Raw genomic sequence first — 52,503 nt, 5'->3', positions numbered from 1 at the left:
TCACTTAGCTTTCACTAAGAAATACTAACAGTTTTCTTATTTGCTGCTGATTACAATCTAGCAGGTGATGTGCTATGAAAGGTGGAGGCAGCAAAAAATGCCTTTATGAATAATTGATCACCACCCCTCCAGGCTGCATCCACAGATGAATGCATATGCCAGTCAGGATGATTGTGTCCCCAGTTAATGCTCTTAATTGACGAACACTTGGTCTGAATTAAAAATAGTATTTTTAAAGACGTCTTATTTATGTCAGATGGGTTTATATATTTTATAATGTTTATTTTTTGTTTATTTTTCTGATTAAATGCAGGTACCTTTTGGGTTTCTTATTGTGTGGTCATTTTAATACTTTTAAAAAACAGTGGTATAAATCTTAATCACACCAAATCAGTGGGAAACTTCCTATCCACCTTCCCACTGTACTTTTTCTTCCAGTGTGTATTCTTACCAACTAGTTCTAATTCCCCCATTTTCTTAATAGTAATTAGGAAGCAAAATAAAAGCCAACATATCAAGGCCCTGTATCTCACCCACAAAGGCAGTAAAGGACTAGAGGGCTAAACAGCAAGGGTGCTTAATTCAGTAAAGGACAGAGATTTCCCACCTTTAAGCCCGTTCTACAGATTTCTTGGACTTCCACAAAAATCACAGGAGGATAAGAAATGTTACCTGAAAACAGCTCTGACTCTTAAACATCTAAAATTTTCAGTGTGGCTGATGTTAAGCACATACTGCCTTAAACAAAAAAAAAAAAAAGCTGAAGGAGTGAAGAGAGTTGGAAAGAAAGGTAGCATTAGTGCCAAATGGTGTCACTGTATGTGAGAACTCCTCTCAGCTTGCTGCCCTCATGCCAATGTTGCTTCTTCTGAAATGCACAGGGTCTGGCTCCTAGGTGCTTTAGGCCATTCTCTTGTCTGTTTGCCTTTGTGAGCATTATTGGTTATTTGGAGGCAGCTTCCTGGATATTCTCGCCATGTCACCGTTCATGCAGTCACATCCAAACTCTGTCATGCTTAGTTTACTTGCTATGATAAACCGATTTAATATTTCCTATATAAATTGTTTAACATGACTTTGTAAGATCAAAGTTAGCATGAAATGTAAAGGGAGATAAACTCAAATCTCATGATTTACTATTTTATTTTTCAGACTTTTTCAAGACATTTTTACTTTATTTTTTAGGTGCTAATCTGGTTCAAGGTATATATAGGTGTGTCTACAGACATCATGCATACTGCACATAACCCTCTACATTACAGGAATATTAACTGGAACATAAGGTCCAAGGTGAAGCTTTTGAACATTAGAAAGTGGCAAGTTTAAGATCCTCTTATCACTCCTTTTTTATCTGTGTTCTGCACTGAACCAGACAGAGATCCCATGGAGGAACAACACGTGCAGATACTGCATAATGCACTTTGTGCAGGGAACTGAGTCAAGGTCCTATAGTCAGCTGGCATCTTCTAACTTCTGGGTAGATGACTTTGCTACCCACATAATGTTCTTCTTAAGCAGCTTCCTTGCTTGTTAAAGAAGGTACAATCACATTATGTGTGTCCTAGGCTACGGACAGTGTTTTCCACACTGCTGTTTTCCAGACCTGGAAGTGCTGCAATGAAGAGTTATCCTTCCCGCAGTTCCCAGTCACCCACTCCTTCACCAGGAAAAGCTCCTATGTCTTGGTACCCCTCAGCTGAGTCTGCCATCCACTTCTGAAGTCAGAATAATTCACTCCAGGTTAAATAGGGTGAGCAGGTGGCTTTGTTCCTGTGCACCATTTGGACTGAAATGGTTAGAGGAAAGTCACAAGTCCCACGGGAGGAGTTTGTAAGTCTCTCAACAGATCCTAAGAAGTGGTATCTAAGAACTGGTGCCTCCTGATAGAGCAGACTATGAGTGTGCATAGTTTGCCTGGAGGCATTTGCAGAGTGCTCTTCTGCCTGCATCTGAGCAGCCCAAACAAGAGAAAGACAGTGGTCATTTTGCATAGTTTTGTGCTCTGCTAAAGCTGTAATAGACGAAATACACTTCCCCTGAAAAATATCAGAAACTATATATAAACTGTGCAACATGAAAAATAAAGAGAATGATTTTTCAAGGCAAAAAGGGACAAAGATCTGAGCAACCCAGTCTGACTTCAAAGCTGACCCTTCTTTGAGCAGGAGATTGCACTAGAGACCTCCTGAGATCCTTTCCAACCTGAATTATTCTGTCATTCTATGATTTTTTTTAAAGTAAAAATTGACCAGCTACTGGCATGCTGTCACTGTTGCTACAAACTGAGTGCAAACAATTAGAGCTTTGGAGAACTCTTGGGAGGGTTCCCATTACAACAAAGACACTTGGATGCTTCCAGGAGGATGGTTTCCACTCTGCCAGTCTTTCTGCTTTGTTGTAACTACTCACATGGCCCCACAGTTGTTGCATCTACTGACCAAGCTGGCAGAAAGCTAGTTTAGTGAGCTGACCTGGCTTACCCGTGAGCCAGACAGAGGCTAGAAAATGGGAAAAGGTGGGGCCACATGGCCAGGATTAACCCTGGGAAAGCAAGGCTTTAGCTTCTTATGTCAGCAAGCTGTGAGACAGTAGTTTTATTCTTGTAAGTTAATGTACATATGCCTGGTCTCTGTCTGGGTCAGCTCTGCTACTGTCATGTTAAATTATTTAATATAGGACCTGTTCTTTCAGGACTGCAACCTCATGATGTAGACTGGTCTCTGTGACTCCATCTTGTGATGTATTTTTAGACTGTGAGAGCCAGGAATCAAATCCTGTATCTGTGAAGTACCACTTCATGTCTGCTGTTAAATAAGTGATAATCTACAAAGAGTATTTTGCTTCCAAGTAGGTTGCCTGTTTGGAGGCTTTTCTGTCTTTTGATCATGGGTCAGATTCATGTCCTTTTTGCCATCAAGAAAATTTCTTTTTTTTGAGTGATTTTCAATGCAATCTCCAGTGATGTCTTACTGCTCAGGTTGTCTATTTTTATATTGCTGACCTGTGATGTGTGCAATGAAGCCTGACTCGCTGCAGCCTAGAAAGAACAGTCCAGCTCTCTCCTTGCCTCTGGTTACAAGCTCCCACTGCTTCCAATCAAACATTTGTGGGCTGAGCTAGACTAACTCACAGATCAGAGTAGAGAAAACGAACTCTGCAGAAAACCCAGCAGAGCAGCTACTGTCAGTCTGGCAAGCTGATCCAGCTCACCATGCCCTGCTCTGTCTCTGTGGCAGCCAAGGCAGGAGGAAGTCAGGGATGGACCTCTGGGCAGAGAAGGGGAGTGCTCTCTTGGGGGATAGCCCACAATTAACTTGTATAAAGTGACTGTGAAACTACAACATCAGTCACCTTTCACTTTTGAGAAGTACTTGCATTAAATTTTTTCCTCAGGTGATTTTACATGTAAAAATTCTAGGAGAAATGCTCCATGAAGCTTCAGAATCAGTAAGACACTTTTTTTTTTTCTCCTCACACAAATGTAGGAGAAAAGAATGATTATTTAAAAATTACTTCTTCTGGCACTGAACAAGAGCAAGCTGGAGAATATTTTATACTTCATCAGTTAAATATTTACAATAGTAAAGCAAAGTGGTGGGTTTCTATTTAGCTTTTGGCAACAAATGCAAAAACATGCAATGATTAGCTTTACATGAAATGAGCGTGAAAGAACAGTATTTTTAAGAAGCTGTCAGTGTCTTATCTCACAGCTGGCACCTATTAATCCAGTGAGTAATTTCTGCAAACCCAGATAGGCTCCAAAATTACTGCTATCCATTAAGAAAGACCATGGAGTGCCTTAATTATGTCAGAACACTTTGGCTGGCAATAAACACTCTTAATGTTGTGTTCACATCCATTAACCAGAAAAACTGTAAATTTATTCATTTTTAATACATTAATCCATACATAATTTAACATCACCCAGAAAAATACCAATTTTTCTATTATTTCCACATCAGCAATTTTTGTGGGAATTAGCCAGTTTGACATCACACTTTTTCCTGTCTTAATGTGTGTTTTCACCCAGCCTCCTCAGACTGCTCAGAAGTGACACAGTTGCTTCAGACTCAGCAGTGCAGCAATAAATTACAAATTGTCCTCTAGCTTGTTTTTTGCACACCCACGGAAAACTTCTTTCCTGCAGTTTGTTCTCAAAGGCTTGAGATTCCATCTGCTTATTTTATTTTCCAGGTGGAAAAGGAAGAGGAAAAACCCAAACAAGATGAAATGAAAAGGTCTGCATCCATTTAAACCTCTTCAAAATCTAGAATGAGTGTGTGAATTTTTCAGTCACTGAACATTTACAGTGACAAACAAGAACTCAAAATCTTACTCCAATGCTGAGTTAGAAACACACGTAAACAACTTAGAAACAGGTTTAAACAAGAAAGAACTTGCACCCACTGTTTATTTCAGTGTAACAACACAATGCTGTCCTGGAATAAAGTGTGTGAATCAATTAAGGCAGTAAATTTGATCCTGTTAGCTACCAAAAGACTCAGCTGAGACACTGGAGGAATATTGAATACTAAGTTCCAGTGTTCAGCTGCTAGTTAAGCAGGGAGCCACAATGGAATAAAGGAGAATACTGCTATGATTCTGGGGATTTAAGTGTTGCAAGGGCAGCTTTGGGGAAGGGAGAGGGAGAAAAAGAAAAAGGAAAGCACAAAGCACTTAACTTAGCTCATTTGCTGAAAGCACCACGAGGCTATCGCAACTGCAAGTTATAGGACAATAGTAACTTGCAGTAAAAGCTCATAAAAGCTAGTAGCAACAGCTTTTTATAAAAACATAATTTAATCTTTTTGTGGGCACCTCAATGCAAGCATTCACAGAGTTTACTGGTATCCTGGAGTAATGTATCTAGGCTTTTCATCTGAAGAATGTGTTTGTTTTGTTTATTTATTTTTTCTTTTTTTCCCCAGATACAGCAGTGCAGTCACCCCAATATAGGCTGAAACCCATCTTGTACTGCTAGTTTCTACAAATGTTCTGACTCTTCTCATCTCCATTTCATTTCAAACACAAATAAATTGACTGTGCAGTCACATTTGCCTGTGCAAAATATTGCATGTACAGTAGAAAAAAAACCTCAAACCGCAGCTGTTACATGGCTCATTACCCTCTGTATAATTTTCAGTTGCTTTTCAAAATAAATTTGTATCTAATAAAGCAACTTAGTGTTTTCCAATAAAATAAACAACAACAACAAAAAACCCTACACTGACTTACTTTGTATATGACATTTCTTGACTTTTGGAGGGCTCCTGGTATCAGAATATGACCCCTCTTCCTTGCCAATTAAAAATGAAATAAAAGAGCAGACAGTAAAAGCAATATTTCACCCTGACCATCTTCTGGAACTGTCTGTTTCTTTTTAACTCCCTGGTTTTCCCACTCTCCAGGTACAGCTGCAGAACACTTCCATTATCTCTGATTTTCCTGCTGTTCATCTTTATAAGGGTAACATTAGCTTTATAATACTTCCAATCTTTGATAGGACTAGAAACAGATCTTTCAAGGTTGCTTCTGAACCTAGGGGTTTTGTATAGCAACACCATTCATCAGCACACCTAAGGCACTATGATTGGACTAGCCAGAAATAATTCTTCCAAGCTCTTTAACTGAGGACTTCAAACTGAAGCTGCAGCATGCTGTGAAAGATCATCCTGACTATACCTGCTGCACCAACCATTTCTACACTTTCTGAACATCAGAGAAAATTTATATATTCTGTAATACCATCACCACAGGTGATTTTGTTGTTGTTGCACTTGCAGAGCTTAAATATACTGTAAGGAACAGAGAGAACTGTTGTGTTTGTGGTATGTGTCTTAGAGAGATCTGAGTGAATGGCTCAATACTCAATTGTTTTTTCCTTTTGTACACATCAAAGGTTGAAGATTCTTTCAAATGGATTGTAGGATATATCACCTAAGATATGGATTTCATGGGATGCATTACCTATGCTTTGGAGACACCACTTCTTTTGACAGTTTAGAGAAAAAATTTTCAGTTAATTTTTAACTGAAAAAATAAACAAAAAACTCCAGTCACTTCAGAAATTTGCCATTTGCCGGTCTTTTATCCCATATCTCTGTACAATAACACAAAATCAGGACCATCCAAACTTGTCATAGAGTTCAAGCTCCTGAAACCTCGCATGTAGGCTTCAGCTGGAGGACATATATTGACACTGTTATTAGTGAATGGTATGGAAACTGCTGTAGGTGATAAACAGGTGCAGGTCTATACCTCAGTGTAATAACACTGAAGATAACAAAGCCATGCATCATCTTTCCTTACTCACTTATTTTCATGATTCAGTTTAATTGGGCAAAATCAGTTGGGGACACTGGCCTCATCTGTTAATAGCTCTCCCTGACAGCCTGCACAATTACCACCCAGTCCCCAGTGCCACTCTTGTAAAGGATCTATGTGCCTGACTGCCAGTCAATTAATGATCAGGCTTATAAGGTCCCTTTGGCTGCTGTTAGTTCCCCCAGTAAGCAGATGTAGACCTGGCCAAGTTTATGACCATATTTAGTTTGCTTTTCATTGCCATGTAGCAGCACAAAGCAACCAGTGCCTACTGATCAATTTTCCTCAAAATTCCAGACAACAGTTTCAGTTGAGCCAAGATTCTCATAGGTATCTTTAGTTTCTGGGAGATATTATGCCACTGCTCTTGTGTCTTCTTAGTGAGACTCTTCCTGGGTTTTCTTGTTAAATGTTTGTGTGTAAAAATCCTTTAAAGAAGTTCTCAGCCAAAGATCAGAGTTAAATTGGAGTTGATATTGAGAATGCATATCACTAATTTAACTGAAAATACTCCCAGATACAAACTGCATTTAATGGAGGCTACTTGCACCAAAATCTAGATCCCTTTCTCACAAATTTGGTGATATCTGCAACTAATTGAATGTCAGGTCCTGGATGGACACTACCAAAGAGAATAAAAGTAATTATGTATTCTTGCACAGACATCTGACAGCTCTTTTACTCTCATAAGCTGCTATCTCAAATGTAAGAATACTTTGAATTACAAATGGAATAATCTGTTTTATTTCTGTACTTCTTTGTCTTTTGATCTGTGGGTTACAACAGCTGGTAAGACACACAAGTCTGCTGCACAGCTGGGCACGGAGAGAAAACTCTTAGACTGTATTAGTCTTTTCACTGGAATTGAGAAAGCAGGCAGTTTGTTGTCAATTTACAAAGTATTTAGTTTACCTGCCCCTAGATTCAGACGACCAATTAGTCATCCATATCAAGGTAATCTGATGATTTAAGATTTCTGTATGTCCATCCCTTGTCCCAGTCAAGCCTACTAAAAAATCCTAGTGGTTGGTCCATTACCAGCATGACAAATTGAACTTCAAGCTATGCCATATTACTCTTTGAAGCTACATCATCCTTTGAACGCTCCAGTGTTTAAAATGAAAATTGGAAGGATGATTCTTCAGCAATTCTATAGCTTCAGAGATTACAGATTAAGTAGATTTGGACAATTAGTTTATCAATAATGCTAGCATTAATGAAAATAATATCCTCTTTCCCTAGAATGGGCTTTCTTCTGGGACTAGTTTGCTCGCCTTCTTACTCATATCTAAGAAGAACGTTTCAGACATTAAGAATTCCATATTGCACGTTCCGCTTATATATTTTCTTATCAATGCTATTTTGAATGCTTGTTTTTGAAGCATTCCACATTCTCCCTACTTTGTAAGAGTGCTAATGATGCCCTTCATTCTTTTACACCAATCCAAAGAGTTTGCTTGATATACTTGAGTGTTCTGCTTTGTCAGAATGATATCTTATCTTGGCAAATGTCCAGCTGGCATTTCATTTAAATTTAAACAATAGAAACCATTATGATTTTGAACTCCCTTCACTCAATTCTCATCACACAAACCCACATTTCTACCCCAGTGCAAATACATAACCTTCTCACAACACTGTTTTAAATTAAAGGATAATTAGCTTTTGGACATGCCATCAAATTATAAATTGTAATGTATTCTAAAGCTACAACTTGAATACAGCTCAGTGGCAGACCAGAGAGATTATGATTCATGCTTTAATTTTATCTGTCAGGTGCTATTGCAGTGCTGTTCTGGCTAGTGTCCCAAACTCCTCAGAAGACAGAACATAGCTCTTAAGAGTATGTACATTTTTTGGACTTTGAAGATCTACAGCCTCTCTTGTATTTGACCTCCTGAGGTTACCAAACGAACCCAAAGTCAATCAATCATTTCCTCCCCACTGTCTTGTTGAGGTGCTCTTTTCCTATGTCTACTCCACAGCTTGTTATCTTCTAGTTATTCAGATTCTTATCTAGAGTCAAGTGTACAGGTCAAAGAGCTTAAATAAAGGTATGATGGCTAAGCCAAGCAGAGTATCTATCTCATTTTACAACATGTTAATGAGAGATGTGGCTAAACAGTTTCTGGTACATATCTCCCTTCTTAACTGTGAAATAGCTTTTTTCCAACAAGTAAATCCAATTACTGGATTTTTTGTTCTTTCAATGAATTGAACTACAGATAGAACTACTAAATTTATTTGAAATCTTCCTACATGTGCAGCTATCAAATGTTCTGTTGCTACTATATAAGTTAATAACTTGCATTATTATCTGCTTAAGTACTTCCCCATGGATAACGGAAATGGTAAAGCCTTTATGTTATACCAGTATCATAAAAAAGACATTCAACACCTCATTCCTAGCACTATTTGTCAATGTTTATGTGAAAATGGTAGTAGTTAAATAGAGTTAGGACAAACTTGGACATTAAAGTAGTCTAGAATGCTACTGGATTTGCAATTAATTAGATAGTCTTTTCATAAATCAAATCTTCAGGAAGATGCAATTCTTCTCCAAACCATCTAATTTAATAGAGTATGTATAAAGATTTTTTTTCTCTTCTGGGAGAGGTATAGTAAGGCACTGCATATTCTTATGTAGTTTGCAAGTGGTAACTAATAAACTGAGGCAGAGATCTGTGGATATGTTTGAAAGCATAAATCAGAAGCTGTCACGCAAAGCTGACTTAAATCTTGTGCTTGCATGCCTTGATCTCAGGGTTTCTTTGAAGATTTCTTTGTAAGGCTGTAAGACAACATTCTGAGGGTTAGTCAAATGTATGTAATGGCTACAGATGATGACCATTCCAGCACTGAATTAAGTAGCAAAAATGTGTTTTTTTCCAAACTTCCTTTTGTGTAACTACATTTCTTTTTCCTTTTTAGCAGCCAGACAGCATCAGTTTAGCTTGAGAGCAGAGCTTTTGCACCAGTGGTGTGCCTTTGCAGCATGAGCCATGTGGCCACCTCAGTCATTTGCAGACTAGACAGCACTGGTCAGGCCGTATGGTGCTGCTGCTTTGTAAAGAAGTCATCTGACCTCAGTGTTCCACTTCCAGTGATGGTAACCTGTGATGATCATCCAGATAACGGCATTATTTTTTTTCCAGGGCACTTTTTTTTTAAGGTTTAAATCTCCTTAAAAATAGTGGTGCTGTGTGATTTGACTTTTGTTTGAACATATCTTCCTGAATCCTGAACAATTGGGAAAATCTTCTACTTGATCAATTACCTATCAGGAGGGATCAACACCGATCTGTGTTGACTGACAGGTTCCTCTGGGAGATTTCTGCTTCTCCCAGCCTCAGACCACCTGTCAGTGCAATGAGCTCACTACAGACAGTGCACTGAAGCTGCAGGCAAAGCCTGAGGGTATGCCCCACGTTAATTAAAGGAGTTTGTTACTCTTTCTCTATCAACTATCTTTTTGTTTGTTTGTTTTTAAATGATGAAAAAGAAGCTCACTAAAAATTTTCTACCAAATATTGAGTCTCTACACAGTCCAGACCTACACTTGTCAGCAATACAAGTCCAGCCAAAAGGATGCAGAAAGACACAAAGGGGTGTTAAGACGCAGTGCGTAGTTATTTAGGAATGCTGGCGTTGCAATAAGCTTAGCACACTGGCAAGGAAATTGTCTTCCCCGCAGGGGAGAGGCATCCTGGCCCAGCCCAGCCTTCATTCTGAACCCACACAGTGATGTGTTCTATTAGCTGAATCTGATCCCTGTATTTTTTCTGTTCCTTTTTTTTTTTTCAGGTGCTCTATTTTATATACATTTAATTAAGAGGAAAGGGGGAAAAGGGGAAAATGAAAAAGGGCTGGAGGCAGAAGGTACTAAGATGGATTATGTCATGAGGGATATTATCTTTTGCCAAACTGAGAGAACGCCAATGATTCTAAGCCAAAAAAACCCAAAACACAAACAAAACCAAAACAAAACCAAAAACCCAAACCAAACAAAAAACCCCAACCCATAGCAAACCAAAAAAGAAAGATATCTCTTATGAGCACTCCTGCATCCTGCACGTTCATTAAATCCATCTTTCTCTTCCTTCCCTAGACTAGTGGGGGAACTGGGAAAAAGGAACTTGATAGGTTTCACATGGAGATCTCTTACTTCAGACTATTTCATCATGAAAATGTAATGATGTGACATGGAATATCTTTTAAGATAAATCTGCCACTGTTCTGAGTATATATGTACCCATGTCTCTCTGTGTGTACATATATAGCTATTAGCAGTGAAAGATGCTTTTTGTTATACATAGAGAAGGCATTTTTCTTAAGGAGTTATTACCTTTATACATATTTTTTTTCCTGACAAAAGGTTGGTTTGTGCATTCACTGCTCCTATTACATTTGAAAAAAAACAGTACATTTGCAGTATCCTTTTTTCCTCCTCATACCACATTCACGTTCACTCTTTACCCTTTATTTGTCAGATATAAAGCCTGTAAGTCAAATTCTGATCTCAAATTAAATTTGGAGGAATGTATAAAAGAGATTTACAGTGAGAAAAACTGGATGGCACTCTTGATCCAAAGGTGGCTTATGGCACTTGTGAAACCAGACATTGCAGTAGGTGTTTGTGTACTGACTGACACTGGAGTACTGAAGATGGAGCTTGCTTAGGGGCTTTTGTTCCAGTATTCAATTTTTTGCTCTGACAGCTTTTAAAAAATGCTGTGTGGGACCAGGAAGCTCTATGACTTTCAGCCATATCCCCTAATCAGATTCAGAATGCTTTAAGTATTGCTGCATAGTGTGAAATTTCCTCTGGAGTGCTGTTCTTCCTTTGGCACTATTTCCACTGGAAGCCTGCCACCTGCATGACACAAAAATAGGAAACTCAACCACTGTCCACGTTTTAACATTTTAAAGCAACTCCTAAAAGAGACAGCATCACTGAAGGTGAAAAACAAGAGAAGAGTGAGGCATGACAGAAAGGGAACCTGGAGGAGAAATTGGCAGAATGAGCAACACAGAAGACCAGCTGGAAAGTTACATCTCAGATGTAAAGAAAAAGACAAAATGAAAACAGGAAGGAGAATGAAGGAACATGTAACAAAGAGAAAGGAAAGGGAAAAAACAAATCAGGAAGATGACATAGCAGAGAGGGAAAGCAGGAGCAAAGTAGGTGGGATATAAACAGAGAGCACTGAAAGTGGCTATTTTTTTTCCTCTCCTATAGCCACAAAGGAGCTTGGCTTGCTAATTAAGGTATGTATGTGTTCACCCCTATAACCAGCTTGATCTTATGCTGAAATCAGCAAGACCCGGCAGCTGAAGACAGAGATTGTTTCTGTTTAAAGGAGCCTCTGCAATGCATACCCATTCCTCCTTGGGAGGGCTCTGGCTTTGCTCAAGTAAATCCCCCTTGGCAGAGGATGTACTGGACACCACCTCAATTCACCCTGATGAGAGCAGCCAGGGAAAGATTTAGCCCTGGATTTAAATAGCTGATAATGACAGCTTTAACCCCGGATATCCAAATTCACAGAGGCTAATGAGCCTTGTCTCCCTCCTCTTCCTTTATAGATGCTTCAAAGCAAGACCCCAGCATTACCACATTGAACCATTTGCCCCAGAGAGGCCAGTATCTGACCGTTTGGAGACTTCCACTGGCTCCTCAAGTCCAGACATACATTGCATGAACATCTTTGCAGTGTCCAAAACTATCACCTGGCATACCTTCAGTCTAGCAGTCATGGGCAGTTTTTAACACACCTCTTCTGTTAGAGATATGATAGAAGAATTAATCACTGGTATTATTTATTAATGATCTTTAGTGATTTATCAAAAATGAATTCTCATCTTCAGTTTAAAAGACTGTCACATGTACCACCATGCCTGGGAATATCAGCAAAAGGACCAGAAACATTTAATGAGTGTTGAGAATGTTCTTTTGTTCCTAGCAGTGATCTTTAACACCTTGGATAACCTCCAAGAAAGGCTGACTGGGGGAAAAAAGTAGGAAAACTTCTACTGGGAGAATTTTGCCTGACAAATCAGAGATTACAAGCTTAAAAGCTTCACTACAAAATCTGCAAAGATAAAAGTTGAGCCCAAACCAGAAGAGGAGGCAGTAACTGAAATTTGATAATTACCAAGCATCTGAATTTAAGTGTTTTGATAATTTCATTCTAGCCCATTAAGGACAAATATAAAAAATTACCACTATGGTCACCTATACTGCTGCTGCACTATAACCTGCAAGTGTTCTGTGTACAACACTTTGTCTTCTGTATTTGGAGTCAAATTCTCATAAGCATATTATACAGTCTAATTATGGCCCTAGAAATACTCCTGGACTTATTCACCACTGTATAACTCCAGGTTCAAGATAGCATGTCCTTGATAAGCTGGAAAATAAGGAGGATGGGTAAGGATAGAAAATAAGGAGGTAACTGGTGACAGCCAACACGGCTTCATCAAGAGCAAATCATGCCTGAGAAATTTGGTGGCCTTCTGTGACAGCGTTACATCACCGGTGGAGAAAGAAAGAGCAACAGGCATCATCTACTTGGACTTGTGCAAAACATGCAACATTGCCCTGCACAACTTCCTTGTCTCTAAACTGGAGAGACTTGGATTTCATGGATGGACCACCTAGTGGATAGGAAAATGTCTGGATGGTTGCACTCAAAGAGTTGCAGTCAATGACTCGATGTCTGAGTAGAGACCATTGATGAGTGGTGTTCCTTTGGGGTCCATACTGGGACCAGTGCTTCTTAACGTCTTTGTCATCAACATTGACAGTGGGATCAAGCAAGCTTGCTGACAACACAAAGTTGTGTAGTGCAACTGACACTCTGGAGGGAAGGGATGCTGTTCCCTGGGACTTTGACAGGCCTGAGAGGTGGGCCCATGAGAACCATATAAGCTTCAACAAGGCCAAGTGCAAGGTCCTGCACACAGGTCAAGGTAATTCTAAACACAAACGTAGGCTAGGCGATGAAGGGATTGAGCGCAGCTCTGTGGAGAAGGCCATTGGGGTACTGGTGGATAAAAAACTGAATGTGACCCAGCAATGTGTGCTCACAGCCTAGAAGGCAAATCACATCCTGGGCTGCATCAAAAGAAGTGTGACCAGCAAGCTGAAGGACATGATTCTTCCCCTGTGCTCTGCTCTGGTGAGACCTCACCTGTAGTACTGTGTCTAGCTCCGGAATTCCCAGCATAAGAAAGTCATGGACTTGCTTGATCAAGTCCAGAGGAGGAGCATGAAGATGATCAAGTAGCTGGGGCACCTCCCCTATGAGAACAGGCTTGGAGAAGGCTCTGGGGAGACTTGGCTGCTTCTTTCCCATACTTAAAGGTGACCTATAGGAAAGATGTGGAGGGACTCTTTATCAGGGTGTGTAGTGCAAGGACAAGAGACAATGGTTTCAAACTGAAAGAAGGTAAATCAAGATTAGATATAAGGAAGGAATTCTTTACTGTGAGGGTGGTGAAGTACTGGAACATGTTGCCCAGAGAAGCTGTGGCTGCCCCCTCCCTGGTAGTGTTCAAGGCCAAGTTGGATGGGGCTTTGAGTAACCTGATCTAGTGGAAGGTGTTCCTTTCTGTTGGAACTAGATGATTTTCAAGATCCCTTCCAACCCAAACCATTCTGTGATTCTATGATCATTTTAAATGTGTGAAACCTGAATGCTATGGTGTGAACAAAGTCTCATGAATGCAGTAGCTCCCACAAAAATACTTAATGTGTTTAGGTCAGGCTTGTACACGTGAGGAATTGCAAACTACGTAAAACATATTTTAGGCTCTCTGGTGTTACAATGTGCTCTAGATGTGATCCCTCTCTGCCTCAGCCCTTTCTAAAGCATCATTTCCCTCTCCTGCCCCCACACACTAATAAGAGAGGTGTTGACTTCCAGGTGCCATTTATCCTTTTTCGATAGCTTGGGCTGACCCAAAGGCTGAGCAAACACACACTGGGTTCGCATGGAGGGACAGTCTTCACTGTCACCAATTTTACTGTCATTATTATAAGTGCCTGCAAATACCTTTCATTTTCAAAATCTCTGAAATACTTGTGTTTGTTTGCTTAGTGCAGTAGCATATAGAAGCCCAGATGGGATTCAGGCCTCATTATACCAAGCATTATAAAAAATCTTGCCAGACAAATTCCCATGAATTTATTTAATTGTGTTGATTTTATTATATCAGTGTAACCCAAACAAAAGAGAGACACTGTGCTGGAATAATGTGGCATTTGTTCCAGTGCAATTTTATCCTTCTGCAGTTCTCCTTTTTATAAATAGAGATTAAAAGATGGTTTATCTACAATATAATAATAATCGCCTTTATGGAGAGAGATTTTTTAAAACTTGAGGCAGTGACAAAGTGATTACTTAATTGCTCAAGATGCTGGTAGTGCAGTAACTGGCATAGATTTGATGCACATAGCAATGGTTCAAGTATTGACTAAATGGCAAGCTTTCATATGGATTTACACAGCACCAGCCTGTTCTTAAATAACCTCATATGTGATTTTTTTTTTTAGGAACAACTGTAATTTTTTCTGCAGCAAGAATCTTCACACAAAAAGATATTTAGGAATTGCTACCACCCCCCTTCACATCCTGTTTAAACAAGAATAAACTTTTAACTGAGAAGTCATGCATGCCAGAACATTTATACTGTAAGATATTGAAAATGTTATTACAGCTTTGACTTCCACAAAACGATCAGCGTAATATCATATTCAATATCACAATCATACCATGAACATTTCCCTAGTACGATGCAATAAAAAAGTCATTTTTAAGATGGTATGAGACTAAATGCTGCCTAGAAAGTGAATGCCTGATGTACAAAGAGACAAATGCATTGTCCATCCCTTCTGTCTTAAAGATGTGTCTACTTTAGCTCACCTGAATTAAAACAGAGTGCAAGTAACTATTCTGGAACAACAGCACTTCTAGATGAAATCAAACTTGAAACAGAATTCAAAGGGTAGGTGTCAGGAGGATGGAGCCAGACTCTTCTGAGGGGTGCCCTCAGTGACAGGACAAGGGGCAACTGACACAAACTGGAACACAGAAGGCTCGACATGAACGTAAGATAAAAATTCTTCACTTTGAGGGTGGCAGAGCACTGGAACAAGCTGCCCAAACAGGCTGTGGCATCTCTCTCTGGAGGCATTCAAAACCTGCCTGGACATGTACCTGTGATTTACTCTAGGTGATCCTACTCTAGCAGTGGAGTTTGATTAAATGACTTTCAGAGGTCACTTCCAACCCCTACAATTTTGTGATCATGTCATCTCCTTTCTTGCTCTGAAACATTTTTTAAAGACTACCAATACTGACACCATCAATTTTGACATTCAGGCTCTCCATATAATGTACTATATATTTGGCATAAGAGAGATGAGTTTTCTAGGTTTACACTTGGTATCACTGGATGACAAAATGCCTGGCTATGGAATTCTCCATTTTGTCAGTTTGTAGCAAAGTTCTCCTAAGTCTCTTGATTAAGCATTTGACTATCACACACACCTCTTCCACGTGCTTTTGCATTGCTGCTAAAAGATGCTTTCCACCACCGTTTCAGTTGCAGAGAACACATGGGATGGCTCAGTGCTTTCATTGGTGTTCTCTTGAGCTCCTACTTGAGGACATAAGGTGTGAGGGAAACAGCCTCTCATTCCTCTTTAGTGTTACTCAGGAATAAGACTCATCCTTGCACAGATCCACAGGCACCAGAGGTGGCAACATGCAGAAAGCACTACAAACCATATGTCTGCACTTTGGAATGGACCATCCAAACTGCCTTTCAGATCCCAAAATAAGGATTAGTTGGGGGGATCAGTGGGAAACAGGCCCAATGCTGCTGAGAAAACTTAGTGATCTAAAAGTGCAGTGGTTTGGGTGATGGCCATGCAGCAGAAGGTCTGGCAAGCAACAATCAGAAATGTTTCTTGGCCGTTGGGGATAACATTTGTGGCTGGCAGTTGCAATTCTCCATGCTGATTAGAAACTATTCTCCCCAAGAATGGTTCCCACAGGATTACAACATATTGTAGCATTTTGTAATCATCAGTGGAAGTTGTGTTTTCTCATAATCAGTATGGAAAAAGTAGACTGCGACAGAGGAAAGGTCAAGAAAAAGAAATTGTTTCAAAATAATTGCTTTCTGAAAGTGGAGAAATAACATGCTTATTTATACAGCAGAGAAAGTGCACTGCGGAAAAGGGCACAAGGAGACAGGTTTCTTCACTGCTTCCTGTCTAGAGATTTCTACGTAGTGTGGGGTTCAAGCACAGATGAATCATCTCATGTAATTCTGTAATTTTTAAAAGCTGGATGTTCAGTTCTGGACTACTGGTGCAAAGCTCTCTTTATAGTCAGTGGAGAGAAATGGTCCCCATAGGTGAGAAAATTGTATGCCTGTCTTAGCACCAGATCAATCACCTTCAGCAGGAGCTTTTTTCTCCCCACTGGGGGTTAGGTCTAGGCACTTAGCTCATGTAGATCTCTAAGCAAATACAGAGACGAACCCAGGCCAGCTGTCTGTGCCTGATGTGGCCTGACCTCAGCTGTGCAATCTATACATTTTATCCATAATTTACAAAAGGCTTTATGACATGCATAGGGAAGGAAATATCAATAAAGGAAAATGCAAGGCAAACTTGATAAAAAACAAAGCAAGGAAAATTACAGTACTGGAAATATGTGAATGCAGTAGGAAATTAAAATAAATGGACAACCAGAAGTAGGAAATATTATATTGTTTTCCAATTGCTGCTGTACAGGATTGCTAAAGAGACACAGAGAACTCTAAATCTTGTAAAAGTATATTTACTTAGGTGTAAATATCCTACTAACGGGTCTTTTTTTTCTTCCCTAAGATCACATCAAGCACTTAGTATTTCCCGTTTCTTTGTCATCTAGCAGTATTCGACTTTTTTTTTTTTGACAGCTTTGCCTTCGGAATCAGAGTTCCTCCACTGCTCAGTTGCTAAATTTTCAAAGATGACTACATCCTCAGTTACGCTTTTTCATACACTTCGATAAACGTCCCCTCGGGTATATTTTGGCTTTGAAATCGTCATTTCCTGACAAAACGCAGCAAACCCGTCTTTGACCACTACACGATGCTGACCAGTATCACCTCATTGTCTGCCCGTGTCTACCTGGGTCTAACTGCCGTCTTTTGTTATGTACTTAGGACATGTGCTCTTTGTTCTGTTTGCACAGCATCTCGCAAAATGGCATCCTAGCCTGTAATTTGGGCTCCTGTGCGCTAAAATAATACAGGTAATAAACACCACTGCTTCGTTTAATGTTGCTGTCTTGCCTGTGAACCTCGTTCTCCTTGTACGCTTTTAAGCGGAAAAAGCACCACACATGGGCAATAGGTAACACCACTGTTGGGTTTGTATCATTACCCATCATGTTCTCCACCCGCCTCAGGGTAACAGGCTGGTGCAGACCAACGTTTCCAAGCAGAACATTGTGATTAGCTTCTATGCCTGTTCCTTTCTTACTGTAATGCACGGCCTGGAGCAATTTATTTGGGAAGGAGAACACGGCAATCTTGACGCTATTGCAAGCAATACCCTGTGATACAAAAAAACAGTTTTCCAAGGGAAAGCCGTGCAGGCCAGTTGAATCGTCCGAACTCCCGGTCAGCCCGTTCTGCCCAGAACCACCTCACGCCACCCCACCGGAGAGGGCCCCTCCGCCGGTTCCGCAGCTCTACCATCGCCGCTCGGCGGCCCCTTCGGCCGGGCTGTGCCGGCTGAGGGCTACGCAGCGAAGCCACCAGCTCCTCGAGGCCCTCCGACGGCCGCGGCCTCCGGCACGGGCCCGAAACGTCGGAGCAGCTCCTCCCCGCCAGGCCCCCCTCACCACAACCCCGGCTCCCTCGGTCGCCCAGCCCGCACGGCCTACCCCGGCGCCGCCGCGACAAACGGAAGGCCGCCATGCCTCTGGGCAGCCCGCCCCCCGGCGGGACAATGGCCGCGGGGCGCCCGCACGCCAGTCAGTGCCAGGGACGCCCCCAGGACACCGGCCCCTGGGCCCCGCCCGTCACCACCTCAGGTCTGGGCCCGCCGCCACGCCGCGGCACCCCTTGCCCCGCCTCTCCCCTCCCCTCCCGCCGCCCCCAGCAGCCCCCGCGGCGCCCCGGCCCCGCCGCCCCGGCTCGCAGCGCCCGAGCCACCGGCGGTTGCGAACCTGCCGCCGTGCGCGGCCCGGCGGGTGCCGCGGCCTGCGGGCGGCCGCTGGTTGGCGCCGGGGGGACACGTGAGGGAGGAGGGGGCAGCGGCGGCAGGAGTTTCCCCGACAGCTGGAGGTTGCGGAGGCAGCTCCTCCTCCCCAGGTCCCCGTGAGAGCCAAGAGACCCCCTGTGCTCCTCCTTATTGACAAACACACAAAGGGCCGCGCCGGGGACGCGTCTGGAGCCGGCATGGGAGACAAGAAGAGCCCAACCAGGTAAGGGCAGCGGCGGCCTCCTGCTTTCCCCAGGCCCTCTCGGTGGCGGCCGAGTGCGCGGAGCCGGCGGCGATGGCGGCCGGCGGGGCGCCCCCGGGAGGGAGGTGGCGGCGTCGGCGGCGTCGTCGTGAGGGCGTCGCGCCCGGTGTTGCCCCTGGCGCGCGTGTGTCTCCGCAGGCCGAAGCGGCAGCCGAAACCCTCCTCGGACGAGGGCTACTGGGACTGCAGCGTCTGCACCTTCCGCAACAGCGCCGAGGCCTTCAAGTGCATGATGTGCGACGTGAGGAAGGGCACCTCCACACGGTGGGTCGCCGGCGGCGGCTGAGGGGGAAGCGGGGGTGGGGCGGGGTGGGGAGAGCTGTTAGGTGGCTGCCCGCCACCCCGGGCAGTGAGGGAGAGCGGCTGTGATAGGAATCAGGTCACGTTTACCGAGGAGCCCCAGCCCGGGGCTCCCCGGTAAACGTGACACAAGCCGGGGAGCGGTGCGCCGGCGTGTGTGAAAACAGAAATAATAAATACCAGGAAGGGCATAATTGCCTGACCAGCCTGACCCCGAGGAGGCAGTGCCTCTGGCAGGAAGAGCAGCAGTCCCCTGGGATGTTTGGGTTTAATGTTTGTATTTGGGTTTGTTGTTATTTTTTTCCTTTTAAATTCTTTTTATGAGTTTAACTTTGCTTCATAAATACTCCCCGGTTTAAAGTTATTATTGTAGTGCGCTTTTCATCACAGAGCATCACTGTGCAGGTTTCCGGGGGTGTGGGGTTGGGTAATGACCCTTCCCTGTTTAGGGAGGAATTGTTGGGTAGTTGAATTGCGCCGCGTGGAAGTGCCGCCCTGCGTCTCTGTGACTTCCCGGGAGGACCTTTTCTCAAGTGCACGCGTCGGAAAACTCGTGGTGGATTACCTGTTTCCTGCATCTGTCAGTATTTTTCACTATTGTGGCCTAAATGTGTGTGCTTGGGGAATGGAGGCTTTTAAAAACCATCAGGAGTGCTCTTGAAGCTGTTGCATGTTAACCGAAGAGAAAATTGGTTATGATTCCTTTGTTAACGTTTATCGTATCTATGGATTAATTCTGTCAGTAAGCGAAGTTTAAGTGGCAATAAAAGTTGCAATCCTATCAAAAACAGCTATTGCATTCTAGGTGTCAGTTAAGGTAGTGCTGAATATGGATTGCATTAAATGTTACATTTTGAAATTGTGAGTGCAATGTTGCATCCAATTACTTGACAGAAAAGATTAATCTTTATTTCTAGAGTTGATTTCCTGGACTTTGAAAACTGGATGAATGTTGAAAGAAATTCTCACAACTTCAGTTTTGAATATGAGTTGATTATATTGAATTTTTTTTTTGTTAAATCAAGGAAATCAGTGAGGTAAATACACTGGAAAGGAGTTGCATGTCGTGTTTAACTGTGGTTTCCAGTTATAACAATGGCATTGTGTTTCTATCACTGATAGGTGTTTACAGATTGGCAATATTCAACAAAATCATACTGTTGAAACAATTAATGCAAAAATCTTTAAAACAGCTCAAATGAAGCCTCTTAAGCCCTGAGTCAACTTGATAGGCCCAATTTTAAAGTCAGTTTAATACTATGTTTTGTTGCAGTGGAAGCTCAATTGGATAAAATCGCTAAAACATGAAAACTCCCCAACAAAACAAAAAGAATGTGGAAAAAATAGACTACTGAAAAAAACACTATTGCTTTCTTTCCCCCCCCTTGAATATTTCATAATTTTTTTTAAAATATTCTGGCAGCAAAATGTCTTTTTGTTGTTGTTGTTGTTTTGTTTCCATTTTCTCCCCCACAGTGATGTGGCATGCAGAGCTTTAGTTGATACATTGATTTTTGTTTCTCTGCTTAAACTATGAAGCAGAGCGTAGCTGAATAGGTTTATGGGTTTCGTTTTCCCATAAGGTTTAGGTGGGCTGCATTTTCACATGTTTGTGAATTCCAGGATTTACATGTGGCATGAGATAAATGCAGGTTGGGGTTTTAGGCCCCAGTTCTGAAATTAGATTTTGAGCTAGTAAGTATACCTTTGTGTCGAGGGAGAGAATCATTAGGGTGCCAAGGATACACAAAAGGCCATTTGGGTGGATTTTCTTTTTTTTTTCTTTTTTTTTTTTTTTTTTTTAAACAGAGCTCGAGTCGAAGAGGCCAAACTGGGGCCTTGTTAAAACATAGCGGCTACTGCATATACAACAAAATGTTGCTCATCAGTGTTGGTCAGAATGACAATACTTTGGTATTTGATGGTACTGAGTGCATTTTTCATTTATATTTTCAGTCTTACATTTTTGAAGCTTTATGGTAGATTAAGTTGATGTTTCAGCACAATTCATACCATGCTATGATTCTTCAAAATTTCCAATCTTCTTTACTGATGTGCATTAATTCAGAGAAATCTGTATTTTTTTGTGGTGGACAGTTTAATGTCCTGCTTCTCCATGTTACAGTTCACTAAGTGCATCCAGATTTGCAGAAGAAAAAGCAGGTAATCATAGAAAAGCTTAATGATTTTGAAGGCCACCGTAAATTAGGTGCAGTTGATTAAACCAGTTTTACTTTTTTATACTAATCGAGTACTATTAATTAATTTCACAGAAATGTTTTCAGGTGCAGGATAGGTTTTGTGTGTGTCTTCACTGTGGAATAATTTCTTCTTTCTAAAAGAATTTTCTTTCATGCCAGAGGCTAGACATGGGTTATCATCTTTAACAACTGGTGGTGGGATTTTTAAGATTACTGGAAATAATTCTTATGACTTCTTGATTATATTTTAATATATTTCTAGATTGAATTTTCAAAATTAAAGCAGATTGGACCATGAAATTAAATTAACTTTGTGCATGCAGTATCACTGTAAATGGTTACACTGGCCAGTGCTTGGATGGGAGATGTCCAAGAGAAGTCCTAGATGCTGCACAAAGTGGTATAGCTGATTCCCATTTTCTTTGTGTTAGTACTAAAGGAGTGTCCCAATGTGGTGCTGGTTAGATGTGCCAGGAGTCAGATGTAAAACTAAGAACCTATATGCCAGTTGGAAACCCGTTTACTGTAGAACACTAATTTGGTAATGTCACTGAGGATCTAAGTGCTCTCTCTACACACAGCTGTCTGTCTTACTTTCTAAACTAAATTGTTCCGTATTGTGGCTTGGGTACTGAGAAGTTACTGTGTTCCTCTTGATAGTAACTGTACTGAATCTAGTAATTTTCTATATGTGACCTTTAAAACACTCAATCTTTCTAGATGAAAGATGTTGTATAAATGTAAGGAACTTAGGGCTGTAATCATTCTTCACTTGGACAAATCCCCTGCTGAAGTTTATTAGGGACATGAGTAAAGAATGTTGAATGGAACCTGTGTGTAGAGGGAACTGGTAACAGACTCTATGTTTAGGTTGCCTAATAGTTCCCATTATAAAGAAATGGCATGATCTCTTCAAGAAGCTTTGTGAAAGCCATTGAAGTTTGGCAAGAGCAGAAGTCCTTGCAGTAAAGAAGTGGCTTGATCTCCTTGCCCTGTGAAATTGTTTAAGTTCTGTTGAGATGTAAACACTTGAAAAATCATCATTCCCCCTCTGTCAATCTTTTTATACAGAAAAGTAATTGATGGAACAGTGAAGAAGCCCGGACCAGCAATACTGTAAAAGGATCAGTGGCAATGATACTGTGCTGAAAACCCAGAAGGGAATTATTTGGCTCCTGGAGAGGTTATAGTGGGGTTGCTGAATTTGGTCTGACTCTCACAATTACTGCTTTGCCGAAAGAAAGTTGTCTCTGTGGGTACACTGCCATTTCTTCTATTTTCTTCTTTCTGCTCCTTGTGACACTATCTGAATCAAGAGTACATTGGTACTGACTGACCTTTAAGAACTGGGCTGGGACCTTGGACAGACCTTACTGCAGCAAGTAATTGCTCCCTGTTTGTCCTTCAGTAGGTGTTTGGGTTTTGTTTCTTTTGTTCTTGCCATCTAACACACTTAGTCGTTGTAATTTAGGCACGTAAAGCTGAAAATTAACAGTTCCAGTTTTCTGGGAAGAAGTACACGAGAGGACTGGCATTCTCTCCAAAGGGATGTATGTTTGCTACTCTGTCTTCTAGGAGGCTGCCTTACTGCTCCATCACCTCTCTGCACCATCTTCCTCAGATCACATTAACATTCTTGTTTTTGGTTAGTGACAGCATCCAGATTTAAAATTAGCTGTCACTTTGCCTTTTTTTTTTAATGTTTAGTCTTTATGTATGTGCATTGTGAGCTGGTCTCTAGTTGCAGGATCCCATTCTTTTTTCCATGATATGACAAACCACTTTTCCATTCGTTGTGAAGGATGAGCATCCAGGGGAGTGTGGTGGGAGCTACAGAAGGAACTGCAGATTTGGCTGCTTAAGCTTTGAAATGCTTCGCATGATAGTTAGCGGCTGTTACTGTGGCCACCACAGTAAATAAAGGAAAAAAGAGGATAGGGATATGTGATCAATTTCCCCTTTACAAAGTGGATTTTTAAATTAGGAAATAGGGTAGAATTCCAAAGGGTATTTTCACCAATAGTATTCTCTGAGCAGTTGTACAAACATGTAACTGATTTTGCTTGTTATAGTTCTATTAAATTTTATTTTTTAAGAACTACTTTTATTGCTTGCTTTGAATTCACTAAAAACTTAATCTTGCCTCTGAATTTATGAGACTGTGAACACTATTCAAACCCAAAGTATTTTTCTTTAGGCAAGAGGAAAGAAGAGGGGAGAAAAAGGAGGTAAAGCAGGTACAAGTGACTTCTGTAAAGTGGTTTGGGTTTGGTTTGGGTTTTGTTTTTGTTAAGATATTCCTCTCTGATACACATCTTGAGTGAGCTTCTGTAACCAATACCATTTACATAAAATGGCTAGAACAAGAAAGTAATTTCAAGTCAGGAGGAATTTTTGTGGATTTGGGATCTATACCTCTTAACATCATGTGCTGCTGCAGTAGACATGTGTATAACCAGCTGAAGAGGGGCATGGCTTCTGTGTCCTATGCTCTATTGATCTCCATTACTGAATCATTCCTTTTCTCCCAGCCTGAGGTACGAAAAGCAACTTTAAATCATACCAGACAGAAGAGTCTGAAGTATAATGAACTAGGTTGTCGCCATCTCTATGTGTTTGCTTAATATTTGGTCTGTGCTCTTTGAATGTGCTTAAGAGTGTGGTCATTCAGTAAGTGCATGTATTTGTAAGTTTGTCTGACAATATTCTAAACACAAGATAGAGGTCTTTACTTGAAGCTGTCATGAGTTTGTTTTATGCTTTGAGAAGCATAAATAAAATGTTTATTTTTTTAATTTGGATATCAAGGTCATTTTTCTTCAGAAAATATGTGCAGTTTGTTTAGTCATGCACCATCTGGATGTTTATAAGCACAAATCAGATACATTTAAGCAAATCTGGTATTTGTATTTCTGTTGAAATGCAGTGCTGCTCAGGACAGAGATTTGGTACTTGTCTTGTGCATCTAGTTTAACATGTCTGTTTTGCAACAGCTTGTTAAAGACTCTGTCTTCTGCCTTCCAGTGTGCAGCTTATGTGTGCGCACGTGCGCATGCGTGTCAGGGGAAGGTTGTGAAGGAGAAAAAGAGGAAGAACCGCCTGTCATGCTGATTTTACAGATACGTGCCTAGCTCAAGCTCAACAGACTGAAGAGCTGTTCATAACTTGTGGTAGTTTGAAGAAGGAAATATTTGTAGGAATAAAGTGAGTGGAAAAGTCACATGTAATCCGTATTTTACCAAGCTGTGTGTTACAAGTTTTATGTTCAATATTAAAATAGTTCTCTTCTGCTCTGTAGATAGACGTAAAGTATTCTAGTCATTCCGGAGTGAGTCTTACTTTGCAAGAGTTTTAAAAAGGAACCTTCAGAATTGTTTAGGAATTTATTTAGGAATTATTTTCACTGGAAAATGTAGTGAAAGTTGGAAATTTTGTACACATCAGCTTCAGTGAGATTTTTCCATACATAATGAAGTAATTTTTACTGATTGGCGTGGTTCTGTTATTAACAGATGCTGGTGAGAGGCATAGCTTGTGTGTGGGCAATAAGAAAATGCAGTGAGCAGCCTATCAAAAGATGAAGCTCAGAATTTAGAAAGACAAGATAGAGTAGCTGGTTTTGAGTTTTGTTTCATTATTGTGTTTTGTTTTGGTTAGGTTTTTTTAATGTTAATTCTGTTGTTAAGTCTTTGTAGTTGTGAACTTGACAAGATACTTGAACTCATGATTCTAGACAGCTCATGGAAAAAAATGTGCTGGCTTAAGACCTGGTAGGACTTCGATGATTGAATTAAGCTTGCATGCTTCTTTTTACATCACATTGTAAATAGTAGTTATATCAGCAGTAATCTTTGGCCAAAACTTTAGGTAGCTGTCATTGTGACTTGGCTTTCTATGTGTATATACCTTAGGTAATTGAAGAACAAAGATGGAGCAGAAAGAAACCTCCTGCTTTTTCTATAAACTTTCTCTCTTCTCTTGCTGTCATAACTAATGGTATCCAAGATGCTGAACAGGAAGAAAAACTATTTAGCCCTCTGTTTCTAAGATCTCAGATCTGATCATGGGTTTAGGAGATACAGGCACTGCAGGGTTAGAGGTAGGTTCTCCCAGTTAAGAATGGCTTGTTCAGCTGCATTGTTCCAAAGCCAAGCAAAATACATTAGCGTTTGTTTTCCACAGTTACTAAGGTAGTAAAAGCTTTGAATACATTTGACTTCATTATAGGAATGGTTCAAGGGAGGTTAATGTGTCTCATTTGGCTTTTCCGTATTACACGAGGAACTCAAGATGGAAAAGATCTTCTAGTGAGTTAGATCCTCTCCCGTATTGAAAGAGGATCAGTGAATCTGGGCAACTTAGGCTGACAAGTCTTCAGTGAAGGAGACTAGCCCCTTTAGACAGTTTATTTATGATGCTTTTAACCCTTGATGTTTTTCCAGATATAGAATCAAAATCATTAAGGTTGGAAAAGACCTCTAAGATCATCAAGTCCAACCATCAGCCCAACAGCACCATGACCCCTAAACTGTGTCACTTTCTGTTGGGTAAGATAAGCTGATTTATATTTTCCCTGTCCCCAGTGGATTGCCCACTATATTTGTAGTTCTTCGGCTGCTAGATTATGGTTTCCATGTTTACCCATTTCTTCTCTCTTGAATCTTTCTTACAGAAACAGAATTTCAGTAGCCCTTTCTTATATGTGACTGTTTTCTTCAGTTTATATAATAATTGTTATTCTTTATTCTTCAATTGACACACCTGTTTCTTACAGCAGTAGCTCAGAGTGATGACACCTTCATCAGAGTAATTGCTAATGTACTGGGACTGTAGGCCTTTCCAGAATCCTGCTAAATTCTGATATTGGTACTTTCCTCAACAATTTTTTTTTTTTTTTTACATTTTGTGCAATAATATCATGATGTTGGCTGTGTCAGCTCTGTGCCTTTGTGATCTACTTGATCCAGTATAGTTTGGTGTCCTTTGTGTCCCATGGTTGCTTAAGCAGTGCTTTTTTTTCCATTCATGGGCCCTGTGGTGCTTTATACCATCTCCCCTGGATTTCATCTTAATGTACTATGATCTTGGCAGGTAATTCTCACCACCTTTCAGCTTGGTGATATTTGCTTGTTCTAGTCTTTACTCCTTTGTCCAAAGCATGATTATTAAATAGTATACCTGTAGAACATCACTGTAAGTGGTAATCTACATCTACAGCTGATGGTTGAGAATTATTAAAACCAGCCAAACAATAAACCCTAATTTTGAACTTAGTTCTGGACAGATTTGTTCCAGTCATGTCTGGCTTGAGTGGGAGAATGTATTTTTGATTGTTGTACAAATTAAGACATGGCATGTGTATGGCTTTTCTCCGGGTCACTAGGACCATTAAAGAGACCTGTGTCAAGCGGATTGGCTTTATCTTTTAATGTTCCCAACTGTTAAATACTTCTAATGTATTTCTGAAATTTGATTTTGGCTGAATCATCTACTTTGTGCATTTTTACTTACCCAACTTGTGATGTCTCTCTTTTTTTCCTCTTCTCCTGCAGTACTTGATGACTTCTTCCATATTCCTGTAGCGCTCTAAACAATTTCTTTCTGAGGATGAATTTCATTAGATACTTTTGACTGCCCTATATAACATTCAGTAGCCAGATCTGTTTCTTATTCTAACTGGTACTTGTATCCCCTTGTTTAATTTGTTTATATGGAATTAGACCTTTGTGTAGAAGCTGAAGCAAGGATGCCTTTATGCCATATTTCCATGTCCAATAGACTTCTTTCTTTCTATTTCCATGATTAAGTACTTTCCTTTGGGGCATAAAGTAGTGTGTGTTTCATTGTGTTCAATTTCACTTTGTTAGTGGTAGTGCCACCAGTAGTATTCCTACTCAGTGCCTCTTTTCTAGAGAAAATTATTGGTTGTCCTGGACTATAAAATACTGGGATTAGAATAAACACCTACAATGAGATTAAGTATGTTAACAGAGAAGTCTAGCTGGTGAGAATGAAGCTCTTTGTATCACTGTGGAGTGATGAGAACTAGCTTTTTCTGCCCCTTGACTTTTTTTAACAGTTTTTCCTTTGTTGTTGTGACAGCCCACTATGCCTGTTCCTGTTTAAGACTTGATAGAAGTGTCTGTACCTTTCATCTTGAAAGTCAGGTTACGACAGTGTGCATTGCAGGAAAATTTTCTCAGTATCAGATGTTGTCTTGCTGTATTGGCTGGTACAGTCAGCTACAAAATACTTTCAAAGTAGGCTAGTGGAACAAAATCTAAAGTGTTCATTTTCTAATGCTTTCGTACAGTAGCTTATCCTAGTTTAAGTAGGACATAGAGATTCTAAGGATTGCCTTATTTTCTCTGAAATGCATTTGGCTGGTATGTGGTATGTTGATATAGAGCAGGCTTGAACTTGGAGAGTTCATCTGCAGAATGTTGCTGGTAGGCTTTTGGCTGGCAGACTTTTCATCAGAAGTCAGACAAGAGATGACCTTGATGTCTGCTACAAGTTTTTCTACTTTTCTTAGGAGTTGGGGGGTGGGGAGGAAATGAGCAGGTTTTCCCATTCTAACTTACTAGAAGTTTGGGACTTACCTTTGCTTTTCATTGATGCTTGAATACACTTTATCTGAACTCTGCAGTTCAAGTGACAGGGCTTGGTAGAAAAAAATGTGCAAATGGTTAGAGGGCTTAAAATTTATTTAAAAAACAGTTTCTAACTAAAAGATGAAAAAGTTTGACACATTCAGTAAAAGGAAAGCTATTCCTTACAGATATCATTGAATTCTGTGATTAGGATCATGTGCTAGAAGTTCTCCTTCTCTACACTGCTCTTGTGAGACCTGACCTAGAGTACTATGTCCAGTTCTGGAGCCCCTATTACAAGAAACGTGGACACGCTGGAACGTGTCCACCACGGGGATGAGCACAGGCTGAGAAACTTGGGGTTGTTCAGTTTGGAGAAGGCAAGGCTCTGAGGAAACCTTATTGTGGCCTTCCAGTATCTTAAGGGGGCCTACAAGAAAGCTGGTGAGGGACTTCTTAAGATGCTAGATAGTGATAGGACTAGGGGGAATGGATCCAAACTGGAGGAGAGTAGATGCAGATTAGATTTTAGGAAGAGGTTCTTTACCATGAGGGTGGTGAGACACTGGAACAGGTTGCCAAGGGAGGTGGTTGGAAGCCCTGTCCCTGGAAGTTTTTAAGGCCAGGCTGGATATTTGGTTCTGGGCAACCTGATATAGTGGAAAGTGTCTCTGCCCATGGCAGGGGGGTTGGAACTAGATGATCCTTGAGGTCCCTTCCAACCCTGACTGATTCTATGATTCTAAGTTTTCTAATTATGAAGAAGATGAGGGCTGATAGTTACATGGTATCTTTTTCTGTTAATTAACATACATCTTTTCTGAAGAGCATTATGGAGACTTTCAGGGAAAGTGTGTAGTCATTTCTCCTACCAAAGTTAGATATCGTTGTGGGGCTGGCTCTGAATGGAAGAAGTTTCTAGAATGCTGCAACCTTCTAGGAAGATCACACTTGCAGTACAGAGCAAATAAGATAGATCAGAAGCAACCTCCTACCTGTCTGGTCACAAAACTTGCTGTGCCAAGTGTTCACATTGTTTATGTGCAGCAGTAACTGTGCTGCTGCATCAGTATGAACCTCATGTTTTGCGTGTGTTTTTTTGCTTAGGTTCAAGAAGCACCACGGTTTCCACAGGAAGGGGACAGAGGAACAACCTGGAGGATCCAATCCTTTGTAGGATTGGAAGTTGGGAAAGGTCACTTCCCCATGAATCCTAAGGATCTAGGGGTCTAAAAGACTAGCCTTCTCTGCAGACTCCCAAATAACTGCCTCCTCAGGGGCTATTGTTAAGGAAATTGAGCTTCTTGAGCCCTGCTTATGTGTAGCACATTGTCATCTAGGAAGCACGAGTTGGTATCACTATCTTTCTCAAAAATGATATTTTCAATACAGCTATCACACTGAGTATCAGTGAACCACAGTTTGTGGCCTACAGGGAACAGTTTCTGACAACTGTGTCCAAGAGGTTGAAGCCTTCAAACTGGTGGTTGAAACACCTATATCTGGTAACTGCTGAAAAAACTCAGTGAAGATGAATTTGGGCTTTCTGAAGGTCCTGATACAGATATTTCTTCTCAGGACAGACTGTTGTGCAGTGTTACCAGGTGTCTTCAGGAGACTTACTGGCCTCATCTGTTAAATGTCATCTGGAAAATAGGGCAATCCCTTTAAGGGAATGATTAAATAGGGACACTGCCTCAAGGGGTAGTTTTCTGCACATTTATACAGGGACTGATAAAACCATATGGGTCTTGTAAGTCTGTTCTAATTGAATCAGCTTTTATTGAAAGGCATAATTGCTAGAAATGCACTGAATAGGTGAATTTCAAGTAAATGATACATGCTGCAAACCAGCTAGGAATATGAAAGCACTGGAAGCCAGAGCTGTCTAAAAGGTGGAATTCAAATATACATATAGGATATGTAGAGATTTTGTTGTTACTCTGTAATATGCATATAGTTTTATGTTATGTTTCCCCTTACCACTAGCTCAGTTTGCACTGTCATAATTCTTCAGTTGTATTATTTGTAGAGGCAATGTAATGTACTGTTAACACCCTAGGATGTGACAGCAGTGATGGTAATGAAAAAAATAATTTGTTGAAGATGCATTTAATCATGAACTGCTTCAGTGTAGAAATAAAGACTAGTTTCTCACAAGATGGCTTTATGTGGTGATTAGTGTGAGCGTATTCATGTGACATGGCAAGCTAAACATAGTTTAATCTGATAGTTTTGATTCTATGAACAGCTTAATATAGTACTGATGACTGAGGGAGGGTGAGCTGATCTGTGTCAGAATCCAAAGACTGCTTTTCCTGCTAGCAACTATTGTACTTGATTGACAAGAACTGGTAATAAGAAATATTTTTTTTTTGTTTTTCATGTGACTTAAACTGCTTAAAACCAAGAGTGACATCATTACAGGAACTGCTAGCCTTTGTGTAGACCAGAGTTTGCAAGATATAATTTGTTAATGTTTGCAATACTACTTAGTATAAACAATGTTCCTGATGATTGTTTGTTTTAAATAATATCACTAATGTGCTTATGCAGAATGAGTAATTCCCCCCCATTCCTCCCCCCTCTTCTCTTTTTGATCTTAGGAGGGAGTTTGTGGTCTGATTGTGCTTGATCACAAAAATCAGCAATGGTAATAGAATAAATGTTTGTGCTGTGTTTTTAGTGGAGATGATAAAGAAGTTTCCTTTTTCTTGGGATAGTGTTTCCTTGGTATTTTGTCAGAACCTAGAAGCTCATGCTGCACAAAGAGCTTGTGGAGTGAATGTCATAGTCCATTAAAACAGAAATGTGATTTTTAAAATGTAAATTTTGCTTATGTATCAATTCTAGGAAAATAAAATAAATACTAAATAAATTCTAAGCTAGTTGAAAAAATTGCCTGATGGAATAAAATGAAGTCTGAAAACATTGTAGCTACTAATCTGCAAATATGTGGAAGGATATATTAAAAACTGTTGTGTGCTTTGTATATATAAATGTGTGACAATTATTTGAGGAATGAGTGTTTTGATTTAACAAAAATAGTCCTCTGCTACTGAAGTTTGAAAAAATATTTAATGCTTTAAATGTTTAATATCAAACTAGCCCTTGAAAAACTCATTGCCTTTTTAAGGCATGAAGAAAAATCAGTAAAATAGATGGGGAAATTGATAGGGTAAAGACGAGGAATTTTTCCCTTGGCTTATGTACAGACAGATTGCACATACTTGCACCTTAACAATACAGATTTGTGCATAAAATGGAACGAATGGCCTGAAAAGTAAGACTTAAACTTTTACCTTCTCACTTGAAGTTTAATAGGATTCTGCCATTTACTATGCATCAAACTGTGGACTGTCTGCTTTATTACATAAGGACAGTAACTGCAGTGACCTAACAAATGTGTGCGTATCTGGGGTCTGTTGGTTTCTTTCCATATCATAACGAACTTATGTGACAATTTCTCAATTCTCAGAAAATCCTTCTGTGCATTTGTAAACCATGATAACAAGATTATAATGTTAAATTTTATTCAATTTATTTTATTTACAGCCATCAATACTATTTAAATGCCTATATAAATATAGGCCTCAGACTTCCAATATTTCTCATGGATTCCTAGTCTTAACAAAAACACTAACAATTGCTTTGAAGTTAAGCTCTTAGCGGCAGAAGTCAACTCAAAACATGAACGCTTCGGATAGCTGAGTACATGTTTAATTTTTTCTTCTGCTTAGGTGAAGTTGCTTACATTTGCTATTACTGAAGCCAGTTACAGTGAGAGGGAGAAGAGGCGCTCGGGAAGGGGCATAGATGCAGAAATCATTAGCATTGTTGTAACCTGCTTTGCAGGAAGACTTCTGAAAAAGAGAGATGTGCCTGAGGAAGTAGGAATGTTAATTACTTGATGCTTATCAGGTAGCTCTTTATCAGTATATGAAGGTTGGGGAAGGGATATAACCGTCTTAAAAATAATTGTGTAGTGGCTGGGAGGAAAGTTATTTTCTTCTTAGTAACTTCTGCTTCAAGGTACTGTGTTACTTGTTGCAGAAACTGAATTTGAAAAATATTTCATTCTGGAGCCATTCAGACCTGTTGTCTATATCATAGAAAAGTCACATTTCAAAGCTGCTGATTGTAACCTGTCATATGATCTTCAGAGTTTGGTTCTATTACCAAGTTACAGGTAAAAATTTGCGTAACTACTGACTTTTTGAAAACACACAGGAAATGTATCATACAATAATATTACTACAATATTAAACAATATCTGTGCCCTGTAGAAGTTACTGAAATAAATGCTGCTAAGAATTGCTCAAAACATTCATACCGTAGTGAAGATGTTCTAATAATATGTTACAGGAGTGATCTTTCACTTAGAAAACCTTCTACTTAAACCCACTTTTTCATATGCTTCTTTTTGTCTGTTTAAAAAGCTGTTGACTGTAAAATCATGCATCTTTCCAACTGAGTCCTTGTGTACATCAGCTTGCTTTGGAGATTAGGAAGATCTTTTTATTTTTAGTTCTAGTTACTGTGTGAGAATGTAGACCTTAGTAGTCAGAGAAATGAGGACATGTGCTGAAGGAGATTTGAGTAGAGACTAGCAATAATACGATGAAGTAGAAAGTATGCACAGATAAGCTTTTCTTGAGATTTTAGTGATGACTGAACTACAAAAACGAAGATTAGAGTATTACTGTGGATATCAGATTTCTAGTAGCTTCTCAAGACATTAATATTTAGGATAGACATGAGTGGAAAATGATCTTCAAATAAATTACAAGATATTTAAAGCCTGTACATTTGTATTGGGAAATGATCAAGTCTAGTAATGAAAGAACAGAGTAGGATTTGAATGATTCAACTATGTTCTCCACAAGATTTTAAGGCATTAACTGTATTCTGTTCAGACTTCTAAAAGACATGGATGATGCAAAGATCAGCACAACAAGATTTCTACTAGGGTTTAGTTAAGGCTAATGTTATTTCTTCCAGTAGTTTTGTTTAGTTCACAATGGTGTATTCTTAACTGAGTTACTTAAAGTGGAATTATTTAAGAAGACGCTAACAAGTACTTACTCTAATACTAGCTTTACAGGAGTTTGTCTTTTTGGTTTTGTTGGTGGTTCCAAGAAGTGTTGAGCAGGGTGGTCTGCAGGTTCATTAGATGTGCAGCTCTTTCAATCAAGCATATGTGGTTGGTTGTTCTTTTCTTGGTGAGATAACACATTAGAAACATCCCCCTTATGAGGAAAGGCCGAGGGAGCTGGGTCTCTTTAGCTTGGAGGAGACTGAGGAGTGACCTCATTAATGTTTATATTGATGAGGTCAGCTGTGAAGGGTGAGTGGTGAGAGGACAGGCCCAGGCTCTTCTCAGTGACGTCCAATAATAGGATGAGGGGCAGTGGGTGCAAGCTGGTGCAGAGGAGGTTCCACGTAAACATAAGGGGAGACTATCACTGAGGGTGACAGAGCACTGGAACAGGCTGCCCAGAGAGATTGTGGAGTCTCCTTCTCTGGAGACATTCAAACCCACCTGGATGTGTGTTCTGTGTGACTACTCTAGGTGATCTTGCTCTTGCAGGGAGGTTGGGCTAGATGATCTTTTGAGGTTGCTTCCAACCCCTGATGTTCTGTGATGCTGTCTTGCAAATTTGTTGTGAAAACAACAACAAACGTGGAAGTATTGTAAATGGTTTCAATTGTTTTTAATATAGTTTTGCAGAATTTTAGACTAGCCAATGTATGAGAGTCTTTTAAAACCTTTATGAAATTATTCAGCCAAATGATATTTATGAAGAGATATTTATGAAACTGATCAGGTATTTAATGGTAAGATTTTATATGATTTCATAGAAGAGACAGCCATAATTATCGTGAAGTTGGCTTTCTTTGTGTTGCCTGCAGGTGAGGAATATATAAGATAAAAAAACAAAGAAGCAAAGGAGTGATACTGAATATTGTGCATTTCCAAGTACAGATAACTGAAATGCAGCCTTATATTCAAGGTGCAGTACTAAAATTATGCTATGAAGTAAAATACATGTTTGCTTTTAGCAAATGGGTAGCACATTAAAAAAAATAATCATTGCAAATGGCCCTGATACTGTTATTTTCTGCGTAAAGGTTGATGCTATATGAAGGGAGATGACTAAATTTAATTCGTTGCAAGTTCTGTCCTCCTTTATCATGGATTACTCTTCTTTCCAGTGGCAACGCACTACAGAATACAGACAACTAAAGTCTTTGTCTACCTTCTGTCACAAGAATTAAATTTGCTTCCAAATTAAAAAAAAAATTGAAGGCTGGAAAAATGTCTGACATGTTAAGAACGCATTTCTGAAATCCTCATTACATGAGGGAATAGCAAAAGCTGGTGGTGGAGGAGTGCTAGTACATGATTGAAATTAGAATTCCATTTGAAAAAATCATTGGGTATCTTAGCTCAGTTAGAAACAGACAGAAGCCCCCTCTCTGGAGATGTTCAAAACCCACCTGGGAGTTTTCCTATGTGATCTGGTATAGGTGATCCTGCTCTGGCAGTGGGGTTGGACTAGATGATCTTTTGAGGTCCCTTCAAACCCCTAACATTCTGTGATTCTGATTCTGTAGTAAATAGAGATGGGTGGCAAGTCTGTGGGGCTCTAGAGAGAGAGCAGTACAATCTTTTTTTCATAACAGTGTAATTCTGTTCTAACTTCTAGGTAAACACAAATTTACTAGGTTTGATACTATATAAAAAAATCATAAATTTAGTGCAAAGCAAGCCTAGAAGAGTTTGATTAGCGGCTTCTAAAAGCTTGCAGTTCAGAAAGAAAACAGACCTCTGGAAAAGAGGAAGGATAACAAGCTACAATTAAAGTAGAAATTGCTTGTGTCATGGTAACAGTATTTGTAGAACACAATGTATATATTACTGTAAGTTCTATGGTATTTTCAGGTATCCAGCAGTTTTACCCATCTTTTAGACAGTATAAACCTGTATTTGATGTGTCTGAGCCATTTGGCACGGTTGAATACCTCAAAAATCAGATGTTTTGGTACTGGGGATAGTATAGAAGAGCATATGGTTCAGGGGAAAACTAGTAAGATTTTAAAGGTGAATACTAATGGACGTGATGGATTTTGAAAACTAAAGGGAGAGTGATTAGTCTTTGAAGTATCATGTATTTACTTTAATAGAAGGTACTTGTTTCGAATTTGAGAACACCTTAAATTTCCCCCTTGCATTTGGCAGTAATTTTGAAAAGTGTCTTTATTGCTGTTTGATTCGTTATGGTAATACAACATTTCTGTGGATCACTTTGTTGTCAGAAATGCCTGCGGGAAGGCTCCACAGTAAAATTGTTTTCTGTCCAAAGTTACTAAGCATTTGCAGTGGCTTAAGAGGGTGCATAGCTGATTACTGCATGTCAGCTTATCCATGATTATTGCATTTCTGTAAGTCCACGGGACACATTTTATATGGAAGTCAGGACAACAGAGCTGTCAAAAGAATCAAGCAGTGTACTTGGAGATAAATGGAAAAAAAGTTTGTAAATTAATTTGCTTATGCCTGTCAGAATTGTGTACTTTTGGAAAGGTTACTTTTTAAGCAGTTGTCCATAAGTAGTAAATGAAGGTGGTAGAATACAGGAAAACTTGCAGTGGTTCAATGAGTTGACTGACTTTCTCTGATGCCTAGTGATTAGTGCTAGGTATTTTTTTCCTAGAAGCTGACTGAGCTTTTGCCTTTTGCTTTGCCTAAAGGTACTTAATTGAAAATACCCAACTTTGATTTTAGAGTTTCTACTACCTTAGAACTGTGACAAGTGTTCTGGGTTTAATCCATAGTGCATCAGCATACTGTGTGCTTATAATGCAGCTTTTAGAATAAACTTTCTTAAGGAGACATTAAAAAAAAAACTTCTGTGAAAAGGTCACTTTCTATTCTCATGCTGGGTTTTAGCAATAAACTTTGCAAGTTTGGCCAAAGATGACCTGTGTAAATGTATTAAGTTACTGCTTGTAAGACCTTTTGGCAATAACATTTGTCATAATCCTTGGAAAGCCCCAGAGTGAAATCAGGGTGCTGACTGACTAGATTATCTGGTTTCCAAAGAATAACTTCTACAGTACCTTGCTGCTGGGACAGGGTGGATTGCAGAAATATGAATGAAGCTGATGTTTCAAAACACACAAGACTCATTGCTTGAGTCTTGTGCAGTGAAGGCCTTAAAGCAAAAAGGATTTGTGAATTTCCATTAACTTGGTAACATTTATTCTGTCATCCTGAATTGCCTGAAAGGAAAGAATGTTTTGTGTTTAAAGAACAATGTGGATTTTTTAATTTTTGAGGAAAGGATTCTGTGACCAAGGGCAAGATGAAATCGGTGAGGTTTTTGTTCCAGATATTTCTAACCTCTCTTGAGGGATGAATCTGCTGTCTTGAACAAAAGGTCAGTGTCTCCCTGCAGGGAAGTTTAGATAAATGGTACTGCTGTAGGATTAGGGATGCCTTTGAATAAAACCTCTTCAAGTCTCTGAAACCTTTTTTTTTTTTCTTTTTTTTTTTTTTTCCCTTCCCTGTTTGTTTTGTTTTTTAAAGAAGTGATGATCTCTTACAGTGGAGGAAAGTCTTCATGTGCAAAATAAAAAGTTATGGACTATATGGGTGTCCTGAAGGGGTCAAACCCCCAAACATGCCCTAGCCCAAACAATGGCCTAAGCACCTGCAAATATGCTAACCTGGTCAGTTCCTGGGGTCCAGGTGGCCAAGGCAAATGTATAGCAGGTGTGATTAACATTGTAAGCACTCATGAATGTGCAAACCTGGACACTTCTGGGGTCCAGACAATCATGTACCACGTGTGATTAACTTCGTAACACAACTGTGAACTGTGTGTGCCCCTGGCCGTGTTTGGATATGCCCCATCCTATTCATCCATTTATCAGGGTCCTGTGTTACCAAAGGGCATTGTCTTGGGACAGTATTTAAACCAGCCAAGAAGTCAGGCAACTTGCCTTGTTCTCACCCAGACAGCAACAAGAACCAAATGCTGCCAGAGTAGCAGCTGAGGGCCTGCTTACCACAAAGAGACTAGAGCCAAATGGTGCCCGAGTAGCAGCTGAAGAACTAGCTCTAGCAGACCAACAACTTCACCCAGACTTTGCATCTGGACCAAGGCAGAAAGGGGAAACCTCCAAGGGAACTGAATCCCAGAAGAGGCTACAGCCCAGCGACTGGGCACAACAAGAGAAGGCCCCCCAGCCCTCTCTGAGCCAAGGACTGCTCGAATTATAGCCACAGCACCTGGGAAGATACCGGACAGAGGAGCAAGTTGTAAGTACCCAGCTAATCTGCCATGGAATCCCATTTGTGGGAAAACCACAGATCACAGCACCAGTGTTTCCAATTTGGAATTGCTGTATTGGAAATGTTAAATCTGTGATTAAATCATTCAGCTGTCTTTGTATGTGCAGTGTAATCCCACAACTGAATAATTGAACCTGTGGATATATTTTGTAAATACGGTGGTGTTTGAAGATACCACCACCAGGAAATATTAATTATAAAATATATAAAAATATACATTTTTATTACAATGGCATACTGTGCAGAGTTCTTCATAAAAGCAGGTGAAAAGATTTGAAGAAATACCATAGGCTTTGGTTTGCTCAGGTGCTGGTCTTCTCTGGGGATGAAAATAATGATAGGAGATAAGATATTGCTGATGAGTTTGAACGCTTGAACTGCTCTGATGAATAAATGATTTCTGGTATATAATAGTTATCTGTTCTGTTTGGTAGTATGAACATCTTATCTGTTGATTGAATCCTGTCGTTCAAAAGGTAGTTTATTGGTATCTTGAAGAGAAACTTGAGTCCGTGAACCCAGAATAGATTGGTACTATATTAGGCAGCTACAGCATAACATCCCAATGTAGAAATAGTTTTTCACAGCAATTTCTTCCTGATTTCTAAGGTCATAGAATTGTTTTGTTTGGAAAAGACCTCTAAGATTATTGAGTCCAATCATTGACCTAACACCACCATGACCACATCATCCCAAAGTGCTGTGTCCAAATGTTTCTTGAACACCTCCAGGGACAGTGACTCCACCACCTCCCTGGGCAACCTGTTCCAGTGCCTGACCACTCTTTCTGTAAAGAAATTTTTCCTAATGTCCAATCTAAACCTCCCCTGGCACAGTTTCAGGCCATTTCCCCTTGTCCTATCCCTGATATTAGAGAGAAGAGATGAACTCGCACCTCACTACAACTTCCTTTCAGGTAGTTGTAGAGATGGAGGCATGATGTTTATAATTTTATAGGAAACTAGGGATTAAAAGGAATTTGAATACGGAATTGTATCATCTTGTTGGATAGGTAATTAAAACTGGACTAGAATATTGCTCTAGTTATTGGAGTTGAAGTGTGGTAAATAGTGACCAAAGCTCAATAGCAGACTTAAATATCTGTCCTAACAGGTGGTTAATCTTTAGATATGTTGTGTGTGGCACTTGCTTTACAAAACAGGTCATTTGCTGCTCTAGACAGGATGAGCCTCCAGCAAGGACTCTGTCTGAATTGGAACTGGGAAGTGGATGGGCTTGAGAATATGAAAGGGAAGGAAAGAATGGAAGCTCTGCTTGACAGATATTATTCTGGATTCAGGTTGATTGAAAGCTGAGGTGACAGTGTTTTCTTAATTTCTGTTAATACTGGGAGATTGTAATTTTAATACTTTGGCAGTAGTAAAATACACAAAGCAGAGGAGATCTGGCTTCAAAAGAGTGTGCCTTTGAGTATGTCTTCAGAATATCTGAACTCTGTAAGGTGTGTATTATAGATGACAATACACTTCTCCCACAACAGGCTGGAAAGGTATATGTATTGGACACTGAGGTTTTATTACAACATCTAGCTTTCCATACAGAAAGGTGTAAGAAATGTTCTGACATCTGTGGATGCTGGAACAATGTGGGTACTGGTTCTGTGTGGACCAGCTCAAGTCCAGCATGGCTGACAATGAATCAAACCTAAGGTGCTGGCTACTCTGTTGGACTGTTGATGTCTCTGTGCTCTGCTTCTCAGCAGCTGTTTGCTGTGTGCTGCTCTGCAGTCTTATTCTGTGTGTTCAGGATATGCAGGACCAAAGAGATGACTCTCCTTCAAACCCTGCACACTGGAGTGCATCATGCTGAGACAAGTTTCTTTTAAGATATAGGTAGACTTGGGGTTGATTAATGGAAAAACTGTCAGAGTTGTCTACATAATGCCCTTTGTTTCCAGACTCTAGCAGATGCACCCTAGAGCATGTTTGACAGATAAGTAGCTCAGGTCTGTCAGAATTTCAGCTTATATTCTGAGTAGTGCAGGAAACATTAGACTGTTTTATGGACTTGTGATGTTTGTAGAAGCAACACTGTACAGATGTAGTTGTGCTCTATACAAATTAAACAAATTCAACCAGACTGCATGGTGCCTCAGCATTGAGCCAGTCTGGTTGTCTGTATGTTCAATGCACAGCTCAGGTGGCAGAGAGCTCACTGCTTCTGCTGCATGTGTTGATTATTAGCACTGATTGGTTTGCTTATCTCCATTTTGCAAGTGGACCCACTTTGTTGTAATGAGACCAAGTTATTCACCATACCAAAGTGGTGAAAATTCTTTTTATATAGATTATTGGTAAGTGCCGGGTGAGGGAAATTAAGGTAGTATGTACTTCTGTAAGATGTCCAAAATTACTTATGAGCAGGAAGGTATTGTGTTGAGCTCTGCAAGAGGGAAATGACTCAGATCATAAGTTCCAGATATCATTTGATGTAATGCACTGTGTGTATTCTTAAAGTGGTGTTTTTAATCTCTAGGCATGTAAATTGCTGTGCTATAACTGTTTGGGTTTTCTTTTTTTTTTTAAGAATCCCAACCACGAAAACTTAGTCCATCTTTCTTAGTATTAAATACTTGCTTCCTTTGAGAGCATCAGTGTTAAAGGAGTTGCTGCAAACAAAATCTAAATAGAAAAATCTCTATAAATACACTAAAACACCAGCTAGATCAAATCCTGTAAGATGAATTTGAATGCAGTTGCATCTTGCAGCAAGAATAGAGTTAAATTGATGACATCGTTGTCATTAAGCATTAATCAGAATTGTAGAGAGGGCAAAAACTGTATCTTTGAATGTTTGTATTAGTCTGTTGGCTTTTTAATAAACCCCCCAAAAATTTAGTTTCCTTATTTTTATAAAAGAGATTATGGAGTATGTGAGTATTTATATACAGGACCTTGAAATCAATGTTGGAGTTAGATAATTAACAATCATAATAGATGCATTTGGAACAGAAATGTGGGTGGAAGTATGGCTGACGCCATAGAAAGATAGCACTGCTGAAAAGCAAAACTGGTAGAAGAAAGGCATAATATTTTGAGCTATGATGTTTAGTGACCTCTTGGAAGCTCAGTGAATCTGTTGGTATGTCTGTAGTGCTTAGGGTCTCTACCATTAAGCTCGCCTCTGTTGGAAAGAATGGATAGCTCTTCTCTTTTGTAATAGTGTATGCCTCTCTTGATCAATGTTCCACTTAAAGTGACTGAAGTGAAGTTATTAGATAAAAAGGCAAAGTTTTGAGGGGCTCACCAAGCAATGTGTATTGTATTTATGAGCGTTTCTGCCTCTATTGTTGAGTTGTAAAGTCTTGCCCACAGGTAAAGGCAAAAATGCTTGTAATCATACTGCAGGAGTTTATAGAGCTTCTTTCTAAACACCAGTCTGCTTGGGTGCTTTCAAATATGCTCAAAAAGCAAATTACCATAAATACATTAATGAAATAGAAGGCACTGTTGACACTATCTGTATTGGCTTGATCTGTAGCATCCAAAACCAAGGAGTCTTTAACTAACTGGTTTTGAAAACCAGTGATTTAAAATGTTGTATTTTGGCAACTCATCAAAATCAATTTCCTGTTACAGAAATAGTTTTTTGTACATTTATCTTGTGAGAGAGAGCCTTCTCTATGAATTGCTTCATCCTTGAATGACATGATTCAGCTCCACTAAATCTTACCAGGTTAAAGCTACATGAGTGCCAAAGTTATCTCCTGAAGTCTGCATGACTTGCAAAGTGCCTGGTTGCAATTCAGTAGCCCTTTTTTGAGTACCTAGAAAAAAAAAATAATTGAATGCTTGAAAGATGCTCTTAGAGATTTGAATATATTATTATTTTTCTCAGTGTTTTAATATAAAAACAGTGAATGCCTCATTTAAGAAATCTGGAAATGACAGTGCAGGTAATAAATTTTGGAACAGAGGTATAACTGACAGCTATAGAAATAATTGACAACGAAAAGATGGATGCTTAATTGCTAGGAATGAAATAACTGAATGGAATTCCTTGTAACAGCAAGGCCACAAAGAACCTCTTGATTAATTCATACTGCATCTTCCCAAACATAATTTCTCTATGTTTTTTTGGTCTTAACTGACTTCTGTTCCTTGTGGCAAAGGTATTTTTTGTCAGTCTCATTTGTTTTATGGTACTAGAGAAAAGTTCTAAACCTAGGACATAGTTTCAATTTTAATTTCCCATCTGTAGTCTAATAGACATTACCTAGTTTGCCCTCAGGGATTGAAATTGTTGCAAATAGTTGGCTAAGATATTTTTTTTTTCCCTTTCTATCCTTTTTTAACGAGTTTCCATGGTCATGGTGTTGTCCACAGCCCTGGGCAATAATTAATTCCATGTTGATAAGTTCACGTTAATTCATAAGTAACATGTCAGATGGATCCTCTCAGGTCACTATGTAGTAATTACAAGATTTTTACTTGGCTGTCACTAGAAATACTAACTCACTGTATCCATAACTCCTGAAGCAATCTTCAAGACAGATTATTACTTTTGTTTATATATCACAAGTGTTTTCCACCCGAAATGAGAAGCTTCTTCAATTACACCTTGGTTGTTCTTGCTTTGTTGTGAGCTGCTATGATGAAAGGTCAAACCAGTTTTGAGACAAGTTTTCTCAAAAATGTCCTATGTAGTCTGTTAATGTAAGCAATTGTAGTCCATTTTGTCATTTCAGTGATTGTTTTGGAGTCCATATATTGTGGTTTTCCAAGGTCCTAGTTACAATGCTTTCTTTTTAAAAACAGGCAGTCATATATTTGCCAGCTGATATAAGTTGGGTAGTTTTCACTAAGTGATCCGTGGCTGATCTTGAGCTCTCCATGACATGGTGTGAGCTTAGTTCATGAGTGGGTATGTGGTAGTCTAGTTTTCACTCCAGACTTCTATTGTGTTGACATTATTAGTAGTTTCTATTTTTACTTTAATTCATTAAGAACTTGCTGTGAAGACTCATGAAATCTGAGATGGTTTATATTAACTGCCTTCCCCACGCTTTATAGATTCTCGTAACTCGGCCTGCACTCTGTAACATGAACTACTCCAATACTTACTAAAAATAAAACTTGCTAATGGGAGCTGCCTTGATTTTTCTGCTTTTGTTAATTTACTTATGACCTAAGCAAGAAGTGTCAATAATGTGATCCTGTGGGCTGAGATAAATAAGTATGTGTAATAGCTGATAGCTTCTATTGCTTTAATAACTGCTTTGTATTTTTGGAGTATCACAGTGCATATAATTTGTGCTCTTTCTAAGATGACCCATCAGCATCACTTAAGTAACAGAACCCAAGAATTTCATAGGGTAAACACTCTTTTGGAGAAGAAATCTTCATCTTCAGAGTCTCAATAGAATCACAGAACCTTCCATTTTATATGCTATGACTTGAAATTTACTTCTAAAATCTTAAAGAAATAGACTTGCATTGGATGGAGTAAAATACTTCGTTTCAAATTATTTTGTTTTCTACTGGAATACAGTTATTCTAAAAGTGAAGCCATTGCAGAATAATGTTTCAGAAAACGTAAAAATAGTAAACTAAAGTTGTTTTGCCTGCTATTCCTCTTCCCACCCCGGTTTTTAGTTTGGATCAAAACTTGAAAACGAAACCTGTGTTGTGTATCCTGACGCAATGTGGTCAGAAGTTTCTGTTACCAGCTTTTAAAGTATATATGTACTGACAGCTACATCTTGATAATAGTGAAGAATGTTTTTTTTTCCAGTGAACAGCTTGATAAAAATGATACACAACAGCATTTGTCATTGCTCTCAATGAATTTTTTGGAGCTGAAAAGAAGTTTTACTCTGTCAGGCCAACAGTAGCTTTAGCTCTGATACCCGAAAGGTCAGCTCTTTCCTTTTTGTGATATGGATTGTATACTTTTGTACTGGAGTACACTCAAAATTGACTGCCTTGTCATTGGATGGGGCTGGGAGTGGGTGGTAAAGTATTCCCTCTGGAAGCCTCATCTTCTGGAATTCACTCTGTGTAAGTCTCTGTGTATGACAGCTGGGAGAAAAGGGCACGTGAAAAAGTCTTGTCTCTAAATCCTTGAAAAAAAAAACAACCAAACACCTCCACCCCCCACCCAAAAGAAAAAAAAGAGCCCAAACAAGTAACAACCAAAGCACAAACAACAGCCCTCCCCCCCAGCCCAAACTAACAAAAAACCAACTCGTGCATTGATAATGCAAGTGAAACAAAAGGCTGTAATGGGTTTAAATTTGATACGGTATTGTAATGAAGTATTAGCAGCAAGATAAGTTGTAGCAATGTTTCTTTTCATAGTGATTGTTAATAACTAAAATGTGGACAGCTTGAGGCTTATGAAGTTTGAGCATTATACATGTCTGTGTATGTGTGCACACAGGAAACCTCGACCTGTCTCTCAGCTGGTTGCACAACAGGTCCCACAACAATTTGTGCCCCCTACACAATCAAAGAAAGAGAAAAAAGACAAAGTAGAAAAGGAAAAAAGTGAAAAGGAGACAACAAGCAAAAAGAACAGTCATAAGAAAACCAGGTAAAAATTTTAGAAACTTTTGCAGTATTGGTAACACATAACTTTAAAAAAAAAAAAAAGTTCAGTGATTTTACTGCTTTGTAAGTTCTGTGGTGAACTCTTTCAAAAATATGGCTAAATATGTTTGTGTGAAATTTCCTCAATTTAGAATGCCTATTAAATATGAAGAAAACATGCAGTTTGTAATTTTGACCAGAAGATGGAAACCATCTGAATATAGAGGAAGATTGATTGTTTGTGTTAGGGGTTACAGATGTTTCTCGCACCACACAAAACTGTAATAGGTAAACAGTTGATACTTGTCATTTCTGGAGATTTCATGCAAAATGAGAGAGAGAGAGAGAACCAGTACCAGACTGCAGAAGAGTGGGAAAGTAACACGGAATGAACTTTGAAAGGCTGAACTAGGGCACAAATTAATGTGATGACATAAGACACGTATATTACCTAGTGATAAAAATCTCTATGCTGCATCTGGGGTACTGAAGGAAACCTTGAACTGTTAGAACTGAGAACATTAAATATTGCAGTACAGACAAGCAGTTGTAAAAGCCTTGATCTTGCAGTCAGGAGGGTACAGACCGCAAAACAAAAGCAGCAGGTTTTAGTCCCTAAATCATCACCATCTAAGCATAAATTCATTGTGGCAAAAAGTGCTGTGCCAAAAAATCTGTGTATAAGACACACAGTCTAATCAGATGTGGGAGGAACTACTAATTTGTTTTGGTTTTGGTTTTTTTGGAAGCGTTCCAGCCCACTCCGAAGTAGTCCAGCCAAGGAAGATTCCTTTGGAATTAGTTGTGCAGAGAAGTAGCAGATGATTCTTCTGTTCCTGAAATAAGATCATTGAGACCAGGGAGAGATGAAGAGTCAAGGAAGAACAGTCATTGAAGTCATGATTAGGATTAAGGATACTAAGATATTCCTTCCTTTTATTTTTTTTAATACTCAAATTTATTAGCTTGCCCATTAAGCTGAAGTGCTTAAGTTATGAAGTATCTGAAGTTAACAAAGTGTGTTTTAGTTAAGCTAATTAAATATTATAAATTGAAATATTGATGGTTAAATTGCAGTAGTACATTTTAAAAATGCCAAAGTGAGATAAGGAAGGGGGGAGAATATGGAAGAAATACCTGAAATACCAGTATTAAGATTTTCATTAAGAATTACTATTTGAAATAACTAGGCTACTTTTTTTCAGTTTTTCACAGAATGTATTTTCTGGGTAGGATAGCAAGTTAAAAATGCTTGATTCAGTTTACACATATTTCTGCAGTATCCTTTGGGAAAAGGATATCCTTTTCTCTTTGCCTTGTACGTTATTTTTGGAAACTTGCATGTACACCCAATATAATTAATAAGCTCCAGGCATGGCACTTAGTCAGGTTGGTAATGCTGAATTTTTCTCTCTGTTCCCATGTTAAAGAGCAGCAGATTTTCATTTTCTCTTCAGTTCTTCAGTTGTGATACTTCAGCCTCAGGGGAACAAGATGTGAATGCCTTTCTCTGTTCTAGCGAAGGAAAGGCATGAAGTGTTTCAGCTGAAGTGACTAGGAACCAGTTCTACTTCAAAGTCAGATGATGGGGTAAAAGTTAGGGCTTTGCTGTTAGTACACCTGCTAACATCATGTCGTTATTTTATTGCAGCTTGAGGTAGTGAAAGCTGTGGAGTCTGTTAAATACATAAAGCTATGCTGTTTATAACCAGTTGTATAAACTGTCTGGTGACAGTTTTTCATGGCAGTCAAAGGAAAATAATAAACTGAAAGTACTTTATGCTTATAATTAGGAAAAATGTGATGGCAAAACATAAGTAAAAATGTTATTTTGTTCTTCTTGTGAAAATCAGTTGAAAGATTAGATGAAGATACTTAGCCTAACAATGTGTGCAATACTCAGATCTGTGCATAATGTAAATCACAGAATATGCCAGAAATACTGCACTGTGAATGCAAAGTCCAGTCAAATAGAATACTAGCAGTCCTAGTGAGGTTTTTAAATGAAGTAGTACCTGCTGGAAGTTAACTTTATTTGTGCTGTTGAATTCAAAACAGACAGCAACATCTTCATTATTGAACATCAGTCTCTAATTAGAATTGTTGCTTTAAGGCTGCTGCAGAAATGGATCTTTCTCTGGATCAAATGTACAACTTTCTATAGCCACAATAAAGACAGACTTAAATTTTAAATGTAAAAACCTTCACATGTGAAAGACATCCATATTGCTGCACAGCTACATTATTCATAAGGTCAACTTTTAAATAATCGTAGGAGAAGGTAATATGTTGTGTTCAGCTGGATAATATGAAATGTACTAGGAAACACTTCACCATAACTACTTATGGTGTGGTGTTTTCCTGTGTTTTACGTGTTGCACATAGCAGTCTTACGTTCCTCAGAGCCCCTAAAATACAGAAGGAAGACAAGATAGTAAAATGGTGCATGTGCTTTTAATGACTATTTGCTTATTTTAGGCCAAGATTGAAAAATGTGGATCGAAGTAGTGCTCAGCATTTGGAAGTTACCGTTGGAGATCTGACAGTCATAATTACAGACTTTAAGGAGAAAACTAAGTCACCACCTGCTTCCAGTGCTGCTTCTGCAGATCAACACAGTCAGAGTGGTTCTAGCTCTGACAACACAGAAAGGGGAATGTCCAGGTCATCTTCACCCAGAGGAGAAGCATCATCACTGAATGGAGAATCTCATTAAAGTTTATTTCTGGTTTCTTTAGTCTCTTCAAAACATGCAAATACATAACTTCTGTCACCTGTTACCACATTTTCATGACAGGATATTCATGCACAATTGATACATTGACTGGAACATAATTTATGCATTTAAAAAGAAAAAATGAAAAAGTGCAGTGGTAGAAACAATAATTTAAATGCAATCTAGAAATGCTTACATAGCATTTTTCAGGCCAACTTTTTAATTTTCATGTGTAAAGGTGCCATGAAAATGTGGTTTGAATGTTCATTATGCAGTGTTATTGGTAAGTCCATTTTCACTTTTAGTTTAGTAAATTCTAACACATCTCTTGGAGTCTCTATTATTGGCATGTACTGAATTAAAATTTTTATAACATAGTTCAAGCTGCCTAAATATGTATTATTTGAGAATTGTGAAACATAGTTATATGTATGCAAGTCAAAGATCAACTTAACTATTGCTGCAACAGAATTTTCATAATTATCTTAAACACCTGCTGGTACTTGGTGTGGTTAAATAGGAAAAATGTTATTAAATAAAACATTTGTACGAATTTTTGCCAATGTTTGACACATTTTACTAGATGACTGAATTATGTTGATGGTTTTACCAATATTTTTTCACACTTTAAAACACTTATTGTAATGTTTACAAGCAAAATAGAAAACACATTCTAAGTATTGATTGGTTAACCTTACAATTCAGGTGAAGGTCTGCATTGTCACTGTACACTGGCATTCTATGTTGTATCTCAGATGAGGACACATTTGGCAAAAATTAACATTTGGAAATAGGAAAGTTTGGAAAAGCTTTAAAAATAACAGAAGTGCATTTCTCATTTCTGCTTAAGTGTTATTTCCTTGCCCCAAGTTTATCTAGTCTCACATAGTCACTTCATTTCATTACAGGAGTAACAGACGTTGCACAAGCATAAGGAAATAACAATGCTATAATTTTTTTTTTGTTCCCAAGTCAATTTCTTTAATGTTGATTTGGCCTATTAGAATGTATTATGTCATAAACCATGTGAAAAAACTCAGTATCCTACTTTATGGCATAAACTGTCAACATTTCCGCACTTAGCAATATACAGAGCAGAATTATTTACAGTCCCATCTGGTATTATGTAAAATTACCAATAAAATATTTTTGTGAATACAGATTTTGCATTTTTGTTTACAGCCAGTAAGTGTTTTGATGCACACATGCAATCCATGTCTAGATTTTAAAGTGTAGAATCAGGTTCAGTACACAAGTCCATTTAGCTCCTTTTAGTGAGGGAGTCTACTTACACTCCTGTGGTGATATCGTTTTGTTTTGTTTTTCTCATTTCATTCAAAGTAAAGATATTTTTAAGTCCCTGTAAAAGTTGGATGGACCGTCTTGGTAGTGAATCCAGCCCCAGATTATTACCAACGTATGACTGGTCTTCTTAACAGCTAAAACGATAGATTTTTGTAGCCCCTGACAATTGTGATGTTTGGTGGTTTCTTGTAGTAATGTATTTTTCTGTTTTTAATGCAGTACTTCTACAGGCACAATGGTACTGTTCTATTTTGTAAGATGCTAGTTGTGAAATACAGTTAGTTACATAAAATGAAAGTCTGATGTGATATCTGAGAACATACATACCTCATTCCTTGGTGTTGCTGTTTAAACTTTTTAGACATCAAATGCTTATTATAGGCTATTTCAAGTGGATAACTACTGACCTGTTAATTATGTATTCTGCTTTATCTTACTAAGTAGGGTGTCTGTCCATTGCCGTTACCCGGCCACGTCTTAGTATCTGTAATACAATGCATTTTAAGGTTCTTAAATGTTTTGGGGGCTGGGTGGATGTTCAGAACAACGTACAGTAGTTTTTAAAAGAAAAATACATGCTTCTCAACTTTATTTTTTTATATTTTATTTTTAGGTGGGACTATGTGCAGAATATACTGATGTAATGGATTGCAAGAGAGCTGAAACTGTATAAAGTAAGCAGTTTAATGAAAGCAAATCTCATTGCAAGATGTTTATGAAATGTGTTTCTAATTTAAAATGTAATGAATGCTAACACATTTCAGAATTCTTTGCAAACAAATAATAATCTATTACCAGTAGTTCACTGAACAGGGAACGTATTTTCACTTAGCGTTATGTGAATAAACCACCCAGCACTGCCAACAAGAGGTCTCTTTGTATCTTCAGAAATAAGTAGCCTTTTGCTTTGGAAGGAAGGGACGATGATGTGGATTTTACTATGATTCAATTGTCTCTAGATAAGTCTCCAAAATGTGGTACAAGCGTGGTTATAACCAAAAAGAATACTGAAAAGTCTCGCTGTTCTTTATGGAATGAAATATAGAAAAGAAATTTCTAACTACAGATACAACACAAGTCAGGATCTGAAAACTGAGCTGTGGTGGTTTTAACTGAACTATTACATTGCCAGTGTTTGCGTTGCAATGATGCCTGTTTTGGCATTAAAGTTAAGATGTTTTCCCGTTTGTGATTAAAGGGATGTGACAACACTGACATCAGAGTAGACAAATTCTAAGTAGAATGGCAATTTACTCTGTTTATAATGTTATAATTCAAATGAACTTCACTTTCATAATTTCTAAATAATTTTGATTTGTAGTAATCCTAAGTCCTTTTTCTAACTGTAAATATATTTAAAAGCATCTTTACTCCATTTATAAAAAGTGAAAAATTAATGTTGTAATGTGTTTTGATTAGCTGTTTTTCTCTGTGACTGCTTTCTGCATAAGAACTGTTATTTGTTAAATTGTATATGCACCAGTCTTCAACAGCCATACATCCTGGGTTGTTCATGAAATAGTGACCCATCAGAGACAAGCGTGATAGTGTTCCATGTAAATTACTTCCTTTGTGTGCTGATTGTCTGGTTTCAGAAAGGAAAAGGGGGAAGAAATGGGGGAAAATTAAGTATAAATAGTTCATTGATAAAGTGTACAACAATTCAATCTATTCCTAACTTTGCCTCTAATTATAGGTGGAATAAGGAAAAGAATAAATACACAGTTGTATACTATAATCCTTTTTTGATAAGTCTACGTATTGGATATAAACAAAAGTTGTTCTACTTAGTAGAAGATTAAATTGTGCCATATAAAATCTTGATTCTAAGAGAAATGGTAGGAAAAAATTAGGTTAAAAATTTTTAAATTCTTGATACTGAAATTCTTGAGATTAAGACACACGACTGAAGTTTTAAGCTGTTATGTTTCTCTAGATACTTAATATTTTGGGCTACAGATTTTAAAAGTCTCAAAATTTGATTTCTGTAATTGGTGCACTTTTTGTGATACTACAGACAGCACATTTTTAGGTATCTGGGTGAGATAGAATACTTATTACAATTTGTTTACACCAGTTCACTGTATTGTTCAGGCAGGTTTTCTAAACTTGACAAGCGTATGGCTCTGCATCTTGGATACTTTAATATTTCTGTCTCCTGCCTCAAAAGCCTGACAGTTTCCCACGTTTTGCTGATTGATTATACTTTTGTTGTACAAGTGGATTTGGCACAGAACTGTCTATTGTGTAGTTTCTGTGTACATCCAGGGTTTTTTAACTATCTGCTTTTTTTTTTCTGTCATGTGGCTTGTTTGGACTCTGCTTCCTACTAGAGAGTCTTGGTGTACTTCCTTTCCAATATCAGAAACTATATGGAAATAGAAATGCAATGTAAATTAATTTCTCCAAAGGCACTAACAGTAAATTTGGCCTGTGCATACTCAGGGATAAGTCAGATTGGATGACAAATTTAGTGGTAGTTTTGGCTAGTGAACCAGTCAGATGGGATATTTTGCAAATGCATACTTCTGTCTTGAGATTTGGGTATGTTGGAAATACAGTTTTAGCTGTCACAGGTTTTCTTCTGTGAAATTATGCCTCAATTTACAGGATCACAGAATGGAAGGGGTTGGAAGGAATCTCTGGAGATTGTCTAGTCCAACCCCACTGCTAACGCAGGTGCACCTACAGCAGGCTGCTCAGGACCACATCCAAGCACATTTTTAATATCTCCAGAGAAGGAGACTTCACAACCTCTCTGGCCAACCTGTTCCAGTGGTCCATCACTCTCAAAGAAGTTTTTCCTTATGTTCAGATGAAACTTAATGTGTTCCAGCTTGTGCCTGTTGGTCACCATGGAAGAGTCTGGCCCCATCCTCTTGGCACCTGTTCTTTAGATATTTATAAACATTGATAAGATCTCTTCTCAGTCTTCTCTAGGCTTAACAGCCCCAGGTCTTTCAGCTTTCCTCATAAGAGAGATGCTTCAGTTCCATGCTCATCTTGGGCTCTCCATTAGTTCCTTGTCTCTTGAACCGGGGAGCCTAGAACTGTACAAGTGCTCCGAATGTGGCCTCACAAGGGCAGAGTAGAGAGGGATCAGAAACCTTACATTTTCTGCTGGCCACACTTACGCACCTCAAGATGCCATTGTCCTTGGCTACAAGGACACATTGCTGGCTCATGGTGAGCTGCTTGTCCACCAGTACTTCCAAGTCCTTCTCTGCAGAGCTGCTTTCCATCAGGTCAACCTCTAGCCTGTACTGTGTGGAGTTATTCGTCCCAAGGTGCAGGACTTGCCCTTGTTGAGCTTCATTATAATCTTCTCAGCCCAACTCTCCAGCCTGTTCAGGTCTTGCTGAATGGCAGCACAGCCTCTTGGTGCGTCAGCCATTCCTCCAGTTTTGTATTTTCAGCTAACTTGCTGAGGGTACTCTCTATCCCTTCTTCCAGGTCATTGGTGAATATGGTGAACAAGACTGGGCCCGTTACTGACCCCTGGGGAACACCACTAGCCACAGCCCTCCAGTTAGACTGCACCACTGATCACAGCTTATGTCAGAGCAGTTTCAATTTGAAAGGTAGCCTATCACAAACTAGCAAAATCTGTACAGTAAAATCAGTTAAACTGAGGAAGCTCATTTGGTTTTCTTTTGTACTGGTAAAGTTTTAACATGAGGAGAGATTGCTAAAACACTTAAGAGACTTGCCTATGGTGGCAATTAGATATTAAGGTTAGTTTGACATCTAAAGAAGAAGCCGTGCTTTAATAAATGTAACAGGATTTAACTACTGAATTTAAAAAGTACTTCACAAGTTAATTACAAATCAGTGCTTCACAGAAGTTGTTGTAACTTTGTCTAGAACGAAGTAAATGGTGTAATAGCAATGGATAGCTGCATGCTTGGTGTAGTGAATGGTATTATCCAATAGCAAGTGATATTTAAGTGACTTTCCTAAGACATTGCAGAAGATGGTTGTGGTCTGTCTGTGAACAAGTCCTAGGAGCTCTGGTGTCTCTCCTGCCTTTGCTTAAACTATACTATTGGATTCAAACAGCAAAAGAAAATGTGGTGGACAAATAAATTAGTTTCACATCCTAGACTCTTAGTAATGCATGAGCTGTTTACAGCTTCTGTTGAACTGTATCAGTGAAAATTAGTTAAAATGAACTACCACTGTGCAGTACTTAATACCTCAGGAGATTAGTTCAGTCCTAATCTTGCCCCTTTTGTTACAGTAAAGAGATAAAAGTAATTGGAAGAATTTGCTCTGTCCACTGATACTGGATTTCGGGAGCAGAGAGTTTAATGAGCACAGAAAATTTTAGCTGTACTTGTTAAGAGTTAAACATGGAAGACAAAGGATAAAAGCATATTCCATAGCTCAAATCAGTGTTACTACCAGCAATCACAAGAGATAGCTATAGCATTTGGGGTTTGTAAAAGACAAAATGGCAGCATTACCACTCCCTATTCTATATGTTTTAAAATAAAAATACGAGCAGGATAATGTTGTTCCAGTAACAATAATTTAAAGACTATTCCCAAAATGTTAATTGTTCTGTGGAAAGTATGGCATATCTTGACAGAGCTAAGAGTATCTGAGCAAGAAGCCCT

At 39.1% G+C, this 52,503-nt stretch overlaps 1 protein-coding gene across 1 annotated transcript; it reads left to right on the top strand.

Annotated features, from left to right (window-relative positions):
• The first annotated feature begins 18,792 nt into the window (after window positions 1-18,792).
• Window positions 18,793-46,960, top strand: YAF2 (YY1 associated factor 2). The gene is made up of 4 exons (XM_054399567.1): window positions 18,793-18,818; window positions 18,996-19,121; window positions 43,715-43,867; window positions 46,342-46,960. Exons 1-4 carry the CDS (start codon window positions 18,793-18,795, stop codon window positions 46,577-46,579), a joined length of 543 nt encoding a protein of 180 aa, XP_054255542.1. The 3' UTR covers window positions 46,580-46,960.
• The last annotated feature ends 5,543 nt before the right edge of the window (window positions 46,961-52,503 follow it).

This window comes from Indicator indicator, chromosome 3, assembly GCF_027791375.1.
Source record: "Indicator indicator isolate 239-I01 chromosome 3, UM_Iind_1.1, whole genome shotgun sequence".
NCBI classification, from domain to species: Eukaryota; Metazoa; Chordata; class Aves; order Piciformes; family Indicatoridae; genus Indicator; species Indicator indicator.
The sequence above is the reverse complement of the archived record's forward strand: the minus strand, read 5'-3'. Positions and strand labels throughout refer to the sequence as shown.

Coding starts and splice junctions, on each gene's coding strand:
- YAF2 (XM_054399567.1), top strand. CDS start 18,793: ATGGGAGACAAGAAGAGCCCAACCAG. Junction 18,819..18,995: donor GACAAGAAGAGCCCAACCAG/GTAAGGGCAGCG, acceptor GTGTCTCCGCAG/GCCGAAGCGGCAGCCGAAAC. Junction 43,868..46,341: donor AACAGTCATAAGAAAACCAG/GTAAAAATTTTA, acceptor TGCTTATTTTAG/GCCAAGATTGAAAAATGTGG.